Source organism: Cinclus cinclus, chromosome 3 (assembly GCF_963662255.1).
Source record: "Cinclus cinclus chromosome 3, bCinCin1.1, whole genome shotgun sequence".
Lineage (NCBI taxonomy): Eukaryota > Metazoa > Chordata > Aves > Passeriformes > Cinclidae > Cinclus > Cinclus cinclus.
The window spans coordinates 109,404,344-109,475,722 of record NC_085048.1 but is presented as its reverse complement, the minus strand read 5'-3'; the positions used below and the strand labels follow the sequence as shown (position 1 = coordinate 109,475,722).

Sequence of the window (71,379 nt, the reverse complement as noted above, 5' to 3'; positions counted from 1 at the left end):
TCCAAACAGCTGGCAACCCACAGTGGTCTCCAGAATTTGACAATTACACCTAGGAAATCATTCCTTTCCAAAGCTAGATTTCATGGCACTTGTTTCTGTAACACCCACTCAGTTCTGGGTTGGCATTTGTTGGTTGCCTTTATTTCCTTTTGCAACAAAGGAAGGGCAGGCTCATGAATGATGGCAACCCACATTAGAGGTAAAAGATGCTTTGCCCTCCCCATTGCTTGTCCCCAGTATTCAAGGAGCCCATATCTGTAGGGGACACACTGGCTTGCAAACATTCTGTTTTTGCGAAGCTTTATTGCTTCATGGGTTTTGCTTCATGGGTTTTTTCCCTGCTTTCTTTCCTGCAGAGAACCCAAAACCCAACATAAGACCTACATCCAAACATTTCTGATCATTGCAGTTAAAAACAATTCCAAATTCGCTTGGTGGAAATGCCATAGGGCAGATCATCAAAAGAAGACCTTGCATAAATCTGTATTTCTTTATGCCTGTAGATGGAACAGGTCATTTGTAAAAGCACACCAGATAAGGAGTAATGATACAGCTCATTTCCAGTCCAGAACTAATCCAGCAAAAATGTCACCTTACTTATTGAGCAATACTTCTCCCTAGCTGCATTAAGCATTCCAACTGCATATCACCAATTAAGGAGTCATTCCAAAGGGCCTCTGCCCAGGATTTGGCAGAACTAACCCAGAGCAAAGGGGCCTGGGCATCTGATCCCTTTTTCTGCATCAGCACAACTATTTCTTCAAATCTCAACTCTCCTATCATGACATGCTCCAAAATGGCAAAGGAACAACAACAGGCTTTGCTGGAGGCTTTCAACTCAAAGGCATTGGCTGGCACAGACGCACCAGAGACCGCAGTTTGTCTGGCACAATTCTACTTGTCAGGGATCAGGCAAGGCAGGGACAGAGGGACAAGGCAGAAGGCATCTCCTCCCCCAGCCTCAGCCTGCAACACTGACACAGGCAGAGACAGTGGGGCAAGAGATTTGCCATGGTGAACCTGCCATAGGTGGCTTTGGGCCTGTGCTGTCAGAGGATGACAAACTCAGACCCTGCATATGCTGCATCCATTTGGAATTGTCCTTCTCCAAAACTGGAAAATTCAAAAGGACTTTCCCTCACAGGAGGTTTCCCTATTTCTCCCAGTGAAAAACCAGGCAATTTCCATGACTTTCCTTCCGATCTCAAAGGGTTCAGCTCAGAATATACCCCAAGTTAAAGTCTTCTCCTTCAAGGGCAGGAGGAAGGAGTGGGAATATTTCTCATTTCCTGCTAAATGCTTTCTTTTTTTGGTTCTAATTGCAACACTAGAAAGGCTTCAGGGAGATAAAAGGCAGGCAAAGAATGGAGAGGAATGTTTTGTTTCCTGCAATGCATTTCCAGGGCCTCAAGATACCACTCCAGCTTATGCCACCTAAGACTTCACATTAGAGGAGTTTTCAGAGCATCCCCGGAGCATAATCCCAGTGACTGGGCTCTGGGACAGTCCACTGAGGCCATCAAGGAATTGAAACAAATTTAAAGAAATTCTTAAAACCATGGTTCATAACCAAGTTTTCAAGATGTCACCTCTGATTCAATATGCCAATGGTCATTTTAGGACCGACATGCCCTGTACCTACCTGCATGTTCAGACTTCTCTTTGATGCTGCCGCTCGGTCTTGGCCTTGAGAAAGGGAGAACAAAAGCACATATGAGGAGGGAGAAAGAGAAGGGAGGGAAGAGGTGTAGCATGAGAGGAGGCAATCTTTCCTAGCTTGTTCACTCTGATGAAGGAGGAAATGCAAGAGACATCAAGCCAACAAGATGCAAAGCTGATTAATTGTCCTTAAGCTTTCAGTTGCTGCAGTCAGACAGAGCTGGCCAAGCTCCAGCTGAAACACAGCAGTCATTCTCCAACTTGCATCATAACTCCCCAATTGTGGTGTCTCTCCTTTTGAAACCTGGGGGGCTCCTACAGCCTCTCTGAAGCAGCAAAGGTTGCTAAGCTGAGACACGAGTCTGTATGGAGGGCAGCTACTTTGCTTCTGCTGACAAAGCTTGGCTTTGCCTGCTCATGCCTTGCGCTGGTGCCAGTCTCGTGCTACATGTGGTCAGAGCACTGGAGTGTTCTGAGAAGGATATTCCACCTCCTTGATCTTCCAAGAAGGAAAAGGCCTTTTCCAACTCAGCTGATAGCCAAGGATATTCAGATTGCACTTTTAAAGCCCTACCTAAGCTTTTCAATAGGAATGATATTTCTGTGACTCATTCATTATTGTAATCACTCGGATAAGCTTGACAGCTACATTTCCTCAAACATATCCAAGCCAATATCTTTCCATCAGGTACCATCCTATAAAACTTCTTTAGAACCTTTCCCTCTTTGATTTTAAGGCAAGATCTAAGCATTAAACATTGATTGGCTTACACATCTATAACCCAAACTTCTCTGGGAGCTCATTTCAGACCGGAGGCCAAGAAACAGACAAGTCACACAGCATGTTTACAGAGGCAGCACCTGACTGTCCAGACGCCTCTCCAGCAGCTAATATTTGGCAAAACGTAATTTTTGCGTGCTGAACTTGAGACTCAAGGATCACAGTATTCTATCATCTTCAGGAGACAGACCCATGCAATACAGTTCCCAAATGACATCACAAACATTACAGAGGGAATCAATATCAAGCCCAGCAGAGGACCCATCTTCAGATGCTTTTAAGCCCTGCCTCCTCTTCCCCACCACCACCACCTCTCTGCCCTTGTGACATGAGGTGTGGGGTTTGACATGGAGCTGGATCATCACGGATGGGCCAAATGGTGAATACACAGAGGTTTGCCTAAATACATGGGAGACAGCTGACTGTGCAAAGGAACCTCACAAGATAGCAAAAGGGAGCTGAATTGCAGAGGGGAGCAGCAGACACCTTGGCTTACCTCATCTCCTGGGACTCTTGGACATCCAGCTGCACAGAGCTGCGCAGAGACCCTGCAGCACTGCCAACACGGGGACTGACTGCCTTGGGTATAGGGGGGACCAAAGGCAGCCCCAATGACCCCTTCTTCATATCCCCACCTCTGGGATACAGCAAGGATGCCTGGAAAGAGTGGTACACAGTGCTCAAATGTAGCATCCAGCCTTGCCCTCATTCATGACTCAAGACAGTTACACATGCCCTGACAGGAAAAGTCAATATCATATATAGCAGATTGTCCTAGGAAGGGGAAGGGCGGCATAGGAAAGAGAATTGGTGAGGGAGAGACCATCTCCCAAATTTACCACCTCTCTCTTCCTGCTCATTTGTCTGCAATTGCAGCTACACTCCCAGCAGGAATCCACATGGTTGGCATCAGCATGTTCTGCAGTGCCACTGCCTCCACTGGCCTTTTGGATGGTATGGGAACGGGTTCAGATCACTGTTCTCTCCCTGTCCCTTAGGCACCTCACAGCCAGTGCTGATCTCCAACCATGTCTCCACAAAGCCATTCTGCAGGATGTCAGAACCTGCTTTTCTCAAGCCCCTCAATTCTTCTGCTGCTGCCCTTCCCTCTTACAGTTGCCCAGCAGCCTTTCAGCCCAGAAGCTGCTGAGCTCTCGCGATGCTCCGTGCTCTCCAGCTCCCACACCTCCATCATCTCAGGCTCACTGGCATTTAGGAAGTTCAGCAGAGCTCCCTGCCCTGCTGCTCTCTGCAAGGTCTCTGCTTGCCCAAGTTGCTCCAGGGCCCCCATGCCATGACCAGGAAGGAGGGTGGAGGTAGGAGGGGCAGGTGCACACCATTCTTTAAGTGTCCCTTCATTTCTGGCACAACTAAAGCCCCAAATCAAGTCCTCTTCAAACTACAGTTAAAGGACCACATCCTGTCAGGGATACACTGGGCCCTTCCTCAGCAAGGCTGGAATCAAGTACATCAGCCTTTGATTGGACATTCTGTTTGCCAAAGCTGTTGCTCATTTGCCTCCTCCTGCACCCCATGGCAAACCCAGAACAACTGCAGGTGCTGGCCCTGCTGCAAAGGCAATCGTGTGCCTGGGCTTGGGGCTGCTCTCCCCATGGCCACCTCCCATCCCTTCTCTCTGGACAAAGCCATGCCAGAGCACACAGCTGCCCAGAAGCTGAAGAAATCTAGAAATAGCATCAGAGACAACTGTGTAGAAGACCATGGCTGCACAGCTCAAAAAGCTGCGTCAACCTGGAACTGACTTTGCAGGACTGCCTGTTCCAGCAAACTCCTTTTTCCATCCCCACCAGACAGAGCTGATGGAAACCACCACCAAGACATAGACATGGTTCACATATACCCATGGGTTACTGAATGCAGGAGGATTGCTTAGCTGGAGCAGACAACTTTAGCAGCGCTGCCTTCTTGTTGGTGTTTTCTCAGCTACAAGACAGAGGAGCAACCATGACAGAGCCCAGAAACCTTTCAAAGCCCTCTCCTGCTATAGATACACAGTGAGGACTTGAAATCTGCACTACACACCCATTGCAAAGACAGCCTGAAGTGCAGAGTCCAGCTGAGATCCTACTTTGCTCACCTTCTTCCTTAGGCTCACACCACAGTTAATGGTCTCCGATCTCTGCTTACCAGACATTAACTAAACATCTGCCACACAGGACTTATCTTGGTTGCCTTACCTTATGTGCTTTTCCCTCTGAATCCTGGTCCCGGTTGTTTCTAATATTGTCCTCCTTGTAGCCAGTGCCATTTTTCCCATTGTCCCGCTCTCCTCTGGACATCATATTTGACTTGGTTGAAGGAGAGCCCTTCTGGATGGGAGGCAATGGCTTGGAGGGAAGGAGCATAGAAGGATTTGCCAGGGAAAACCTCTTGGCAAGAGGGTAGCCAGTCAAGCCTGCAAAGTGGAGACACAAAATGTAACAAGAGGCTGCAAAGGAAAACAAAAGCATCTGAAGCTCCAGGTTTCATGGGACACATTTCCTGGAAACTTTCCTGGAAAATAGCTTCAAAAGGAAACCTGCTCCTGCCATCAGCCCCTTGAGGCAGGCCAGGGGCACACCCTGAGCCACTTCCACAGAGCTCCCAGGGGAACTCCCTGGCCTCTGGGCTGCCCTGGGACAGCAGGGAGCCCAGAGCCCTGTGCTTCCCAGCAATGGCTCAGCTGCACATGCAGCCTCCTGCTCCTCTCCCTGCCCCACAGCTCAGCAGCCCTACAGCTCCACGGGGCACTGGCAGCAGCACAGCTCATGGCAGGGGGCACCTGCAGGGCACAACTGCTCCCTGGCAATGTGCACAGGCTCTCCAGGCTGGCACAAGACCCTTCCTCCCACCAGAGAGTGGCCCAGCTCCCACCTTACCTCGGTGGGAGGCTGAGCCAGGCTCACAAGGGAAGAAGTGAGGTTGGTCAATGCCCACCTCTATCCCAGAATCAACATGTCTAATGGGTGTGGCACTTAAGGGATATTTGATATTTTTAAAAACAATTGTTTGGTTTTAGTTTTCCTTAGACTGGCCTGTGTTTAATTCCTCCAAACTCTATTGAGTTAGCAAGTCTGAAGTGAAAGGTGCAAGGATCCAATAATAACAGGGGAATAAGGATCCCTTCTAGAGATTGGCTTTGTCAAAACCCAGGAAAGACCCTCACAGCGACGAATGCTATTTCTGCAAGCTACAGAGACCTCTCAGCATGCAGGCAGGCCTTGCTGGGGTTTTTATATTATCCTGTCATGCTCAGCGTTGGACCCACCCAATCACCAAGCAGAGGAAGAACAGGAAATTTATCAGTAGTGAGACCCAACATTGATGGCAAAGAAAGAAGCAGAATTTGCATCACATGACCACGTTGTATTTGTCATGGCCACAGTCCCTGTCCTGGCTGACAGTATGAGTGATTTGGCTACTGTCAAAAAGCAGGAAGCAGAGTAAACTAAAGGTAGAATGTTATGATGCCAGGGCTGTCCTTGCAAGATCACCTGTAGCTCACAGCCACCAACTCTGACACAGAGCCAGAACTGACCACCATGGACCAATTTTCCCGGAAATCTGGTGGAATTTGTCTCCATTTGACTTGGGCCTTTCAGCTCCTTTCTATCCTCACCTTTTCCTTCCGTGGTCTTTCCTTTTCCAGTAAAATCCATCTTTGAACCCGTGCTTCTGTCTCGCAGAAGTACCTGGGGTTGAATTTGGGAACTGTCTCGGAGCAGACGGCGATAGGAGCTCGGTCCCCAGCCCTAGAACAAGGTGGGGTGACTCCAATCGCCAGCAGTCGGCACAGACAGGCAGAGCCAGACGTGTCTCCTGCCACTGTGTCCGTGTCAACCACAACCTTCACAGCCCCTTGCGGGGCTGCCCCTTTGTGACGCGCTGGCCCGTGGTTCTCTCGTTTCCATGGCCACAGAGCCCCCACCCCAGCTCCATCCCCTTCCCTTCCCTTCCCAAGGGCAGCCAGCCCTGGGCCCGGCCAGGCCAGGTCGGAGGGTTTGGCACTGTCTAGGAAGTAGCCGCTTTCCAAAGCTGCTTTTCAAGGCCTTTATTTCTGTAATTCCCACTCCGTTCTGCCTTGCAGCTTGTTGGTTGCGGATTTTGATTACTTCTCTTCACAACAAATAAAGTGGTGCCTTCCCCTCAGCAGCCCTGGGGATGTTCCTATGTGAAGCCATCTGTCTCACACGGTTTTAGACAATTTAAAACAGAACACTATGGATAAGCCGTCTCCTCTAAAGTGTTCCAACAATCCCGTTTCCAGCAAGAGGAAGTGAACAGTAAGAGATAAAGGTGGAAAAAAGGCCTGCCTCACCGCCCACACGGCCTGGGGGAGAGACAGCTGGGCCCCGATCTGGCAAGGGCCCCAACCTTGGCTGCTGGCAAAAGGAAAAGGAAAACCACCAGCCCACCACTAACATTACGTACAGCAAACGCCAAAAAACAACCTTACAACCAAAAAACTCATCTCCGCTTTCTGGCCGGGCCCTACAATCCCAGCCCTGCCCCGGCGCGGCCTTAGAAGGCTCCTTATGGTAAAGAGCTCCGGCCGCCCCACCTAAAAACAATCACAGAACCCTCTGCTGCCCTGGCAAAATATTAACTTTTTCACTGCCCAAAATATGATTTTACAAATACTTTATTCTCTGTCCTGTGGAAAAAAAACCAGAGAACCAAAATGATAATATGTACAAAAACAGCACAAAAAACACCAAATTCAAAGTACGAGAAGAGTCAAGTCTCAGCTGAGGGAAGGAAGACATAGACTGAAATTCTTCCCTTTTTTTTATGCTACAGAAAAGCAACCCTTGTTTCCCTATAACACATAAAAAAATATGGGGTGGATTAAAGATTCTAACTCTAGATGTAAGAAGAAGCGTTGGTGTTAAAATAAACCAATGTTAAAATTGCTGTAAGTGCCCTAGGTTTAAATAGTGAAAAAACCCCTGCTTCTCCCTAGGGAAGAAGAAAAACACCCTCTATTTTTAAAAGTGGAGTAAGCTTTTGTTTCAACTATTATAATCCTTTAAGTGTGCCTCATAAGTTGATATGGTCCTCAGTATTAGTTATGAATTAAAATGTTAGTTGAGAAAAAAAATATTACATAATAACCAGATCTCTATCCTCCCTGACGGCTAAACACTAGAACAGCAAGACCACTTACAAATGGTTTCTTATGAAAAAATCTCTATAGGCTGAAGAATCTCCTCTCTGAAAGAAACAAGTAAATGACTATTTTAGAAATGGTAAACTAACTGAGTTGTTCTTTGTATGCTGTCAATGTAAAAAAACAAATGTGTGGAAAGAAGAAGAGTAGTCTGAAGTTTTATTCTAATTTTTCTTCTTCTTTTTTCCCCTATAGTTTCTGGTAATAAAGTTTGTCTTTGTACCATTTAAAGCTAAGCCTGTTTTATCTTCCTCCTAATCCTATCTCACAACTAAAAACATTCAAATTAACAATCCAAAACCACTACACTAAAGCAGTATCTCCACCCAAACTCAAACTGAACCCAAAACACCCCACTGTGGAGACCCTAAAAGGCATTCCCTAGTTAGGGAGACACGAGAGGCTTCTCTCATAGCAAGCCCTGTTCTGTCATGCCAATGTAGCCCTGTTCTGTTCCCTGGGCCAGCCCCCTGCCCTCTCCCTGTCTCTCAGGCTTTTGGTCACTCCCACCCTGTTTCCCTGTTGGCTCCCATGCCCTAACCCCACCTTTGTGCCACCCCCATGTCTCCTGGTAAGTGCTCCCTGATGCTCCCCCTGCCCAGGACACCCATCTGCTTCAACCTGGACCCTCACCCCGACGTTCCCCTTTGTCTTTGCCTCTGACCCTGGACTATCCACTCAGTGGCTGAAATAAACATCTCCGTGGATCCCATACAAAGGCCCTTGCTGCTCCTTTACCTGCAACCATCTTAACAGCTATCCAGGCTACAACACCTGGGGAGACAAAGGAGACAAGAAGGATGTCCCAGCTCCCAACATTTCCTTTATCCCTACAGTAGCTGTACTCCAATTACTGCATACGAGAGTTTTACTTGATCCCTTTAATGCCAAGGGACCATGAAGGACTTGAACCTTGTTCAAGTCCAACCTTGCCTGCCTATTTTGGAGTGGAGGGCAAAGACGCAGACAACTTTGGGCGGGGTAGAGCTGAAATTGCATTTTGCTGCTTCTGATTTCCTCCCTGCTTTTGCAGCAGAGGGACATCTTTGTCCCTGCAAACCACTCCCCTTTCCAAGTGAAATGTGGGCCTGGCTACCAACTCCAGGTTCTTGAAGAGACTGCTGCGGTTGGCAACAGGAATTGTTGCTGAACTTTTTGTGTTACTTAAACCCCCCCCACCAATTCCACCAAGTGGATGAGGAAAGAGGCAAAGAGATTTCGGTGGAAGAAGGGAGGCCAAAAGCTTGAAAAAAGGATGAAAGAAATGCTCCGATGATGATGATGATGTTAGTAACATGAATGATTTATTTTTGGCAGCAAATGAACACCCGCTGCCGTCCAGCCCTCCCAGACTGGCAGGTCGAGCGGTGCCGTTTCCATGGCATGAGCTGCTGGTAGCCTGGGGACAGAAACCAGAAAGCCACGGTCAGTGGCAGCAGGCTCCTGTCCCCCCTGTCCCACCACGGCCTGTGCTCAGGCCAGGCTGCTGGCTGTGCTCAGAGCCCAAACCTCCCAGCCCATTCCCTCCATGTTAGAGGAGAGCAGCGTGGCAGGACACGCTCCACCTCTTCTGCTCAAGCATGGCACAACAACCTCCTCAGCAGCTGCAAGAGCGACATTCTCGTGTACCTGCTGCCGTTTGCCCTAAGCCCTTCTGCCACCCGAGCTGTGGAACCGGGTACCCACCTCTGGAGACCTGCTGCCAGGAGAGGAGCCGATCCCACACAAGGTCCTCATCCTTCTTGCAGGGACGTCCTTGCACACCATGGACCCTCCCCGGGTAGCACCGGCACGGGATGCACTCCATGGAGGTGCTGGTGCTGCTCCATCTGGTCTGGACACAAAAAAAAAGCACCAAAGCTTATTCTTCAAAGTTTCACGGGCCTGACTGCTCCATGTGATAATTAAATCTCTCCAGTGGTGGGGAAAAACCCCACCTTTCCCACCCGTAAGCCCACCCCTCTTTCAAGGGCCTGCAAAGCAGAGCAGCTGGGCCATGGCTAAAGAACCTGTCCCCCTCTGCTACTCCCCATCCACACGGATGCATGCTTTTGTCAGGCCGGATGCCCCCACCCCAGCCTGTGCCATGCTGGCAGGAAGAAGCTGTCAGCGAGGCCAGGAGCCAGCTCCCCTTCCACAACATCCATCCCCTGCCCCACCAAAAAGCAGCTGAGCAGTTGGCAGAAAGATTAATATTGTCCACTGCCACCCCATGGGGAACCTCCAGCACGTGGCCAGGCCGAGCCCTGCCATGCCTGGAGGCACGAGCATCCCCCCACCCCTGCACCGCCTGGGGACTCATCTTGATTTCGTCGGGGTGCAGAGCGTGTCCTCTAGGAAGGGGCTGCAACCAAAGCCCATCAGCTTTGCCCTGCCAGTGGCCAGCTCGAGAACGGCGTTCTCCAGCTCTGCGCTGATCTCCAGAAGAACACACCATATGTGCCTTGGCTCGCGGGGACATCACGAGGCCATTGAGCTGCAGGGGGATGTTTCCCCTTTTCCACTCTGTGGCAATTTCACTACAATGTGCCACAATTTCTCCAATAGGATGGGGAGCCCTGAGCCGCTCCCTCCACAAATCGCCGGGGACCTGAGGAAGCACCTCCTTGGCTGTGCTCTCTGCTCCATGCCAGGGCCACTGGGAAATGCTCTGGGGAATTCTTTGAGAGCCACGAGACACGAGCAGCTGCTGCTTGCGGGCATCCTGGATTCTACTGTGCAGAGGGATGGATCTCTGCTGTCTCCTGGGCCAGGTGGGGCTTCTGCACCCAAGAATGTTCTAAAAGGTCATCCAAGGATGGCCTGTCTGCAGGGTCCATGGATAAGCACCACCTGATCAGGTGCTGGCACTCTGCAGAGAGAAACCAGAAACTGCTGGTCAGCTCCTGTCCATGCTCTCCCAGATTTCACAGTGCCCACAGCACACTAAGAGTGCTCAGAGCTGTTCGCACAGCTTCCCATCCATCCTCTCTTCTGGAAGAGAGCAGCAGAGGCACACGTGCCGCCTCGTCCAGCTCAGCCCAGGAGATGAACCTCCTCCCCAGCTGCAACAGCAGGACACTTATGTGCCACCTGCCCTCTCCCAAAGCCGTTCTTGCTCCCGTGCCTTGAAGGCCCATCCCCACCTTGAGACACCTGGGGCGGGAAGAAGAGCTGTCCCCGGACGATGTCCTCTCTGCTTTTGAAAGGAAGGTGCCTGCACACCAGCTGATAGAGCAGGATGCCCAGGGACCAGATGGTGGCTGGCTGGCCATGGTAGCGGCCAAAGAGGATCCACTCCGGTGGGTAGTACTCCCGCGTTCCTATGGCACACGGGCACAGCTCATCAGGCCAATGCTGATTGCTCCCTCCCTCCCAGCCAGCTCCTCAAAAGCCAGCCCCAGCTCCTGCCAAAATGCAACTTGGCTGCAGCCGGCTGAAGCAGCATTCCCCCTCCCTCCCTCCCTGTGTGTTCCACCTGTGGAAGCACAGGGGAGAAGCTCCACTGCCCGGCTGGGCCCCGGCTTTGGGCTCACCGGCCATCTGGGTGTAGAACGTGTCCTGCAGGATCGTGCCGCAGCTGAAGTCGATGAGCTTCGCCTCGCCGGTGGCCAGGTCAACGAGCACGTTCTCGGCCTTGATGTCGCGGTGCAGGACGCCGCGGCTGGTGCAGTGCCGCACGGCCCCCAGCACCTGCCGGAACAGCGCCCGCGCCACGGGCTCTGGCAGGAACCCCCCCGCGTGCAGCAGGTGCCAGAGGTCCTGACAGCGCTCCGGACGCTCCATGACCAGCGCGAAGCCGTCGGGCAGCTCGAACCAGTCCAGGAGCCGCACGATGCCGCGGAAGCCGGGCCACGACGCCATCCAGAGCAGCACCAGCTCCAGGGGCACAAGGGCGCCGTCGTGCTGCGGGGGAGCCGCCATGCCGTCAGCGGCGCCGATGCTGCGCTCGCCTTCGCCACCCCCTGCCCGGCGCCACCGCAGCTCCCATTGCCCATGGCCCGGGACGCTGCGCGGCCCCCGCTCGCTCCACGCTCGCTCCCATCGCAGCGTCCCGGCTCCCACCCGGCCGGGCCTGGCCTTACCCCGCCCGCCACGCCCCGCCGCCTGCTCCCGCTGGCCCCGCTCACTCACCAGCCGCGCCCACTCCAAGACGCGGTCCCGGGACACTCGCTTGATGGCCACCTGCAAGCCAAGGCGAGCGGAGGGCTCAGCTCGCCGCCCGCCGCTCGCCGCCCCCCTCCCCGCTCCGAGCCGGCCCCGTCTCTTACCGGGACGCCGTCGGCGAGCCGGGTCCCGGCGTAAACGCTGCCGAAGCCGCCGCTCCCCAGCAGCGGGCCCTCCCGGTACAGCTGCTCCAGGGGAGGCTTCTCCGCCCGTGCGGACGGCACGGCGCTCTCGGCATTCTGCCCGGGGCACCCGCCCGCCCCGGCCGCCGCTGCTTCCCGAGCCGCCCCGGGCTCCGGCGCCTCGGGGCCGGCGGCCGAACTGCCGGGCGGCGAGGCTCGCTCGGGGGAATGCGCCGGCGGCGGGGCGGGAGCCGGGCGGCTGCGGGCCAGCTGTGGGCGGAACCGCGGGAGGGGCCTCGGTCGGGGCCGGGCCAGCGCCAGGGCCCGCGCCAGGCGGAGCCAAGAGACGCTGCTGCTCCACCACCGCCACCAGCGCAGCGAGGAGCTCGTCCACAGGCTCTTCAAAAGGTGCCACAGGCGGTACGGACTGAGCCCCGCGGAGGCGGCACCGCGGCGTGCCCGACAGGGACGGGCAGGGGGCCGGCTCGCCCACGGCCGCCTTGCGGGGCGCGGCATGAGCCGGGCTGGGAGAGGCGCAACAAGGACGGGACCGAACGGGATCACAGGGAGTCTGAGAGGGAGAAGGGCACGGAGGGCGAGCGGGAACTCGAGCGGAAAACCGATCGAGACAGGCGCTGCTGCTGCTGCTGCTGCTGCTGCGGAGCCGCCGGAGCGCGCGGCCGTTCTGCCGTTGCCTCCGCGAACCCAACGGAGGAGCCGCCGCGCGCCCCGGGGAACACAGGAAACAAAGTAAGAATAAATGAAGCTAATTCCTATTAGAGAAATAGCCAAATAAAGCAGTGGAGGCGTAAAGAAGACTGTTGGCTGGTGGCTTTCTTGTTTGAGTGAGATGAAGCATTTTGTGGGGAAGAATTGCCTCTTCTGACAATTTTGCCAGTGTGGGCTGGAGCGGAGCTTTTAAATTTCAAGTAGCAAAGAGAAATCGTGTCAGTATTGTCATCCCTTTTCATTCTCTGCTGAGACACTTGCAGGCTGCCCAAAGACATCGTCTGCAATATGGAACTTGGACCCAAATGGATTGTTAAGTGTGTCTGGATGTCACCAAATCTATGGGAATGACAAAAACTCTCCAGCAATATTTTTAGTGTTAGAGAATCTAGGAACAATGATATTCTGACCACGATGTTGTTCTGGCCAGGATGTGAAACAGAAATAATTTAATCCACACGTAGCCCTGGTGTGCACAGAAATTTTGTTTGTTTATTTCCTGTCAGTGTTAGTGGCAGAAGCATCCATTGCTCAGTTTGGGAAGGCTGACCCCTGACATGGACTCTCCTCAAGTGTGTCTCTGCCTCTGACACTAGAGAACACTGAGTGCCTTGAGAGCTCGTGTTGCCTGTGGAATGCTCCAGCTGACAGCCACCAGAAGCTGTGGACGTTCTTTTGGTATCTGATGCAGAAAAGGAGTTCTCCATAATACCATGCTACTTAAACCCACATTGGGATGCGGCTGTGTAGTGGCTCACCATGGAGCAGATTGCCTGCTTTGTCACTGCCAGCCCTGCTGATGCTGCAAGGGACCCTAGTGTATCCCATGCCTGTTTTGCCTGCAAGCAAAGCTTGCCTTGCCTTAGTAGTGTGGAGTAAATAGAGAAGTAATAAAATGGACAATTAAACAAGTTACTTTGGAGGAGATCCTCCTGCTTTCACACATCAGCCCTGCACCTCATGCTCCGTATCCTAGTTTGAATGGACAGGTGTGTGCTAGGGAAAAAGCAGGACCTTCCCTTGAAATGGAGAAAGTAAAATCCTTCCCACTGAGTCAGTATAATTTTGAAATCAAGAGGTTCTCAGGGAAAGATAGGGGGACAGGAAGAACAGTTCTCTACTAAATCTACAACAAGGCCAATCTAAACAACAATAACTATGAAATTAACAGGAACCCAGTCACAGTTCCTTTGGTTGTGTGCTCTTTTCCCCCCTGGTGCAGTTACCATCGCCATTGGCAGTGAGCTCTGGCAGGTTCCCAGTGGACAGGGCAGGTGTGAGGATCCCTGCACAGCTGCAGGAGAGCTGGGGGTGATGGCAGCTGTGTCTCAGATGGGAAGGGTGGAGGAGAGACTCTGCTCACGAATCCTTGGAGCAGTGTCGGTCCCAGTGCTCCAACAGGATGCTTGGAGATAGCAAACTGAAGCAGGACAGCATCCTGCCAGGGGTGTGAGGTCCAACACCAGAAGAGGCAGCTCCTGGCACTGGGATGGCGCGGTGAGGTTTTCCAGCTGCCTTCCTCCTTCCAGAGCCAAAAAGGGGTGAGTACCAGTAACTGCCCCCCCACCCTCCTTTACCTGCTTCGAATCTCGTGGCCTTGGCCTCCTTCCCCACACTGGCCCCGCCCTCCCAGAGAAACTCACAAAATCAGGGAGGCTCTCCCTTCCCCATCTCAAGCTCTCAAGGACCTGGCCACCCTTAGCATGTCAATGGGAAAAAATATAAAACTATAAAATATAAAAAAAACAAAACATACCACCAAAAATATACACAATAAAAAATATAACAACAAAATTATTAAGATAGAATCAAAATATATTTATTGAAACCTACAGATAACTATCAGAACATATGTACATCTGGAACTATACAGGCTAATGCATAAATCCTTGTCTTCAAACGCTCTTTGGATAGGCAGCAGCTTCTTCCTGGGCTTGGAGGAAAGAGCTCTTCTGGACAGCAGGAAAGGACTTTGTGGGTAAATGCACAAAAGAATGTCCAGAGAAAACTTGGTGGAAACACAGGAGCCAGGCAGGTCTGCAAAATGGAGACACAAAATGTAACAGAGGCTGCAATGCAAACCTAAAGCATCTGAAGCTCCATATTTCATAGAACACATTTCTTGGAAATTCATAAATAGCTGCACAGGGAAACATTCTCCTACCATCACCCTCTGGAGGCAGGCCAGGGGCACACCCTGAGCCACTTCCACAGATCTCCCAGGGGAACTCCATGGCCTCTGGGCTGCTCTGGGACAGCAGGGAGCCCAGAGCCCTGTGCTTCCCAGCAATGGCTCAGCTGCACATGCAGCCTCCTGCTCCTCTCCCTGCCCCACAGCTCAGCAGCCCTACAGCTCCACGGGGCACTGGCAGCAGCACAGTAATGGCAGGGGGCACCTGCAGGGCACAACTGCTCCCTGGCAATGTGCACAGGCTCTCCAGGCTGGCACAAGACCCTTCCTCCCACCAGAGAGCGGCCCAGCTCCCACCTTACCTCGGTGGGAGGCTTGAGCCATGCTAGTCCTTCACTTTGTCCTCAATCCAGAGTGTCTTCAGGCCCCTGAGCATGCCATGACTAGGAAGGGCAGTGGAGAGAGCAGGGGCAGATGCACACCCTTCCTGAGTATTTTGTCAATTTTGGCCCAGCTAAAAGGTCAGAACCGCAGGTGTCCATCTCAGCACTTGGTCAACTTGCTGGAGAACATCAAGCCTTCACCAGCCCAGGATGTTGGAGAGGTTTTCCTGGACATGTGGGGGCTGGCTGGCAGCACGCTTCTTCAGCTTGGTGCCCATCACCTCGTAGAGGGCAGAGGCGAGCCTGGTGACCACCGTGCGCACATTGGCGCTGCGGACAGGCAGCGCCTTGTTCTCCAGGAAGGACCAGAGCACGGGCAGGGCGTAGCGCTGGACCACTTCAGGGCTCCTGGCATAAACCCCTTCCACAAGCACTGCCGGGACAGAGACACAAGCTTCTGAAACAACAACCTTAATGCAAACAAGGATCCACCTCGAGATTTGCTTCTTGGAAGCCTCTCTGGCTAAGAGCAGCGAAATAGCACACAGAGCCCAACGATCCAGAAATGGCCAAAGCAGCTGATCCTCCCCAAAATAGAACCACCAACACCTCAGGAGTACTGTCTCCAAACAAATACTTGCACCTGTGGCAGAACTTGTACCTTTACTGGATCATTTCACAACCTGTTTCAACATCAAGAATGACTAAAATGTCAACTTCCCTTTCATTTCCATTAGGAAGTTGTCTAAACCCACACTGAAGATTTGGAAATGCACCATGGAGATTCAATTGAAAGGTTTCTAAGAAAAAGGACAATTCCATCTTTGTGACCCTTGATGTCAAAGTGCCAGAATCCAATCTGGCTCTTCCCTTTGCTCAGTGGCACACAGCAAAGGGCACTATTAGACCACACTTCCAAACTCCAGCCCACCAGACATGGGTGCTGCTTGACAGCTGGATTAGAAACATCAGTGACTAGCTGCTGTCTTTGGCACAATGCTTTTGTGCCTTCCAACAAACAGCTGCTTCAAACCTCAGGGTGTCTTAGGTAATTACCCAGACCTCATTGCTGTGGCATTTGTGCATCTCCACATTTTAATGTCATTCCCCCTCCCAATGTTAATGGCATTTTTCTTGCAATGTGCACTGCAATAGTAGAATGTAGAGAGAAAAATGCAACACAGATGAATGAAATTTAACCACAACACGAGTGTCTTCTCCCTTTCTCTCTGAAGCCTACTCCCTGCTCAATTTCTGAACTGAACTTTGTCAAACACAGGCAAAAAATTGACAACCAACAGGCTCCTTGCATGGCAGATGTGGCTGAGACATCAAAACCTGAAATGCTCTGGACACCATTCTTATTTTCTGATCAGGCAAAATGTTATGCAGTAACCCCTTCTTATTCTGTGGTGGAAGAGACTTCATTTTCTCTATGCTCGCAATCCACCAGCAATCATCAACATTTAAACACTTCCTGAAAGTGCCCAAAACCAATTTTGCCAAGCAGGAAAAGGGTTATGGCATCCATTTCAAAATGGATGTTAATTTCAGTTAAAATCCAATTCAAGACATTGATCACAATGGAACTTGAGAAAACATTGTTTGTTCCCACTAAATCTCAGAGAGAACATCTGCTCTTCCTAAAAGAGTCCTAATTTATGTTTATTTCCATTATTTCAAGAAGAGATCAAAATATCTCCAAAACTAAATTCCCTCTTCCTAGACATCTACTTTATCCCAATGCCCTTTCAAGGGCTTTTGACATTCTCAATCACCGAACACTGAGCATTTGAGACTGCTGAAGAAGACACAACATCTATGAAACCTTGCATTTAAAGATGCTGGCACACTTAGCAGTGCATTTAGACCCCATTAAAGCAAGGCTGTAAATCATCTTGTCCACTATATAGAGAGATTATCACTTTTCCAATCCTGGGCTGTTGCTGACATAGCAAGCTCCTCTGAGGAATCAATTATCAGCTGCATTTGTAGCATTTTGGACAGCACTGACACAGGAAGACACTGTTTGCACACCCTGAAATGCTCAGTCCAATGCCACTTTGACAGCACAGGCAGGGAGCCTCAGCACTCTGCTTCTGCCCCTCTGGCCCCAAAGGCTGCCTTGCACCAAATCCGTGCCCCTAATCTGGGTGCTGAGTTTTGACCTAAGCTGTGACCCCCAGGCACTGCAGGGTTCAGTCTCAAAACTTTTCAAGAGCAAGATGAGAATTCTGTGAGGACAAAACAAACGGATTGCCTGAAACAGCACTTGCTACATTTTCCCTAAAGGACCAGAGATGACCCTGAGCTCCCAAGAGAAGAGCCAGCTCGGGTATTTTTAACCCCTCCCTTTCCTGGAGGTAGGCTCTGAGATGCCCCAGTGAGAGCTCGGCCCCAAGGCCGAGCGCCACCCCCGTGCCAGGTACTGCACACCTCTGCAGCAGCCAGGGAAAACCTGCCAAACACAGCTGCCATGGGCATTGGGCAGGAGGGACAAGCTCAGCACCTCCTGATTTGGAGCAGCTACTCTACTGTCTGTTGCCAGGAATGCCCTGGAAATGCTCCCTGGGGAGACCTCTTGGCTTAGCAGAGGCCATACCTGTGATACGCTCTGTCACATCCAGCAGAGCTTGGCCACTCAGCTGACTCCATTGGTGGCTGAACTCTTTCATCAGTGCTACTTTATCTACAAGAGAAACACACGTTTCTGCTCACTCTTCTGAGGTCCTAGGAGAAAGGAGAGTGGGGAGGGGAAGGGCAGGGGCAGCCCCAATTTATAAAATCAAGTAATTTTCTGCTAATGTACTTCTTTCCTTCCAGCCTACTTGAGGGGGGGGTTAAATTCCCAAAGAAAACCTCTCCGTTCACATTTGTCAATGCAAAGTTGTCTGCTGGACCGGGAGCTGTGTTAAACATTTCAGATCAAGGACCTCAAGAGTTCAATCACACGTAAGCAGTGAAAAGGTTTTGAACTCCAGAGCAAACAGGAAGAAGTCCTGACTTGGGATACAGAAAGGCACAGAGTCAGGCAGTTCAGGAGTTCGCAGAGCAGCTGAGGTGGAGAAAGTGGAAACTCCCCTTGAAGATCTGCCTCTTCAACACTCCATTTGTCAGGCATATTTCTCCCGAGCAGCATTTTCAGTGCTGACATAAATCTCTGTGACAAAGGAATTTAGAGCAGTCCTTGCCTGTGTAGGTATTTGCCACAGCCATCCTGCCCCATGAAAACAACATGTGGAACAAGACATCACTGACAGCTGGATTTCTATCTGCTTGTTTTAAGGAAATGCACTTGGTGAATCATAAGTGTCCCATTTGAAAAAAGAAGACAAATGGGAAAGGTGGAACGGAGGCAGCTAATGCCTATAATGTGGAGCCTTCCAGGGGGCTGCTCTGCAGGAGCCATGATGGGCCAGTGTCCCTTCTTGGCAACAGCAAAGCTATTCATTTGGGAAATCTAATGGGGTCCAAGCAAACTCCAAAATCCCCTTTGCCTCTGAATTGTAGCAAAGCTGTAGTCCAGGACCTCCTCTCCAGACAAGCAGCACAGAGCCAAGGGCTCCTGGCACTTGTGGGAAATGCTGATGCACATTCAAGCCTCTTGGGGGACTGGTGCCTAAGGACTGCACCCCCACAGCTTCTGGTGGATGTCAGCTGGAGTGTTCCACGGGCAACAAGAGCTCTCATGGCACTCAGTGTTCTCTTGTGTCAGAGAGGCAGAGACACAGTTGAGGAGAGTCCATGTCAGCCTTACCAAAATGAGAAACGGATTTTTCCAGCGCTTTCACAGCTGCAGCATGAACCCCGGTATCCTTTGAGTTCAGGCTCTTTAGTATTCCTTCCACTAAACGGACAATCACGGGGTTCAAGGCATCTTCCAGGATGGCTATCATTTCTGCCAGCACGTCCAGCGCCATCTGCTTCACTCTCTTGTGCGTGTCAGATATTCTCAGGACAAAATAATCAAAAATCTGTGAAGAGAACAAGCAGCAGGAAAGGTGGATTAAAATGTCCTTGTTTGGAGAGGGGATGTAGAAATGAGCATTCGATACCCGAGAAGGTTACACACCATCTTTACCAAGTGCAATAGAGACAAGAATGGAAACGAGTAGCCACAGTTGTGTTTGTGCAAGACAGGATGGAGTTTGGAGAAGTATCTCTGTAAAAACATTTGGGTTATACCAACCCAGCCTGATACTTCTCTTCCCCATTCAAAGCCATTTTTCATCAAGAGAAGAATTGCCATGCTTTCAGTGGCTGGATTCCTTTCATTGAACCCAGCTGGGAGTAGGAGACAGCAAAGGTTAGAGCAGTGGAAAATTCTGTCATCATGTGATGAACAACATCAATAGGCACCTGCCAGACAAATACAGCTGGACTGAAAGAACTTGTCCTGCATGCTGGACCTGAATTAAATTTGTCTGGGTAAGAGGGACCAGCCTGTCCCAACAAGGCAGGATGTAGTGCCAAGACAGACTGAATTAACTTCATTGCTACAGGCTTGGGAGAGGAGCTGAAGGGAAGGAACAGTGAAGATACCCTACATACTTGGACAATGTTTGTGGTGATGAGCTTGGGGCTGTTTTTGCACAGGTCTAGGAGGAGTGCCACTCCTTCCATCCGTGTCTCAAACCCCTTGGCTTCCAGGAGATCATCAAGCTTCTGGAGCATCTCCATTTCATCCACAGCTGGAGGCAACGTGACCTGGACTTTTGGATGGTGTAGGAGGCGTCCATCCGAGGTCGACTTCACCCTGGAAAATAAAAGCAAATGATGGCTTGTTGGTGATAATACCTGCAGATAATTGTGAGCAAAACATCCAGAGGTGATTTACTCATGCTGTGATTTCAAGCTAGAGAATCATGAGGCTCTGAAAACAGCATGGACTTCAAGACAATCATTACGGGAGACAATCTACAAATATTATTAATGCAGATATAGGCATTTTTTATCAAAGAAAATTTATAGAGTAAGGAAAGAATCAGTGGCACAGGCCATCTCTCCAGAAAGATTTTCCTGACGAAGAGAAATGTCAAGCTTGTTGTGTGCTTTGTCACATCTAACAAAAGTGCTCAGTACCGTTGACTAGAAGGAAATGTGGCCTGGGGCTTCTTTGACACATGGCTCCTCATCTTCACAGGGCTCTTGACACATGGGCGTTCACCCTTCTGCTCTTCCATCCCCTACAAGGACACAGAGAAACCCCACCAACATTTAGAATATAGAATAGGAAACTGTCTGCTTAAAAACACAAGTTAGAACCAGGATCACTGCTACCAAGGCTTAGGGAAATATTTGCAAACCTACAGAAGGAAACAGACCAGAGATTCAGTGATGCCAACTCTTTGTTTGCAATAGCCCAAGGCAGGTTATGGGTGCTGCCATAGTGAGCAGCAGTTTAAACTCCCCAATTCATGAGTCTCGAGCATAAATGGCAATAATGGAAACTGCTAGGCACCAAGAGATCTTATAGGAAAAAGCAGAAAAATTAGGACTCTTTGGGGTGGGCCAATTTTGTTGGAAGGTGATTTGGTTCAACACTCGCTCTCCCTGTTTGTGCACAAAGGACACGCTCCTATAACGTAGATAAAAACAATGAAAGTCCCCCCCCAGACAAATGATTTTCCTCTGGATGCTGCTGGATTCACCAAGCTTCTTCCAGCTCCACAGGACTTGACAGCAGGGCAGTATTCCCAAAAGACAGACGGTAATTGTAGCAATTAGGATTGACTGGGACATCTGCTGCAGTTTTGGAAATTCTCTTGGCACTACTGCTTCCAGTGTCTTTTGCAAAGACTCTGTTCTCCTCAGAAGCACTTTTCTCACTTCATTGCTTTACTGGGAGCAGAGCAGGGACAGCAGGGTGGGGAGTTATGCTTAAATGTAAACCCACTTTCTTCTCTTCCCCTTTCCTCTTTGTGACCAATAGTCAAAATATTCAAAGCCCCACTTTTCCCCTAAGAATATCAGCTCCTTTGTGGTCTGCAGATGAACAGGCTGGGGATTAACAGCTCATTCCCAGGAGCAAAATGATTGAGCAGAAGGGGAATGAGATAAAGACAGATTAGGTATGTTTGATGTCCTATTAGCTGTGGCTATACTTGCACAAAGGAGACATTTCTCCTGCCAAGCACTTACTTTCTTCTTTATTCTTCTCAGAATATCTTCCAGGTCACAGGCAGGAATGGATCGCTCCAAAAGCATTTTACATTTTGGATGATTTATCAACATCTTCACCATCTCCTGTCCATAATGCCTATGGAAGGAAGGAAGGAGGGAAGGAAGAAAGGAGGAAGGGAGGAAGGGAGGAAGGGAGGAAGGATTCCAGGAAGGAAGGATTCCAGGAAGGAAGGAAGGATTCCAGGAAGGAAGGAAGGATTCCAGGAAGGAAGGAAGGATTCCAGGAAGGAAGGATTCCAGGAAGGAAGGATTCCAGGAAGGAAGGAAGGAAATCGAACAAACAAAGGAAACCTGTTAACAGAAGAGGCTGATACCTTAATGTCATCCTTTGCAATCCTTGCATGAGATGGCATTACCTACTCAGCAAAGTGAGAGAAAAATATCATTTCACTCTGAAACTGTGGGTGTGCGTCTGTGGGATCAAAGGATCCCAGGGAACAAGTGAAACACATCTGCTTTGTTGTCAGATCCCATTAGAAGTACCTTGCTGCCATTGCTCAATAATTTGCCTTCCATTAACTGGCAGAGAATCCAGCACAAAACACCTCAGGCCTCCTATTGACTATTCTATATGTATGCAGAGCAGCAGCTAGTTGCTCCTGTATTTTTGGCAGCTATTAATTGAATCATCAAAGTAAGGGGATTTGGGTGGCTTGGGTTGATTTTGCCACTAGGAAACCAGTTTTCCTCCAGAAGAAATTTAGAGGTCATTGAGCCACAGACAACAGCATTCTAGAAAGCTGCAGAAGAGGTTTAGACAGACTGAATACATTAGCCCTGAAATACTTCTAGAAAAGTTTTAAGTTAACAAGAAAGATCTGCTTTGGGTCTTTCAGTGATGAACATGAGGCAACATTTTGGCTCTGTGTTGTGCACCTAAGATCAAACAAAACTGTTTGACTGCCAAATCTGAGCTCTTTTGATCTCAGGAAAGAATCCTTCAAGTCACAGGAAGTTGGCAATGCTCCTTCTTGCTGGACAACCTCAGCTTACCCACTACAGTCATTTCCCCAGGTAATCCAGAGCAGTGGTCACAGCACCAAGGCTGACAGAGCTCGAGAAGTGTTTGGACCATGCTCTTGGGCACATGGAGTGACTCTTGGCATGTCCTGCACATGGCTGGCAGCTGGACTCCATGGCCCCAATGGATCCCATACAACTCCGGGTATTCCATGCCTCTATGGCCCTTATCCACACCGTGAGGTAACTTAATATTGCCTTTCGTTACCACTCTTTTGTGGTTTTACCTTTCTAGACAGACACAAGACAGTTTTCCTGTGTGAGGAGGTGAAATGAAGATGGTTACCTTGTGTCCTTGTGGCAGTCCTGAGCAAGCGTCCCTGCCGCGTGCGCCAGCCTCTCAGCCCTGGGTGTGCCTGCGAGCTTCGTGACTCCAATTTTCTCCATCAAGGACAGCAGCAGTTGCGCCGCACACTTCCGCACCTGGGCGTGGCGGCTCCTGGCAAGAGGAGAGCAAACACTGGGGCACAGGGAGAAGGAGCAACAGCAGCACAGGCCTTGGCCAGAGCGTGCTCCCTGCCACTGCTGCGGGAAGGAGGCCTGGCTTCTCCCTGCAGCTTCAGACACCTGTAGAAGCTTCTGTCCTCAGAGAAACTCAAATTAGCATTGGACACAAGGACTGTCTGCAAGGAAGACGGAGGAATTCAGTCTCCCTGCACGACCTGAAACTCAGTGTCTTTGCCACAATTTCCACTGAGAAAGATAAAAAATTAGATTACATATGAATTCTTTAGAAATGAAAGACCATTCATGCTAACCTATCAGAGGGCACCCATCACACAGAGCTGCAGCAGGACTGAGGCTCATTCCAGCCATTTATCCCCAAATCTGCAGAGCTTTGGAAAAATACAGATGCAGAGAAAACACACTGTGGGCCGTGAAGTTGCAGAATATGCAGCAATGCAGCCTGTTTCTTTTGTGAGGATTGGCAAGGGGTACATCTGAATGTTTTATCCTATTGCAAAGATGGGGAAAGTGTGGCAATCAATTTACCCAGATTGTCCAGTTCTAGAGAGTGTCTTTTGATAATTATCAGGCTCAGCACAAACACTTAAGGCAGCATTTGCATCAGCTATTCCATAGTAGTGGGCCTGTGAAGGTGTATGTGCAGTGATTCATCATCTCAAGGCTAACATGAAACACCAGTTTGATTAGAAAGTAGAGCTCTATGGCCAGGATAGTCATACAGGACTCCTTTTGGCAGGAGCTGCACCTGCTGTGCAGGCTGTGTCACAGCCAGCACATTCTCCCCTAGGTGCTCCATACCCCAGCAAGTACCCTCCTTATTTCTCCAGTTAATGGCATCATGAGGATGCATGTTTTTTCCCAGGGCCTCTGTGCTTAGTGCAGTGAAATATCAAAGAGCACTCATAGCTGCAATTGCAATTGTCCCTCTTCCCACAGAAGCACAAGGCTCTATCCTTAGCCTTTGCAGGCACTTGCACTTCCCCACCATTCACCACATCTAGGCAACTCTGACAGACTGGGAGGACTCCAGAAAGCAGCGGGAAGATGAGTCAGAAGAGGTTTAGGTTGCATATCAGGAAAAGCTTTTTCACCCACAGGGTGCCTGGGACACTGGAACAGGCTCCCCAGGGCAGTGGTCAACAGCATCAAGCCTGACAGAGTTCAAGCAGCATTTGGACAACAATCTCAGGTACATGGTGTGACTCTTGGGGGGCTCTGTGCAAGGCCAGGAACTGGATTTGATCATCCTCCTGGCCTCGTCCAACTTCCCATATTCTACAGCACTTTCATTCTGAGAACTCATAGGCTGAGGGAGGGCAGAAAGAGGGGACAAGAGGAAAGAAATGAGGTGGATTGGAGAATCCAGTCACTGAGTTGACAGAAGATGCAGGATACAGGACCCTTCCCTCCCACCATTCCCATTCTTTCTCTCATCCCTTCCCCCACCTAGAAGTACTCTAGAAGGTGAAGAATATCACTGAAAGAAGAACCTACTTGACTCCACTGTCCAGGAGAGAAGTCATTGCTCGTGCAGGAGTCACATTCTCCACCATGATCCCCAGGGTGTGACTGGCTGCTTTCTCAACAAACTCTGGTGAATTACACATCATGTGCAGAAGGACCCGAGCCACCTCATCCACCTCAGAGTCCATGTCCTTCTTCAAGGTCACAGAGAGCTCTCCCAGAGTGACAATGGCCAAGTAGGACACCTTTGAGCGGAGGTTGGTCACCTGGGGAAGTCATGAGGGGAAACATAAGAATGACCTCGGAAAGAAAACCAGTTGCCTTAGACAGACGACTCAGGAAATGACAACACATCCCACTGTGTCCAGAGGAACATAAAAGCACAATAAGAGCAGAAGAGCACATGCACAGCAAGGCACTTCCACTGGCACCAATATCTGGCCTCAGACTTGCATATTACAGGCCTAAAAATAAGAAATTTCATAAAGTATCTACTTAAGCCTTCTTTAATGTCAACTGCTTTCCCTTTAGGCTCTTTACTTTGAAACACAAAGAACCAAATTAAAGTAAGGGCTGCTTTCAAACCATAAAGGCGTCAGTCATAAAGATAAAAGAGTCACGTGCTCCTGTTTAAAAAAGCAACACCAGCAGTTGAAGCACTCAGCCAGGAAACAGAAAACACACGCTCAGGCCTACAGACTAATTTGCAGTGTTGAATGACAGCTCGGGCAGAGACTAGGACTCTGAAAATAACATAATTAGAGTATCTTTTTCTGCATTTGCACATTTCATGATAATGGCAGCTCACTCAAAGATGAGTGTCAGATACCCGACCTACCAGTGAATACAACTACATCTACACACAGATCCCATAGAAACCTGACAGACATTAGAAATACAAGATCTAAAAAGAGAAATGAAGGCAGTCTCTGAGCACACATGGAGATGAACAAGCACATAGCTACTCTACACACCGTGTATGAAGTACAGGGCACAATTCACAAGAGTGTTCTCACCTCACTGGTAACTGCCAAGCAAATGTCACGAAGCCTTGAAAGCAGGACTTCTGAATGGGACCCAGCCAGGAGTTTGATGCTGACCAGTCCCTTCTCCTTCATCTCCCTGAAAGGCAAGTACCAAAAAGATGGATTTTTCTCTCCACCCAAGAACTAGGCAGCACCCTCTGAAATTACCAGGCTGGCAGCTCAGTCAAACAATGGGAGGTGCTTTTCAAGGAGTACTTAAATGAAATTGTGGAGCTCCTTCCCGCAGGATGTTGTTGCTGTCAAAAGCATACACAAATCCAAGAGACAAATAGAGGGGTTTCAGTGTTTTAATTTCTGACTAATTTTACAAGACAGCCTTTCTGAAATGTCTGACCCATGGAGTCCCTATGACACAGTTTCCTAGAAGCTGTGAGACTGGGTCATGCTCCTGTTTCTTGTCACCTCCCTATACCTGTCCCTAAGACACAATCCCCTTGGGCAGTTATTGGGGCATTTTCCTTCTTTTTCATCCCCAGCAGGCAGTTCAGCAATAAAAGTCTGCACTGGCACTCTGGAGCTCAGTTTCCATGCTACAATCCAGGCTTGTTTCTCACTCACTCCACTCCACCTCCACATTCCCCAGAAAAGGAGCAGCAGGGTGTCCCATAAGATTCCACGCCTGGGAAAGAACAGTTGAAACTCTGCCTTTTCCCAGAATCCCCTACCAAAAACAATGCCCACTACAGCAACATGTTATTTAAAAGGTGTAAACAACTCTGTCTCTCAGCACTTGCTCTAGGCAGCCCTGAGCTACAGGAAGGTGTGTGAGGCATCAGGGCTGCAGCACAGGGCTGGTGACCAATCCCACGGGCACCCCTGAGAGTCACCAGGACTCCCCACACCTGCAGAAGCTCTCTTGTACCTCAAAGGGCACTAAACAAAAAGGGGGAAGAGGAAGCAGAAGAGAATTGCAAAGCAAATGTGACTGCACAAAGAGATGCATGTGGCAGATTTTTCATGCTTATCCCAGTGTGAATGGAGTCTGTACCCCTGTGTGAATGAAGCATCCAACAGTGAGTTTATGCTAACCCCAACATCACAACCAATATCACCAAAAATTTAACCAGCATCACCTAACATTCGTAGGGTTATCACCTCTGGGCCTCCTTCTCTCTCTGTCTAATTGTGGGACACATGTTGAGTATTGGCAAAACACCTCCAGCCCATATGAAGCAGTGAGAAGAAAAAAGTTGAATTCAAAAAGTCCAAGATTCCTAGAGGGTTTCATTGCTTTCTCCTTCCCTTCTGCCATGAGCCTTTCAGGAGTAAAGACAGGCTGGGGATTTGAAAGCACAAATCAGTCCATTTCTCAGAAAGAGTGACTCCCTGGAGCTGCTTCTGGGACTCACATGCAGGAGGTCACAGGGAGACCCTGTCACCTGCCATTGCTGTCAGCACTGGGAGCAGAGAGAAATCTTACTCAGTCCCACTGGGCCAGTGCCCCAAGGCACCCAAATCTCTACACTCAAAACTGCTGCCATCCTGCTGCTGCCTTCAGCCAGCAAATCATCTCATCCCACAGCTTCCTCTCTTCCCTCAAGACTTCCTTTGCAGCTCCATGGAGCAGCAGGCAAAGCGAGGGAGCAGCACAGAGCGGCAGCAGCTGGAGCACAGCTGCAGACCGAGGCCAAGCAAAGGCTGCTCTCAAATCTTGATCCTCTCACTGCTCTGGAGTGGTTTCAGCAGAGTCCTTTGCCCTCTGGGCTGTCGGGGCTCAGAGGCACTGGCAAGATCCACTTGTAAGCTTCCTTAACGCTAAGAGGGAGACAGAGTGACCGGGGCCTTTCTTACCAGTCATCGCTGCCCAGCCAGGAGAGTGCCTGGAGCAAGGACTGCTGTGGGTCAGCAGAGGCTGTGTCCTTGTGCCCACGCTCACGGAGCAGCTCCTGTCGGCGCTCGGCACCAGTGGCCGTCTGCGAGGTCACTGTGAGGAGAGGGTCAGCCCTGAGCGCTGCAGCCCCGGGCAAGGCACCCCGCCATGGAGCGGCCTGCAGCCCCAGCTCCCAGCCAGGCTTCCATGTGCTGCAAACTGGCACTGCCTCACACACCTCCCTGCTGTCTGCCTCCTTGGGCTCCTTGCTTTCTCCCAGCCCCCCCCAGTGGGCACAGCTCCAGGCTAAACCTGACCATTGCCCACACAGTGCCAGCTCCCAAGTGCCACAGGTAGCACAGCCAGCGGCAGGTTCCTGAGGCCGCAGAGCTCCCACTCCCTGCCAGACAGGGACGACCAGTGGGAATGGCTACACCGGGAGGGAACCCCCCAGGGGCCTCTCTTGTCCCAGCGCCCTCATTTCCCCCAGCCCTGAGGACTGAGGAACTCTGCAACTCCCTGAGGAAACTCCTGCAGCTGCCCTGCCACAGCACCAAGCCAAGCCGGAACAACCCAGGCTCAATTCTGGTCAGTTCTCAACGTGGAAGTAGCATCACTTGAAAAGAGCATTCCAATTATTATTCCTTGCTCCCTTCTTTTTATCTCACCCTAGTCGGGATGATAGCACAGGCAACCTTGGAGCACCAGGCAGCCCCTCCTGACTGTCACCTCCTACCAGCAGCCACTGTGTTTGGCTGCAGTGACACAGGAGGCACTGCTTGTTCCCTCTTGGAATTGCAGGCCATGGGATGGTGGCAGCCAGGAGCCATTGATCGCTTCAGGGAGCAGCAGCACGACTGCACCAAGGCACTGACTGCCATGCAGAGACAACCCTTACTGGGATAGCAGAAAAGCTGGCTGCAGAGCCGAACAACAGCACAGGCAGAGGGCCCCGATGGGGAGTGGTCAACTGATGGTGGTGGTACTCGTAGGTGCACAGTCAGCACACCCTGGCACACTGCCCCCAGCTCCTCTCTGCACTTACAGCTGTCTCCTGGCACCAGCGCTGTAGTTTGGATTATCAGGATGGACAAAAGCCCGAGCTTAGGCCTTTACCTCTACTTTATTCAGCTCAACTTTCCAATGCATCTCTAAGAACCGACTACGGCAAGACAACCAAGCTGGAGGAACTCAAAAGTGGATTTGGTGCTCATTCCCGGACAGGCTATTGACCAAAGAGCCCAGTTGTGCTGGCTGAGGCAGGAGGCACTTTGTGCTCCTTTTGCAAGGAAATAACTATATGGGAAAAAGCTGCCACAGAGCAGACTTACCTGAGGAGTTGCATGGGACACTGCCTTCCTCTTGGATGATGGGCATAGTGAGCAGTAAGGGCATCTTGTCCTGCTTTCTCAAGACCTTCTTCTTCAAGGCATTACCAGGGTGTTTTCTCTGCACACTGGAAGCTGTGCCATCGACAGCTGCTTGGCTGAGGCCTGCAGGGACCAAAGAGGAGCTTGTAAGTGGAGGGTGCTGGACAGGGTCACTATGGAAAGGGCCAGAAAACTTGCTGGAGCTGGGTAACATCTCTGTGTTATCCCAAAGAACTTCAAGTAGAACACTGGCACGCTAGTATGGGACAAGGATCATACAATCACCCAGGAAAACCTACAACAATTTTGGTGGGAAGGCCCCTTTAACCACCATCTAGTCCAACCCCTGGGAAACGGAACATCTTCATCTGGATCAGGTTCCTCAGAGCCCCATGTAAACTGGCCTTGAACACCTTCATAGATAAATCAACAACAGCTTCTCTGGAAAAACCCTTGCAGCATTTCATTGCCTTCATTATAAAATAAATTCTACCTAATATCTAATCTAAATCTACCTTCTTCCAGTTTAAAAATGAAACTGCAGTGATGCTTCCCCTAAGAAACAAGGAGAAGCCAGTGTTGCTATGCTTTCGTTTTCCTGTTTCAGAGGCAGGCTGGGCAAGTTCCCAAAAGAAAGTGCAGATAAGCTTGGGTGGTGCCCTGGGGCTGAGTGCTGCCCCCGAAGGTCCCTGCTGCCGCCCTCGGGGCAGCGCACACAGCGCTGCAGCCAGAGCCCCTCAGCCGGGATTCACTGGGGAATGCTGCTTGCTCCTGGGGCTACAACAGAAGCACTGCCTCAGGGCTTCAGCACAGCTCTACAGTGCCAGCTCCTTGGAGGGGAGTGGCTCGAGAAGGATCTCTGGTCTTTTCATCAGAAGGTGCTGAATTTGGTTTCTTCCAGGTTGCACCTTGGTGGAAAAGCATTCTTCTGCATTCACATTGCCTGGAAGCTGCTCTTCAGAACAGAGTCTGAAGGGCAGGCGACTTTCCAAGACTGAATTTTCTACTCTGAAAGATTTTAGAGGTGAAGGTGGGAAGCTGATACTCTGTTACTAAGTGAGGCCATGGGCAAGACAATTAATGCCTCTGTGTTTTTCTCTGCAAAATGGAAATCATTCCTATGCAGGTTTCCACTCAGATGCAAGTGCAACAGCCCCCCAGTCTGATTGCAACACTGTGCAGAGGGTAAGGAAGAGCTCAAAAAGGACCAGCAGTGTAGACACCACTTACTTGCTTCAGCTGCATCCCTGGGCTCAACTCTCAGTGGAGGCAGCTTTAAGGATGATAAAATTTCATTCCTCTTCTTCATCTCATTCTCAAAAATCTCAGTTTTCTTCTGCTCTAACTTCTTTTCAGCCAACTTGCACAATGAAGAACGAACCTAGTTGCAATGGAAATACATCACAGACTGTAAGCAGAGACACACAAACCAGGCACATCATCTCATTGGGAGCATAGAGTCCACAGAGTGCCACAGACATTAATCCAGCTCCATATGCATTCCAATAGTTTCAGGAGAATGTCTCCCATCCTCACCTTGGCAATTATACACAGTGAGGTGGAACACTTTAGTGCCACAGCCTTACTCTGCTCCAACTGTGACAGGAAACCCTACTTGAAACATGGAAGTCATAGGAATGCTCCAAGACAAAGGAAGAGCTCCCATGAGCAATGAGCAGGCAGTTCAGCTCCTAGAGGCCATGGCAGGAGAATAAAAGCCATGTGCAATATGCAGCAAGGAGGTGTAATTGGCTGATGCTTAACACTCATGGCCAGGAAGTGCAGCTGTTTGTCACTTCCTGGCTTCTGAAGGACTCAGCTCTGAAGGACTCTCAACGACTTGGTCTCTGAGACCAGGAGACCAAAAGGAGGAGGGAGTCATGTGAAAACAATTTGGAGGAACATGGATATTAAGGAGCAGAAAATGTGAGAATGAGAGGGCTGTGAGATACAGCCAGAAAGGTAACCAGGAGACATCAAACTGTCCCGTTTTTATTTTGCAGCCTTGCTTATACTCAACCGTAGCATCTTTGCTTCTCTGCATCTGAGGGTGCCCTTTGCCCACATTCACTGGTTTACAGTTTGCTCTGCCAATCAGAACTTCTCTAAAATGGCCTTTGCATATAAAGAATGCTTCGGGCATGACCTTGGCACCATCTCCAGGCAGTGACTTTGGCACCACTGGAAGTAGCCAAGCAATTGCTCAGTAGCCGTCAAATATATTCCCAAGACAATCCCCAACCCCCAAGAGTGGAGGATCATGGTTTTCAGAGGCATTTTGGGCCAAGCACTAAACAGCCACTGGAATGGAAGTCTGCTCATCCCTGTTCTTATCCCTTACCTTTCCAAAGCCCTCTCTCAGGTCTCTGTCACTTGTTAGACCAGGACTGCTGGGATGATCCATCTCCTTGAGCTGGCTCAGTGGGAGGCCTGGTACTGGAAGCAAAGGTTCCTGTAAATCTCTGGCACACTTCAATTGCCCAAAAATGTCATGCTTGGCAACAGGCAAGACAGGTTCCAGATTACAGAGCTCTAACAGGGCACAGAGATGGTGCAGGAAAGCAGCAAGGTACATATGCCTAGACCCTCTCCCAGTGGATGGGCTCCTGGAAGGAGACATGACATTACTCTGTGGGCCAGCAGACTGAAACCTGCTGCCTCAGCCCCTGGTTGCTGGAGAGCCTCTGTGTTTGATAGAGAAGGGCAGAGATGGAGATTGCTCTTGACAGAGATTCTTATCTGCCCTTATGCTGATTTTAGTAAACATCTTCTTTCTGGTTCCTAAAAGTAGTCCCAGGTTCTAAACCTGTATGCTTTTAGATCAACATTTTGGGACAGCAGGGAGCCCAGAGCCCTGTGCTTCCCAGCAATGGCTCAGCTGCACATGCAGCCTCCTGCTCCTCTCCCTGCCCCACAGCTCAGCAGCCCTACAGCTCCACGGGGCACTGGCAGCAGCACAGCTCATGGCAGGGGGCACCTGCAGGGCACAACTGCTCCCTGGCAATGTGCACAGGCTCTCCAGGCTGGCACAAGACCCTTCCTCCCACCAGAGAGCGGCCCAGCTCCCACCTTACCTCTGTGGGAGGCAGAGCCATGCTGGTCCTTCCCCTTGTCCTCCTCCCTGGCAGTGACCCTGGGGACAGCGCTGCTCAGCTGCCTCTGCCGGGGCTCCTGGGCCAAGGCCCCCTGAGCCGGCCGGGAGCCCACACCTCCATTCCCAACGCTGGGCTTCCGCATGCAAGTCTCCAATCTGAGCAATTCATTGTTTTTCCTTGGGAGCAGAGGCATCCCAGCTCCTGTCACACACCAAGAGCTCTTTCCCTTCATCCTCTGGTTTTGTGTCGTAGACTCAGAAGGATCTGTAGATCAAGTACAGGAAAAGAAGTGAGTTAATTGAACTCACTCCTTTACAATCAACTCATCTAATGGGTAGCGAATTCAAACTTTATTTTTTTGACTGTAAACATTTGTTGTTTCTTTATTTTTCATGAATCTAGCATAATTTGAATTTCTCTGAACAATGTGGAGCTGGCAAGCCAGGAGAGATGGGTTCTATGCCTGTTGCCTCCCCACTACTCCAGGAATCATTTCCTTCCAAAGAGTTGGAAACTCACACTGGCCTCTGGAATTTGACACTGTCTAGGAAGTGATTGTTTTCCAATCCTGTTATCAGGGCCATTGTTTCTGTAACTCCCACTCAATTCTATTTTAGGTTTTACACTTCTGTGTTTTCTTTATTTCTCTTTCAAACAAAGGAATTGCTGGTACACAAACTTTGGCACCACATGTTAGATGCAAAAGAAGCTTTGCTTTCCCAGTTAGATGTCCTCAGGAATATGCAAGCCCCTCACTGAAGGGAATAAAGAGATCATCCAGAAGTTTCACTTTTGTTCTACTTCACTCTTGGAGGACTTTATTCCCTACCTTCTTTCCTGCAGAAACACCCAAGCCCAACATAGATATGACCTGTCTCAAAACATTTCTGATCACGGCCGATACTGACAAATTAGATTTTGTCTAATGGCGGGTCATTCTCAAATACTCTCCAACACAGCTCTTAGAACTATTTCTTTACATGGCTTCACAGGGGATAAAATCATGTAGCAGCCAAGCAGTAGGGGCAGAATAAGTGCCTCATACCAAGATTTGATTTCCCTTGTAGGATGTCAGGACAATTACAAAACTACAACCGGTAAGGGTTAATGCTATAGCTAATTTCTAGTCCAGAATAAATCCAGCAAAAATGTCACCTTACTTATTGAGCAATACTTCTCCCTAGCTGCATTAAGCATTCCAGCTGCATATCACCAATTAAGGAGTCATTCCAAAGGGCCTCTGCCCAGGATTTGGCAGAACTAACCCTACGCAAAGGGGCCTGGGCATCTGATCCCTTTTTCTGCATCAGCACAACTATTTCTTCAAATCTCAACTCTCCTATCATGACATGCCCCAAAATGGCAAAAGAATAACAACAAACTTTGATGGAGGCTTTCAACTCAAAGGCATTGGCTGGCACAGACACAACAGAGACCGCATTTTGTCTGGCACAATTCTACTTGTCAGGGATCAGGCAAGGCAGGGACAGGGGGACAAGGCAGAAGGCATCTCCTCCCCCAGCCTCAGCCTGCAACACTGACACAGGCAGAGGCAGTGGGGCAAGAGATTTGCCATGGTGAACCTGCCATAGGTGGCTTTGGGCTTGTGCTGTCAGAGGATGACAAACTCAGACCCTGCATATGCTGCATCCATTTGGAAGATTCCTTCTCCTGAAATGCAAAATTCAACAGGATTTTCTGTCATAGGAGGTTTCCTGATTTCCCTCTGTGCAAAACCAGGCGGTGTCCATGAATCTGCCTTAGATCTCAAAGAGTCCAGCTGAGAAATTGCCCAAAGGAAAGGTTTTCTCCTTGAAGGGCAGGAGGAAGGAAAGGGAACATTTCTCATTTCCTGCTAAATGAGGATTTCCTTCTTTTTCTCTCCTAATTGCAACACTACAAAGACTGCATGGAGATAAAATGCAAATGCAGGATGGAGAAGAATGTTTTCTTTTCCCACACTACAATTCCAGTGCCCCAAAGTACCACTCTAGCTCCTGCCACTCAACACTTCACAATGCAGGAATTTTCATTGTACCACCGGAGCGCACTCCCAGTAACTGGGCTCTGGGACAGTCCACTGAGGCCATCAAGGAATTGAAACAAATTTAAAGAAATTCTTAAAACCATGGTTCATAACCAAGTTTTCAAGATGTCACCTCTGATTCAATATGCCAATGGTCATTTTAGGACCAACATGCCCTGTACCTACCTGCATGTTCAGACTTCTCTTTGATGCTGCCGCTCGGTCTTGGCCTTGAGAAAGGGAGAACAAAAGCACATATGAGGAGGGAGAAAGAGAAGGGAGGGAAGAGGTGTAGCATGAGAGGAGGCAATCTTTCCTAGCTTGTTCACTCTGATGAAGGAGGAAATGCAAGAGACATCAAGCCAACAAGATGCAAAGCTGATTAATTGTCCTTAAGCTTTCAGTTGCTGCAGTCAGACAGAGCTGGCCAAGCTCCAGCTGAAACACAGCAGTCATTCTCCAACTTGCATCATAACTCCCCAATTGTGGTGTCTCTCCTTTTGAAACTTGGGGGGCTCCTACAGCCTCTCTGAAGCAGCAAAGGTTGCTAAGCTGAGACACGAGTCTGTATGGAGGGCAGCTACTTTGCTTCTGCTGACAAAGCTTGGCTTTGCCTGCTCATGCCTTGCGCTGGTGCCAGTCTCGTGCTACATGTGGTCAGAGCAATGGAGTGTTCTGAGAAGGATATTCCACCTCCTTGCTTTTTGAATAAGAAAACTACTTTATCCAACTCAGCTGATAGCCAAGGATATTCAGATTGCACTTTCAAAGCCCTACCTAAGCTCTTCAATAGGAATGATACTCCTGAGTCCTTCTTTCTTCTTATTTATCCTTCTTTCTAACTCAGATAAGCATGACAGCTACATTTTATCACACATTTCCAAACCAATCTTTCCATCAGGTACAGTGCTAGAACTCTTCTCTAGCACCATGACCTCTTGGATTTTAAATCCAGGCCTCTATATTAAACACTGATTAAATCGTACATCTATAACCCAAAACTTCCCTGGAATCTCAGTTCACAGTGGAGGCCAAGGAAGATAGAAGTTATGCCTGACATTGTCTTTGGGATCCCTTCCCTTCCAAACAGATGCCAACCCACAGAGATGTCCAGAATCTGACAATAACTCCCAGGAGGTAATTGCTTTCCTAAGCTAGATTTCATGGCCTTTCTATTTGCAACTCCCACTGAGTTCTGGATTGGGTTTTATGTGCTGTTTATATTTCTCTTTACAACAAAGGAATGTTGTAACATGAACAACAGCACCCCGTGTTAAAAGTAAAAAAAGCAATACTAGAATTCGCAGACCCCTCTCAAGCAGCCAATATTTCTACAAGCATATGCTTGTGGGTGCTGAAGGTGGCAGTCACGGATTATAGTATTCTATCATCTTCAGGAGACAGACCCATGCAATACAGTTCCCAAATGACACCACAAACATTACAGAGGGAATCAATATCAAGCCCAGCAGAGGACCCATCTTCAGATGCTTTTAAGCCCTGCCTCCTCTTCCCCACCACCACCACCTCTGCCCTTGTGACATGCGGTGTGGGGTTTGACATGGAGCTGGATCATCACGGATGGGCCACATGGTGAATACACAGAGGTTTCCCTAAGTACATGGGAGAGAGCTGACTGTGCAAAGGAACCTCACAAGATGGCAAGAGGGAGCTGAACAGCAGAGTGGAGCAGCAGACACCTTGGCTTACCTCATCTCCTGGGACTCTTGGACATCCAGCTGCACAGAGCTGAGCAGAGACCCTGCAGCACTGCCAACACGGGGACTGACTGCCTTGGGTATAGGGGGGATCAAAGGCAGTCCCAATGACCCCTTCTTCATATCCCCACCTCTGGGATACAGCAAGGATGCCTGGAAAGAGTGGTACACAGTGCTCAAATATAGCATCCAGCCTTGCCCTCATTCATGACTCAAGACAGTTACACATGCCCTGACAGGAAAAGTCAATATCATATATAGCAGATTGTCCTAGGAAGGGGAAGGGTGGCATAGGAAAGGGAATTGGTGAGGGAGAGACCATCCCAGCAGGAATCCACATGGTTGGCATCAGCATGTTCTGCAGTGCCACTGCCTCCACTGGCCTTTTGGATGGTATGGGAACGGGTTTAGAGCACTGTTCTCACCCTGTCTCTTAGGCACCTCACAGCCAGTGCTGATCACCAACCAAGTCCCCACAAAGCCATTCTGCAGGATGTCAGAACCTGCTTTTCTCAAACCCCTCAATTCTTCTGCTGCTGCCCTTCCCTCTTACAGTTGCCCAGCAGCCTTTCAGCCCAGAAGCTGCTGAGCTCTCGCGATGCTCCGTGCTCTCCAGCTCCCACACCTCCATCATCTCAGGCTCACTGGCATTTAGGAAGTTCAGCAGAGCTCCCTGCCCTGCTGCTCTCTGCAAGGTCTCTGCTTGCCCAAGTTGCTCCAGGGCCCCCATGCCATGACCAGGAAGGAGGGTGGAGGTAGGAGGGGCAGGTGCACACCATTCTTTAAGTGTCCCTTCCTTTCTGGCACAACTAAAGCCCCAAATCAAGTCCTCTTCAAACTACAGTTAAAGGACCACATCCTGTCAGGGATACACTGGGCCCTTCCTCAGCAAGGCTGGAATCAAGTACATCAGCCTTTGATTGAACATTCTGTTTGCCAGACCTGTTGCTCATTTGCCTCCTCCTGCACCCCATGGCAAACCCAGAACAACTGCAGGTGCTGGCCCTGCTGCAAAGGCAATCGTGTGCCTGGGCTTGGGGCTGCTCTCCCCATGGCCACCTCCCATCCCTTCCCTCTGGACAAAGCCATGCCACAGCACACAGCTGCCCAGAAGCTGAAGAAATCTAGAAATAGCATCAGAGACAACTGTGTAGGAGGCCATGGCTGTACAACTCAAATTCTGCATCAACCTGGAACTGACTTTGCAGGACTGCCTGTTCCAGCAAACTCCTTTTTCCATCCCCACCAGACAGAGCTGATGGAAACTACCACCAAGACATAGACATGGTTCACAGATACCCGTGGGTTACTGAATGCAGGAGGATTGCTTAGCTGGAGCAGACAACTTTAGCAGCGCTGCCTTCTTGTTGGTGTTTTCTCAGCTACAAGACAGAGGAGCAACCATGACAGAACCCAGAAACCATTCAAAGCCCTCTCCTGCTATAGATACACAGTGAGGACTTGAAATCTGCACTACCCACCCATTGCAATGACAGCCTGAAGTGCAGAGTCCAGCTGAGACCTTCCTTTACTCAGGGGTTTCCCTTGCCTCACACCATAGGAAAAAGTCTCAAAACTCTGCCTGCAGCACATAATCTGAAAATCTATCACATGGACTTTTCTTGGTCTTCTTACCTTATGCATTTTTCCCTCTGAATCCAGCTCCTGCTTGTTCTTACCGTCACTGGTGCTGCTGCCATTTTTCCCACCCTCCTGCTCCACACTGCAGATTTTAATTGGTTTAGAAGAAGGAGAGCTCTTCTGGATGGGAGGCAACGGTTTAGAGGGAAGGAGCATGGAGGGAGATGGCCGGAACAACTTGGAAAACATGAACCTAGTCAGGCCTGCAATGTGGAGACATAAAATAGAACAGAGGCTGAGATGCAAAGCTAAAGCATCTAAAGCTCCATATACCATGGAACACATTTCCTCAAAACTTCTAAACATCTGCACAGGGAAACATGCACGTAACAGCAGCCACGTGAGGCAGGCCAGGGGCACACCCTGAGCCACTTCGCAGAGTAACCAGGGGAACTCCATGGCCTCTGGGCTGCTCTGGGACAGCAGGGAGCCCTGTGCTTCCCAGCAATGGCTCAGCTGCACATGCAGCCTCCTGCTCCTCTCCCTGCCCCACAGCTCAGCAGCCCTACAGCTCCACGGGGCACTGGCAGCAGCACAGCTCATGGCAGGGGGCACCTGCAGGGCACAACTGCTCCCTGGCAATGTGCACAGGCTCTCCAGGCTGGCACAAGACCCTTCCTCCCACCAGAGAGCGGCCCAGCTCCCACCTTACCTCGGTGGGAGGCTGAGCCATGCTCACAAGGGAACAAGTGAGTTAGGTGAACTCCCACCTGTAGAACCAATACATCTAATGCATGAGGCAACCAAGGGGTCTTTTTAGTTATTCAGAAAATTGCTTTGCTTTTATTTTCCAGGAAATTAGTATCACTTTAATTACTCTGAACAGTATGGTGCTGGCAAGCCAGGTAAGAGAGCTTCTACTGCATTGCTTATGTGTTTCTCATTGCCACCCCACTACTTAGGGATCTCTTTCCTTCCAAACAGCTGGCAACCCACAGTGGTCTCCAGAATTTGACAATTACACCTAGGAAATCATTCCTTTCCAACGCTAGATTTCATGGCACTTGTTTCTGTAACACCCACTCAGTTCTGGGTTGGCATTTGTTGGTTGCCTTTATTTCCTTTTGCAACAAAGGAAGGGCAGGCTCATGAATGATGGCAACCCACATTAGAGGTAAAAGATGCTTTGCCCTCCCCATTGCTTGTCCCCAGTATTCAAGGAGCCCATATCTGTAGGGGACACACTGGCTTGCAAACATTCTGTTTTTGCGAAGCTTTATTGCTTCATGGGTTTTGCTTCATGGGTTTTTTCCCTGCTTTCTTTCCTGCAGAGAACCCAAAACCCAACATAAGACCTACATCCAAACATTTCTGATCATTGCAGTTAAAAACAATTCCAAATTCTCTTGGTGGAAATGCCATAGGGCAGATCATCAAAAGAAAACCTTGCATAAATCTGTATTTCTTTATGCCTGTAGATGGAATAGGTCATTTGTAAAAGCACACCAGATAAGGAGTAATGATACAGCTCATTTCCACTCCAGAACTAATCCAGCAAAAATGTCTCCTTACTTATTGAGCAATACTTCTCCCTAGCTGCATTAAGCATTCCAACTGCATATCACCAATTAAGGAGTCATTCCAAAGGGCCTCTGCCCAGGATTTGGCAGAACTAACCCAGAGCAAAGGGGCCTGGGCATCTGATCCCTTTTTCTGCATCAGCACAACTATTTCTTCAAATCTCAACTCTCCTATCATGACATGCCCCAAAATGGCAAAGGAACAACAACAACAGGCTTTGATGGAGGCTTTCAACTCAAAGGCATTGGCTGGCACAGATGCACCAGAGACCGCATTTTGTCTGGCACAATTCTACTTGTCAGGGATCAGGCAAGGCAGGGACAGGGGGACAAGGCAGAAGGCATCTCCTCCCCCAGCCTCAGCCTGCAACACTGACACAGGCAGAGGCAGTGGGGCAAGAGATTTGCCATGGTGAACCTGCCATAGGTGGCTTTGGGCTTGTGCTGTCAGAGGATGACAAACTCAGACCCTGCATATGCTGCATCCATTTGGAATTGTCCTTCTCCAAAACTGGAAAATTCAAAAGGACTTTCTCTCACAGGAGGGTTCCCTATTTCTCCCAGTGAAAAACCAGGCAATTTCCATGACTTTCCTTCCGATCTCAAAGGGTTCAGCTCAGAATATACCCCAAGTTAAAGTCTTCTCCTTCAAGGGCAGGAGGAAGGAGTGGGAATATTTCTCATTTCCTGCTAAATGCTTTCTTTTTTTGGTTCTAATTGCAACACTAGAAAGGCTTCAGGGAGATAAAAGGCAGGCAAAGAATGGAGAGGAATGTTTTGTTTCCTGCAATGCATTTCCAGGGCCTCAAGATACCACTCCAGCTTATGCCACCTAAGACTTCACATTAGAGGAGTTTTCAGAGCATCCCCGGAGCATAATCCCAGTGACTGGGCTCTGGGACAGTCCACTGAGGCCATCAAGGAATTGAAACAAATTTAAAGAAATTCTTAAAACCATGGTTCATAACCAAGTTTTCAAGATGTCACCTCTGATTCAATATGCCAATGGTCATTTTAGGACCGACATGCCCTGTACCTACCTGCATGTTCAGACTTCTCTTTGATGCTGCCGCTCGGTCTTGGCCTTGAGAAAGGGAGAACAAAAGCACATATGAGGAGGGAGAAAGAGAAGGGAGGGAAGAGGTGTAGCATGAGAGGAGGCAATCTTTCCTAGCTTGTTCACTCTGATGAAGGAGGAAATGCAAGAGACATCAAGCCAACAAGATGCAAAGCTGATTAATTGTCCTTAAGCTTTCAGTTGCTGCAGTCAGACAGAGCTGGCCAAGCTCCAGCTGAAACACAGCAGTCATTCTCCAACTTGCATCATAACTCCCCAATTGTGGTGTCTCTCCTTTTGAAACTTGGCGGGCTCCTACAGCCTCTCTGAAGCAGCAAAGGTTGCTAAGCTGAGACACGAGTCTGTATGGAGGGCAGCTACTTTGCTTCTGCTGACAAAGCTTGGCTTTGCCTGCTCATGCCTTGCGCTGGTGCCAGTCTCGTGCTACATGTGGTCAGAGCACTGGAGTGTTCTGAGAAGGATATTCCACCTCCTTGCTTTTTGAATAAGAAAACTACTTTATCCAACTCAGCTGATAGCCAAGGATATTCAGATTGCACTTTCAAAGCCCTACCTAAGCTTTTCAATAGGAATGATATTTCTGTGACTCATTCATTATTGTAATCACTCGGATAAGCTTGACAGCTACATTTCCTCAAACATATCCAAGCCAATATCTTTCCATCAGGTACCATCCTATAAAACGTCTTTAGAACCTTTCCCTCTTTGATTTTAAGGCAAGATCTAAGCATTAAACATTGATTGGCTTACACATCTATAACCCAAACTTCTCTGGGAGCTCATTTCAGACCGGAGGCCAAGAAACAGACAAGTTCCACAGCATGTTTACAGAGGCAGCACCTGACTGTCCAGACACCGCTCCAGCAGCTAATATTTGGCAAAACGTAATTTTTGCGTGCTGAACTTGAGACTCAAGGATCACAGTATTCTATCATCTTCAGGAGACAGACCCATGCAATACAGTTCCCAAATGACACCACAAACATTACAGAGGGAATCAGTACCAAGCCCAGCAGAGGACCCATCTTCAGATGCTTTTAAGCCCTGCCTCCTCTTCCCCACCACCACCACCTCTGCCCTTGTGACATGAGGTGTGGGGTTTGACATGGAGCTGGATAATCACGGATGGGCCAAATGGTGAATACACAGAGGTTTCCCTAAGTACATGGGAGAGAGCTGACTGTGCAAAGGAACCTCACAAGATGGCAAGAGGGAGCTGAACAGCAGAGTGGAGCAGCAGACACCTTGGCTTACCTCATCTCCTGGGACCCATGGACATCCAGCTGCAGAGAGCTGCGCAGAGACCCTGCAGCACTGCCAACACGGGGACTGACTGCCTTGGGTATAGGGGGGATCAAAGGCAGTCCCAATGACCCCTTCTTCATATCCCCACCTCTGGGATACAGCAAGGATGCCTGGAAAGAGTGGTACACAGTGCTCAAATATAGCATCCAGCCTTGCCCTCATTCATGACTCAACACAGTTACACATGCCCTGACAGGAAAAGTCAATATCATATATAGCAGATTGTCCTAGGAAGGGGAAGGGTGGCATAGGAAAGGGAATTGGTGAGGGAGAGACCATCTCCCAAATTTGCCACCTCTCTCTTCCTGCTCATTTGTCTGCAATTGCAGCTACACTCCCAGCAGGAATCCACATGGTTGGCATCAGCATGTTCTGCAGTGCCACTGCCTCCACTGGCCTTTTGGATGGTATGGGAACGGGTTCAGATCACTGTTCTCTCCCTGTCTCTTAGGCACCTCACAGCCAGTGCTGATCACCAACCAAATCCCCACAAAGCCATTCTGCAGGATGTCAGAACCTGCTTTTCTCAAGCCCCTCATTTCTTCTGCTGCTGCCCTTCCCTCTTACAGTTGCCCAGCAGCCTTTCAGCCCAGAAGCTGCTGAGCTCTCGCGATGCTCCGTGCTCTCCAGCTCCCACACCTCCATCATCTCAGGCTCACTGGCATTTAGGAAGTTCAGCAGAGCTCCCTGCCCTGCTGCTCTCTGCAAGGTCTCTGCTTGCCCAAGTTGCTCCAGGGCCCCCATGCCATGACCAGGAAGGAGGGTGGAGGTAGGAGGGGCAGGTGCACACCATTCTTTAAGTGTCCCTTCCTTTCTGGCACAACTAAAGCCCCAAATCAAGTCCTCTTCAAACTACAGTTAAAGGACCACATCCTGTCAGGGATACACTGGGCCCTTCCTCAGCAAGGCTGGAATCAAGTACATCAGCCTTTGATTGGACATTCTGTTTGCCAGAGCTGTTGCTCATTTGCCTCCTCCTGCACCCCATGGCAAACCCAGAACAACTGCAGGTGCTGGCCCTGCTGCAAAGGCAATCGTGTGCCTGGGCTTGGGGCTGCTCTCCCCATGGCCACCTCCCATCCCTTCTCTCTGGACAAAGCCATGCCACAGCACACAGCTGCCCAGAAGCTGAAGAAATCTAGAAATAGCATCAGAGACAACTGTGTAGGAGGCCATGGCTGTACAGCTCAAACGCTGTGTCAACCTGGAACTGACTTTGCAGGACTGCCTGTTCCAGCAAACTCCTTTTTCCATCCCCACCAGACAGAGCTGATGGAAACCACCACCAAGACATAGACATGGTTCACAGATACCCGTGGGTTACTGAATGCAGGAGGATTGCTTAGCTGGAGCAGACAACTTTAGCAGCGCTGCCTTCTTGTTGGTGTTTTCTCAGCTACAAGACAGAGGAGCAACCATGACAGAGCCCAGAAACCTTTCAAAGCCCTCTCCTGCTATAGATACACAGTGAGGACTTGAAATCTGCACTACCCACCCATTGCAATGACAGCCTGAAGTGCAGAGTCCAGCTGAGATCCTACTTTGCTCACCTTCTTCCTTAGGCTCACACCACAGTTAATGGTCTCCGATCTCTGCTTACAGGACATAAACTGAAAATCTGCCACACAGGACTTATCTTGGTTGCCTTACCTTATGTGCTTTTCCCTCTGAATCCTGGTCCCGGTTGTTTCTAATATTGTCCTCCTTGTAGCCAGTGCCATTTTTCCCATTGTCCCGCTCTCCTCTGGACATCATATTTGACTTGGTTGAAGGAGAGCCCTTCTGGATGGGAGGCAATGGCTTGGAGGGAAGGAGCATAGAAGGATTTGCCAGGGAAAACCTCTTGGCAAGAGGGTAGCCAGTCAAGCCTGCAAAGTGGAGACACAAAATGTAACAAGAGGCTGCAAAGGAAAACAAAAGCATCTGAAGCTCCAGGTTTCATGGGACACATTTCCTGGAAACTTTCCTGGAAAATAGCTTCAAAAGGAAACCTGCTCCTGCCATCAGCCCCTTGAGGCAGGCCAGGGGCACACCCTGAGCCACTTCCACAGAGCTCCCAGGGGAACTCCCTGGCCTCTGGGCTGCCCTGGGACAGCAGGGAGCCCAGAGCCCTGTGCTTCCCAGCAATGGCTCAGCTGCACATGCAGCCTCCTGCTCCTCTCCCTGCCCCACAGCTCAGCAGCCCTACAGCTCCACGGGGCACTGGCAGCAGCACAGCTCATGGCAGGGGGCACCTGCAGGGCACAACTGCTCCCTGGCAATGTGCACAGGCTCTCCAGGCTGGCACAAGACCCTTCCTCCCACCAGAGAGTGGCCCAGCTCCCACCTTACCTCTGTGGGAGGCTGAGACACTCTCACAAGGGAAGAAGTGACGTTGGTCAATGCCCACCTCTATCCCAGCATCAACATGTCTAATGGGTGTGGCACTTAAGGGATATTTGATATTTTTAAAAACAATTGTTTGGTTTTAGTTTTCCTTAGACTAGCCTGTGTTTAATTCCTCCAAACTCTATTGAGTTAGCAAGTCTGAAGTGAAAGGTGCAAGGATCCAATAATAACAGGGGAAGAAGGATCCCTTCTAGAGATTGGCTTTGTCAAAACCCAGGAAAGACCCTCACGGCGACGAATGCTATTTCTGCAAGCTACAGAGACCTCTCAGCATGCAGGCAGGCCTTGCTGGGGTTTTTATATTATCCTGTCATCCTCAGTGTTGGACCCAATCACCAAGCAGAGGAAGAATAGGAAATTTATCAGTAGTGAGACCCAACGTTGATGGCAAAGAAAGAAGCAGAATTTGCATCACATGACCACGTTGTATTTGTCATGGCCACAGTCCCTGTCCTGGCTGACAGTATGAGTGATTTGGCTACTGTCAAAAAGCAGGAAGCAGAGTAAACTAAAGGTAGAATGTTATGATGCCAGGGCTGTCCTTGCAAGATCACCTGTAGCTCACAGCCACCAACTCTGACACAGAGCCAGAACTGACCACCATGGACCAATTTTCCCTGAAATCTGGTGGAATTTGTCTCCATTTGACTCGGGCCTTTCAGCTCCTTTCTATCCTCACCTTTTCCTTCCGTGGTCTTTCCTTTTGCAGTAAAATCCATCTTTGAACCCGTGCTTCTGTCTCGCAGAAGTACCTGGGGTTGAATTTGGGAACTGTCTCGGAGCAGACGGCGATAGGAGCTCGGTCCCCAGCCCTAGAACAAGGTGGGGTGACTCCAATCGCCAGCCGTCGGCACAGACAGGCAGAGCCAGACGTGTCTCCTGCCACTGTGTCCGTGTCAACCACAACCTTCACAGCCCCTTGCGGGGCTGCCCCTTTGTGACGCGCTGGCCCGTGGTTCTCTCGTTTCCATGGCCACAGAGCCCCCACCCCAGCTCCATCCCTTTCCCTTCCCTTCCCAAGGGCAGCCAGCCCTGGGCCCGGCCAGGCCAGGTCGGAGGGTTTGGCACTGTCTAGGAAGTAGCCGCTTTCCTAAGCTGCTTTTCAAGGCCTTTATTTCTGTAATTCCCACTCCGTTCTGCCTTGCAGCTTGTTGGTTGCGGATTTTGATTACTTCTCTTCACAACAAATAAAGTGGTGCCTTCCCCTCAGCAGCCCTGGGGATGTTCCTATGTGAAGCCATCTGTCTCACACGGTTTTAGACAATTTAAAACAGAACACTATGGATAAGCCGTCTCCTCTGAAGTGTTCCAACAATCCCGTTTCCAGCAAGAGGAAGTGAACAGTAAGAGATAAAGGTGGAAAAAAGGCCTGCCTCACCGCCCACACGGCCTGGGGGAGAGACAGCTGGGCCCCGATCTGGCAAGGGCCCCAACCTCGGCTGCTGGCAAAAGGAAAAGGAAAACCACCAGCCCACCACTAACATTACGTACAGCAAACGCCAAAAAACAACCTTACAACCAAAAAACTCATCTCCGCTTTCTGGCCGGGCCCTACAATCCCAGCCCGGCCCCGGCGCGGCCTTAGAAGGCTCCTTATGGTAAAGAGCTCCGGCCGCCCCACCTAAAAACAATCACAGAACCCTCTCCTGCCCCGGCAAAATATTAACTTTTTCACTGCCCAAAATATGACTTTACAAATACTTTATTCTCTGTCCTGTGGAAAAAAAAACAGAGAACCAAAATGATAATATGTACAAAAACAGCACAAAAAACACCAAAATCAAAGTATGAGAAGAGTCAAGTCTCAGCTGAGGGAAGGAAGACATAGACTGAAATTCTTCCCTTTTTTTTATGCTATAGAAAAGCATCCGTTGTTTCCCTATAACACATAAAAAAATATGGGGTGGATTAAAGATTCTAACTCTAGATGTAAGAAGAAGCGTTGGTGTTAAAATAAACCAATGTTAAAATTGCTGTAAGTGCCCTAGGTTTAAATAGTGAAAAAACCCCTGCTTCTCCCTAGGGAAGAAGAAGAAAAACACCCTCTATTTTTAAAAGTGGAGTAAGCTTTTGTTTCAACTATTATAATCCTTTAAGTGTGCCTCATAAGTTGATATGGTCCTCAGTATTAGTTATGAATTAAAATGTTAGTTGAGAAAAAAAATATTACATAATAACCAGATCTCTATCCTCCCTGACGGCTAAACACTAGAACAGCAAGACCACCTAAAAATGGTTTCTTATGAAAAAAATCTCTATAGGCTGAAGAATCTCCTCTCTGAAAGAAACAAGTAAATGACTATTTGAGAAATGGTAAACTAACTGAGTTGTTCTTTGTATGTTGTCAATGTAAAAAAACAAATGTGTGGAAAGAAGAAGAGTAGTCTGAAGTTTTATTCTAATTTTTCTTCTTCTTTTTTCCCCTATAGTTTCTGGTAATAAAGTTTGTCTTTGTACCATTTAAAGCTAAGCCTGTTTTATCTTCCTCCTAATCCTATCTCACAACTAAAAACGTTCAAATTAACAATCCAAAACCACTACACTAAAGCAGTGTCTCCACCCAAACTCAAACTGAACCCAAAACACCCCACTGTGGAGACCCTAAAAGGCATTCCCTAGTTAGGAAGACACGAGAGGCTTCTCTCATAGCAAGCCCTGTTCTGTCATGCCAATGTAGCCCTGTTCTGTTCCCTGGGCCAGCCCCCTGCCCTCTCCCTGTCTCTCAGTTTTTCGGTCACTCCCACCCTGTTTCCCTGTTGGCTCCCATGCCCTAACCCCACCTTTGTGCCACCCCCATGTCTCCTGGTAAGTGCTCCCTGATGCTCCCCCTGCCCAGGACACCCATCTGCTTCAACCTGGACCCTCACCCCGACGTTCCCCTTTGTCTTTGCCTCTGACCCTGGACTATCCACGCAGCGGCTGAAATAAACATCTCCGTGGATCCCATACAAAGGCCCTTGCTGCTTCTTTACCTGCAACCATCTTAACAGCTATCCAGGCTACAACACCTGGGGAGACAAAGGAGACAAGAAGGATGTCCCAGCTCCCAACATTTCCTTTATCCCTACAGTAGCTGTACTCCAATTACTGCATACGAGAGTTTTACTTGATCCCTTTAATGCCAAGGGACCATGAAGGACTTGAACCTTGTTCAAGTCCAGCCTTGCCTGCCTATTTTGGAGTGGAGGGCAAAGATGCAGACAACTTTGGGCGGGGGTAGAGCTGAAATTGCATTTTGCTGCTTCTGATTTCCTCCCTGCTTTTGCAGCAGAGGGACATCTTTGTCCCTGCAAACCACTCCCCTTTCCAAGTGAAATGTGGGCCTGGCTACCAGCTCCAGGTTCTTGAAGAGACTGCTGCGGTTGGCAACAGGAATTGTTGCTGAACTTTTTGTGTTACTTAAACCCCCCCACCAATTCCACCAAGTGGATGAGGAAAGAGGCAAAGAGATTTCGGTGGAAGAAGGGAGGCCAAAAGCTTGAAAAAAGGATGAAAGAAATGCTCCAATGATGATGATGATGTTAATAACAAGAAAAAGATTTACTTTTCACAGCAAATGAACACCTGCTGCCGTCCAGCCCTCCCAGACTGGCAGGTCGAGCGGTGCCGTTTCCATGGCATGAGCTGCTGGTAGCCTGGGGACAGAAACCAGAAAGCCACGGTCAGTGGCAGCAGGCTCCTGTCCCCCCTGTCCCACCATAGCCTGTGCTCAGGCCAGGCTGCTGGCTGTGCTCAGAGCCCAAACCTCCCAGCCCATTCCCTCCTTGTTAGAGGAGAGCAGCGTGGCAGGACACGCTCCACCTCTTCTGCTCAAGCATGGCACAACAACCTCCTCAGCAGCTGCAAGAGCGACATTCTCGTGTGCCTGCTGCCATTTGCCCTAAGCCCTTCTGCCACCCGAGCTGTGGAACCGGGTACCCACCTCTGGAGACCTGCTGCCAGGAGAGGAGCCGATCCCACACAAGGTCCTCATCCTTTTGCAGGGGACATCCACACCGTGGACCCTCCCCGGGTAGCACCGGCACGGGATGCACTCCAGGGACGGTGCCGGTGCTTCTCCATCTGGTCTGGACACAAGCTGCAATCTTTCTGGAAAAAACACAAGAACAATTGCATGAAAGTCATTTCAAAACAAGACCTGGAAACAAGAAAAAGCACCAAAGGTTGTCACCGTTTCACGGGACTGGGGAAGGTCTGACTGCTCTTTATGATACTAAAATCTCTCCAGTGGTGGGGAAAAACCCTACCTTTCCCACCTGTATGCCCACCCCTTCCTCAAGGGCCTGCAAAGCAGAGCAGCTGGGCCATGGCTAAAGAACCCGTCCCCCTCTGCTGCTCCCTATCCCCATGGATGCATGCTTTTGTCAGGCCGGATGCCCCCACCCCAGCCTGTGCCATGCTGGCAGGAAGAAGCTGTCAGCGAGGCCAGGAGCCGGCTCCCCTTCCACAACATCCATCCCCTGCCCCACCAAAAAGCAGCTGAGCAGTTGGCAGAAAGATTAATATTGTCCACTGCCACCCCACGGGGAACCTCCGGCACGTGGCCAGGCTGAGCCCTGCCATGCCTGGAGGCACGAGCATCCCCCCACCCCTGCACCGCCTGGGGACTCATCTTGATTTCGTCGGGGTGCAGAGCGTGTCCTCTAGGAAGGGGCTGCAACCAAAGCCCATCAGCTTTGCCCTGCCAGTGGCCAGCTCGAGAAAGGCGTTCTCCAGCTCTGCGTTGATCTCCAGAAGAACACGCCAGATGTGCCTTGGCTCGTGGGGACATCACGAGGCCATTGAGCTGCAGGGGGATGTTTCCCCTTTTCCACTCTGTGGCAACTTCACTGCACTGTGCCACAATTTCTCCAATAGGATGGGGAGCCCTGAGCCGCTCCCTCCACAAATCGCCGGGGACCTGAGGAAGCACCTCCTTGGCTGTGCTCTCTGCTCCATGCCAGGGCCACTGGGAAATGCTCTGGGGAATTCTTTGAGAGCCACAAGACACGAGCAGCTGCTGCTTGCGGGCATCCTGGATCCTACTGTGCAGAGGGATGGATCTCTGCTGTCTCCTGGGCCAGGTGGGGCTTCTGCACCCAAGAATGTTCTAAAAGGTCATCCAAGGATGGCCTGTCTGCAGGGTCCATGGATAAGCACCACCTGATCAGGTGCTGGCACTCTGCAGAGAGAAACCAGAAACTGCTGGTCAGCTCCTGTCCATGCTCTCCCAGATTTCACAGTGCCCACAGCACACTAAGAGTGCTCAGAGCTGTTCGCACAGCTTCCCATCCATCCTCTCTTCTGGAAGAGAGCAGCAGAAGCACACGTGCCGCCTCGTCCAGCTCAGCCCAGGAGATGAACCTCCTCCCCAGCTGCAACAGCAGGACACTTATGTGCCACCTGCCCTCTCCCAAAGCCGTTCTTGCTCCCGTGCCTTGAAGGCCCATCCCCACCTTGAGACACCCGGGGCGGGAAGAAGAGCTGTCCCCGGACGATGTCCTCTCTGCTTTTGAAAGGAAGGTGCCTGCACACCAGCTGATAGAGCAGGATGCCCAGGGACCAGATGGTGGCTGGCTGGCCATGGTAGCGGCCAAAGAGGATCCACTCCGGTGGGTAGTACTCCCGCGTTCCTATGGCACACGGGCACAGCTCATCAGGCCAATGCTGATTGCTCCCTCCCAGCCACCTCCTGCCAAAATGCAACTTGGCTGCAGCCGGCTGAAGCAGCATTCCCCCTCCCTCCCTCCCTGTGTGTTCCACCTGTGGAAGCACAGGGGAGAAGCTCCACTGCCCGGCTGGGCCCCGGCTTTGGGCTCACCGGCCATCTGGGTGTAGAACGTGTCCTGCAGGATGGTGCCGCAGCCGAAGTCAATGAGCTTCGCCTCGCCGGTGGCCAGGTCAACGAGCACGTTCTCGGCCTTGATGTCGCGGTGCAGGACGCCGCGGCTGGTGCAGTGCCGCACGGCCCCCAGCACCTGCCGGAACAGCGCCCGCGCCACGGGCTCTGGCAGGAACCCCCCCGCGTGCAGCAGGTGCCAGAGGTCCTGACAGCGCTCCGGACGCTCCATGACCAGCGCGAAGCCGTCGGGCAGCTCGAACCAGTCCAGGAGCCGCACGATGCCGCGGAAGCCGGGCCACGACGCCATCCAGAGCAGCACCAGCTCCAGGGGCACAAGGGCGCCGTCGTGCTGCGGGGGAGCCGCCATGCCGTCAGCGGCGCCGATGCTGCGCTCGCCTTCGCCACCCCCTGCCCGGCGCCACCGCAGCTCCCATTGCCCATGGCCCGGGACGCTGCGCGGCCCCCGCTCGCTCCACGCTCGCTCCCATCGCAGCGTCCCGGCTCCCACCCGGCCGGGCCTGGCCTTACCCCGCCCGCCACGCCCCGCCGCCTGCTCCCGCTGGCCCCGCTCACTCACCAGCCGCGCCCACTCCAAGACGCGGTCCCGGGACACTCGCTTGATGGCCACCTGCAAGCCAAGGCGAGCGGAGGGCTCAGCTCTCCGCCCGCCGCTCGCCGCCCCCCTCCCCGCTCCGAGCCGGCCCCGTCTCTTACCGGGACGCCGTCGGCGAGCCGGGTCCCGGCGTAAACGCTGCCGAAGCCGCCGCTCCCCAGCAGCGGGCCCTCCCGGTACAGCTGCTCCAGGGGAGGCTTCTCCGCCCGTGCGGACGGCACCGCGCTCTCGGCATTCTGCCCGGGGCACCCGCCCGCCCCGGCCGCCGCTGCTTCCCGAGCCGCCCCGGGCTCCGGCGCCTCGGGGCCGGCGGCCGAACTGCCGGGCGGCGAGGCTCGCTCGGGGGAATGCGCCGGCGGCGGGGCGGGAGCCGGGCGGCTGCGGGCCAGCTGTGGGCGGAACCGCGGGAGGGGCCTCGGTCGGGGCCGGGCCAGCGCCAGGGCCCGCGCCAGGCGGAGCCAAGAGACGCTGCTGCTCCACCACCGCCACCAGCGCAGCGAGGAGCTCGTCCACAGGCTCTTCAAAAGGTGCCACAGGCGGTACGGACTGAGCCCCGCGGAGGCGGCACCGCGGCGTGCCCGACAGGGGCGGGCAGGGGGCCGGCTCGCCCACGGCCGCCTTGCGGGGCGCGGCATGAGCCGGGCTGGGAGAGGCGCAACAAGGACGGGACCGAACGGGATCACAGGGAGTCTGAGAGGGAGAAGGGCACGGAGGGCGAGCGGGAACTCGAGCGGAAAACCGATCGAGACAGGCGCTGCTGCTGCTGCTGTTGCTGCTGCTGCTGCTGCTGCGGAGCCGCCGGAGCGCGCGGCCGTTCTGCCGTTGCCTCCGCGAACCCAACGGAGGAGCCGCCGCGCGCCCCGTGGAACACAGGAAACAAAGTAAGAATAAATGAAGCTAATTCCTATTAGAGAAATAGCCAAATAAAGCAGTGGAGGAGTAAAGAAGACTGTTGGCTGGTGGCTTTCTTGTTTGAGTGAGATGAAGCATTTTGTGGGGAAGAATTGCCTCTTCTGACAATTTTGCCAGTGTGGGCTGGAGCGGAGCTTTTAAATTTCAAGTAGCAAAGAGAAATCGTGTCAGTATTGTCATCCCTTTTCATTCTCTGCTGAGACACTTGCAGGCTGCCCAAAGACATCGTCTGCAATATGGAACTTGGACCCAAATGGATTGTTAAGTGTGTCTGGATGTCACCAAATCTATGGGAATGACAAAAACTCTCCAGCAATATTTTTAGTGTTAGAGAATCTAGGAACAATGATATTCTGACCACGATGTTGTTCTGGCCGGGATGTGAAACAGAAATAATTTAATCCACACGTAGCCCTGGTGTGCACAGAAATTTTGTTTGTTTATTTCCTGTCAGTGTTAGTGGCAGAAGCATCCATTGCTCAGTTTGGGAAGGCTGACCCCTGACATGGACTCTCCTCAACTGTGTCTCTGCCTCTGACACTAGAGAACACTGAGTGCCTGGAGAGCTCGTGTTGCCTGTGGAATGCTCCAGCTGACAGCCACCAGAAGCTGTGAACGTTCTTTTGGTATCTGATGCAGAAAAGGAGTTCTCCATAATACCATGCTACTTAAACCCACATTGGGATGCGGCTGTGTAGTGGCTCACCATGGAGCAGATTGCCTGCTTTGTCACTGCCAGCCCTGCTGATCCTGCAAGGGACCCTAGTGTATCCCATGCCTGTTTTGCCTGCAAGCAAAGCTTGCCTTGCCTTAGTAGTGTGGAGTAAATAGAGAAGTAATAAAATGGACAATTAAACAAGTTACTTTGGAGGAGATCCTCCTGCTTTCACACATCAGCCCTGCACCTCATGCTCCGTATCCTAGTTTGAATGGACAGGTGCGTGCTAGGGAAAAAGCAGGACCTTCCCTTGAAATGGAGAAAGTAAAATCCTTCCCACTGAGTCAGTATAATTTTGAAATCAAGAGGTTCTCAGGGAAAGATAGGGGGACAGGAAGAACAGTTCTCTACTAAATATATAACAAGGCCAATCTAAACAACAATAACTATGAAATTAACAGGAACCCAGTCACAGTTCCTTTGGTTGTGTGCTCTTTCCCCCCCTGGTGCAGTTACCATCGCCATTGGCAGTGAGCTCTGGCAGGTTCCCAGTGGACAGGGCAGGTGTGTGGATCCCTGCACAGCTGCAGGAGAGCTGGGGGTGATGGCAGCTGTGTCTCAGATGGGAAGGGTGGAGGAGAGACTCTGCTCACGAATCCTTGGAGCAGTGTCCGTCCCGGTGCTCCAACAGGATGCTTGGAGATAGCAAACTGAAGCAGGACAGCATCCTGGCAGGGGTGTGAGGTCCAACACCAGAAGAGGCAGCTCCTGGCACTGGGATGGCGCGGTGAGGTTTTCCAGCTGCCTTCCTCCTTCCAGAGCCAAAAAGGGGTGAGTACCAGTAACTGCCCCCCCACCCTCCTTTACCTGCTTCGAATCTCGTGGCCTTGGCCTCCTTCCCCCCACTGGCCCCACCCTCCCAGAGAAACTCACAAAATCAGGGAGGCTCTCCCTTCCCCATCTCAAGCTCTCAAGGACCTGGCCATCCTTAGCATGTCAATGGGAAAAAATATAAAACTATAAAATATAAAAAAACAAAACATACCACCAAAAATATACACAATAAAAAATATAACAACAAAATTATTAAGATAGAATCAAAATATATTTATTGAAACGTACAGATAACTATCAGAACATATGTACATCTGGAACTATACAGGCTAATGCATAAATCCTTGTCTTCAAACGCTCTTTGGATAGGCAGCAGCTTCTTCCTGGGCTTGGAGGAAAGAGCTCTTCTGGACAGCAGGAAAGGACTTTGTGGGTAAATGCACAAATGAATGTCCAGAGAAAACTTGGTGGAAACACAGGAGCCAGGCAGGTCTGCAAAATGGAGACACAAAATGTAACAGAGGCTGCAATGCAAACCTAAAGCATCTGAAGCTCCATATTTCATAGAACACATTTCTTGGAAATTCATAAATAGCTGCACAGGGAAACATTCTCCTACCATCACCCTCTGGAGGCAGGCCAGGGGCACACCCTGAGCCACTTCCACAGAGCTCCCAGGGGAACTCCCTGGCCTCTGGGCTGCCCTGGGACAGCAGGGAGCCCAGAGCCCTGTGCTTCCCAGCAATGGCTCAGCTGCACATGCAGCCTCCTGCTCCTCTCCCTGCCCCACAGCTCAGCAGCCCTACAGCTCCACGGGGCACTGGCAGCAGCACAGCTCATGGCAGGGGGCACCTGCAGGGCACAACTGCTCCCTGGCAATGTGCACAGGCTCTCCAGGCTGGCACAAGACCCTTCCTCCCACCAGAGAGCGGCCCAGCTCCCACCTTACCTCGGTGGGAGGCTGAGCCATGCTAGTCCTTCACTTTGTCCTCAATCCAGAGTGTCTTCAGGCCCCTGAGCATGCCATGACTAGGAAGGGCAGTGGAGAGAGCAGGGGCAGATGCACACCCTTCCTGAGTATTTTGTCAATTTTGGCACAGCTAAAAGGTCAGAACCGCAGGTGTCCATCTCAGCACTTGGTCAACTTGCTGGAGAACATCAAGCCTTCACCAGCCCAGGATGCTGGAGAGGTTTTCCTGGACATGTGGGGGCTGGCTGGCAGCACGCTTCTTCAGCTTGGTACCCATCACCTCGTAGAGGGCAGAGGCGAGCCTGGTGACCACCGTGCGCACATTGGCGCTGCGGACAGGCAGCGCCTTGTTCTCCAGGAAGGACCAGAGCACGGGCAGGGCGTAGCGCTGGACCACTTCAGGGCTCCTGGCATAAACCCCTTCCACAAGCACTGCCGGGACAGAGACACAAGCTTCTGAAACAACAACCTTAATGCAAACAAGGATCCACCTCGAGATTTGCTTCTTGGAAGCCTCTCTGCCTAAGAGCAGCGAAATAGCACACAGAGCCCAACGATCCAGAAATGGCCAAAGCAGCTGATCCTCCCCAAAATAGAACCACCAACACCTCAGGAGTACTGTCTCCAAACAAATACTTGCACCTGTGGGCAGAACTTGTACCTTTACTGGATCATTTCACAACCTGTTTCAACATCAAGAATGACTAAAATGTCAACTTCCCTTTCATTTCCTTTAGGAAGTTGTCTAAACCCACACTGAAGATTTGGAAATGCACCATGGAGATTCAATTGAAAGGTTTCTAAGAAAAAGGACAATTCCATCTTTGTGACCCTTGATGTCAAAGTGCCAGAATCCAATCTGGCTCTTCCCTTTGCTCAGTGGCACACAGCAAAGGGCACTATTAGACCAGACTTCCAAACTCCAGCCCACCAGACATGGGTGCTGCTTGACAGCTGGATTAGAAACATCAGTGACTAGCTGCTGTCTTTGGCACAATGCTTTTGTGCCTTCCAACAAACAGCTGCTTCAAACCTCAGGGTGTCTTAGGTAATTACCCAGACCTCATTGCTGTGGCATTTGTGCATCTCCACATTTTAATGTCATTCCCCCTCCCAATGTTAATGGCATTTTTCTTGCAATGTGCACTGCAATAGTAGAATGTAGAGAGAAAAATGCAACACAGATGAATGAAATTTAACCACAACACGAGTGTCTTCTCCCTTTCTCTCTGAAGCCTACTCCCTGCTCAATTTCTGAACTGAACTTTGTCAAACACAGGCAAAAAATTGACAACCAACAGGCTCCTTGCATGGCAGATGTGGCTGAGACATCAAAACCTGAAATGCTCTGGACACCGTTCATATTTTCTGATCAGGCAAAATGTTATGCAGTAACCACTTCTAATTCTGTGGTGGAAGAGACTTCATTTTCTTTATGCTCGTAATCCACCAGCAGTCATCAATATTTAAACAGTTCCTGAAAGTGCCCAAAACCAATTCTGCCAAGCAGGAAAAGGGTTATGGCATCCATTTCAAAATGGGTGTTAATTTCAGTTAAAATCCAATTCAAGACATTGGTCACAATGGAACTTGAGAAAACATTGTTTGTTCCCACTAAATCTCAGAGAGAACATCTGCTCTTCCTAAAAGAGTCCTAATTTATGTTTATTTCCTTTATTTGAAGAAGAGATCAAATTATCTCCAAAACTAAATTCCCTCTTCCTAGACATCTACTTTATCCCAATGCCCTTTCAAGGGCTTTTGACATTCTCAGTCACCGAACACTGAGCATTTGAGATTGCTGAAGAAGACACAACATCTATGAAACCTTGCATTTAAAGATGCTGGCACACTTAGCAGTGCATTTAGACCCCGTTAAAGCAAGGCTGTAAATCATCTTGTCCACTATATAGAGAGATTATCACTTTTCCAATCCTGGGCTGTTGCTGACATAGCAAGCTCCTCTGAGGAATCAATTATCAGCTGCATTTGTAGCATTTTGGACAGCACTAACACAGGAAGACACTGTTTGCACACCCTGAAATACTCAGTCCAATGTCACTTTGACAGCACAGGCAGGGAGCCTCAGCACTCTGCTTCTGCCCCTCTGGCCCCAAAGGCTGCCTTGCACCAAATCCGTGCCCCTAATCTGGGTGCTGAGTTTTGACCTAAGCTGTGACCCCCAGGCACTGCAGGGTTCAGTCTCAAAACTTTTCAAGAGCAAGATGAGTATTCTGTGAGGACAAAAGAAACGGATTGCCTGAAACAGCACTTGCTACATTTTCCCTAAAGGACCAGAGATGACCCTGAGCTCCCAAGAGAAGAGCCAGCTCGGGTATTTTTAACCCCTCCCTTTCCTGGAGGTGGGCTCTGAGATGCCCCAGTGAGAGCTCGGCCCCAAGGCCGAGCGCCACCCCCGTGCCAGGTACTGCACACCTCTGCAGCAGCCAGGGAAAACCTGCCAAACACAGCTGCCATGGGCATTGGGCAGGAGGGACAAGCTCAGCACCTCCCGATTTGGAGCAGCTACTCTACTGTCTATTGCCAGGAATGCCCTGGAAATGCTCCCTGGGGAGACCTCTTGGCTTAGCAGAGGCCATACCTGTGATACGCTCTGTCACATCCAGCAGAGCTTGGCCACTCAGCTGACTCCATTGGTGGCTGAACTCTTTCATCAGTGCTACTTTATCTACAAGAGAAACACATGTTTCTGCTCACTCTTCTGAGGTCCTAGGAGAAAGGAGAGTGGGGAGGGGAAGGGCAGGGGCAGCCCCAATTTATAAAATCAAGTAATTTTCTGCTGATGTACTTCTTTCCTTCCAGCCTACTTGAGGGGGGTTCAAATTCCCAAAGAAAACCTCTCCATTCACATTTGTCAATGGAAAGTTGTCTGCTGGACCGGGAGCTGTGTTAAACATTTCAGATCAAGGACCTCAAGAGTTCAATCACATGTAAGCAGTGAAAAGGTTTTGAACTCCAGAGCAAACAGGAAGAAGCCCAGACTTGGGATACACAAAGGCACAGCGTCAGGCAGTTCAGGAGTTCGCAGAGCAGCTGAGGTGGAGAAAGTGGAAACTCCCCTTGAAGATCTGCCTCTTCAACACTCCATTTGTCAGGCATATTTCTCCCGAGCAGCATTTTCAGTGCTGACATAAATCTCTGTGACAAAGGAATTTAGAGCAGTCCTTGCCTGTGTAGGTAATTGCCACAGCCATCCTGCCCCATGAAAACAACATGTGGAACAAGACATCACTGACAGCTGGATTTCTATCTGCTTGTTTTAAGGAAATGCACTTGGTGAATCATAAGTGTCCCATTTGAAAAAAGAAGACAAATGGGAAAGGTGGAACGGAGGCAGCTACTGCCTATAATGTGGAGCCTTCCAGGGGGCTGCTCTGCAGAAGCTCTGATGGGCCAGTGTCCCTTCATGGCAACAGCAAAGCTATTCATTTGGGAAATCTAATGGGGTCCAAGCAATCTCCAAAATCCCCTTTGCCTCTGAATTGTAGCAAAGCTGTAGTCCAGGACCTCCTCTCCAGACAAGCAGCACAGAGCCAAGGGCTCCTGGCACTTGTGGGAAATGCTGATGCACATTCAAGCCTCTTGGGGGACTGGTGCCTAAGGACTGCACCCCCACAGCTTCTGGTGGATGTCAGCTGGAGTGTTCCACGGGCAACAAGAGCTCTCATGGCACTCAGTGTTCTCTTGTGTCAGAGAGGCAGAGACACAGTTGAGGAGAGTCCATGTCAGCCTTACCAAAATGAGAAACGGATTTTTCCAGCGCTTTCACAGCTGCAGCATGAACCCCGGCATCCTTTGAATTCAGGCTCTTTAGTATTCCTTCCACTAAACGGACAATCACGGGGTTCAAGGCATCTTCCAGGATGGCTATCATTTCTGCCAGCACGTCCAGCGCCATCTGCTTCACTCTCTTGTGCGTGTCAGATATTCTCAGGACAAAATGATCAAAAATCTGTGAAGAGAACAAGCAGCAGGAAAGGTGGATTAAAATGTCCTTGTTTGGAGAGGGGATGTAGAAATGAGCATTCAATACCTGAGAAGGTTACACACCATCTTTACCAAGTGCAATAGAGACAAGGATGGAAACGAGTAGCCACAGTTGTGTTTGTGCAAGACAGGATGGAGTTTGGAGAAGTATCTCTGTAAAAACATTTGGGTTATACCAACCCAGCCTGATGCTTCTCTTCCACATCCAAACCCATTTTTCATCAAGAGAAGAATTGCCATGCTTTCAGTGGCTGGATTACTTTCATTGAACCCAGCTGGGAGTAGGAGACAGCAAAGGTTAGAGCAGTGGAAAATTCTGTCATCATGTGATGAACAACATCAATAGGCACCTGCCAGACAAATACAGCTGGACTGAAAGAACTTGTCCTGCATGCTGGACCTGAATTAAATTTGTCTGGGTAAGAGGGACCAGCCTGTCCCAACAAGGCAGGATGTAGTGCCAAGACAGACTGAATTAACTTCATTGCTACAGGCTTGGGAGAGGAGCTGAAGGGAAGGAACAGTGAAGATACCCTACATACTTGGACAATGTTCGTGGTGATGAGCTTGGGGCTGTTTTTGCACAGGTCTAGGAGGAGTGCCACTCCTTCCATCCGTGTCTCAAACCCCTTGGCTTCCAGGAGATCATCAAGCTTCTGGAGCATCTCCATTTCATCCACAGCTGGAAGCAACGTGACCTGGACTTTTGGATGGTGTAGGAGGCGTCCATCCGAGGTCGACTTCACCCTGGAAAATAAAAGCAAATGATGGCTTGTTGGTGATAATACCTGCAGATAATTGTGAGCAAAACATCCAGAGGTGATTTACTCATGCTGTGATTTCAAGCTAGAGAATCATGAGGCTCTGAAAACAGCATGGACTTCAAGACAATCATTACGGGAGACAATCTACAAATATTATTAATGCAGATATAGGCATTTTTTATCAAAGAAAATTTATAGGGTAAGGAAAGAATCAGTGGCACAGGCCATCTCTCCAGAAAGATTTTCCTGAGGAAGAGAAATGTCAAGCTTGTTGTGTGCTTTGTCACATCTAACAAAAGTGCTCAGTACCGTTGACTAGAAGGAAATGTGGCCTGGGGCTTCTTTGACACATGGCTCCTCATCTTCACAGGGCTCTTGACACATGGGCGTTCACCCTTCTGCTCTTCCATCCCCTACAAGGACACAGAGAAACCCCACCAACATTTCGAATATAGAATAGGAAACTGTCTGCTTAAAAACACAAGTTAGAACCAGGATCACTGCTACCAAGGCTTAGGGAAATATTTGCAAACCTACAGAAGGAAACAGACCAGAGATTCAGTGATGCCAACTCTTTGTTTGCAATAGCCCAAGGCAGGTTATGGGTGCTGCCATAGTGAGCAGCAGTTTAAACTCCCCAATTCATGAGTCTCGAGCATAAATGGCAATAATGGAAACTGCTAGGCACCAAGAGATCTTATAGGAAAAAGCAGAAAAATTAGGACTCTTTGGGGTGGGCCAATTTTGTTGGAAGGTGATTTGGTTCAACACTCGCTCTCCCTGTTTGTGCACAAAGGACACGCTCCCTTCTATAACGTAGATAAAAACAATGAAAGTCCCCCCCCAGACAAATGATTTTCCTCTGGATGCTGCTGGATTCACCAAGCTTCTTCCAGCTCCACAGGGCTTGACAGCAAGGCAGTATTCCCAAAAGACAGACGGTAATTGTAGCAATTAGGATTGACTGGGACATCTGCTGCAGTTTTGGAAATTCTCTTGGCACTACTGCTTCCAGTGTCTTTTGCAAAGACTCTGTTCTCCTCAGAAGCACTTTTCTCACTTCATTGCTTTACTGGGAGCAGAGCAGGGACAGCAGGGTGGGGAGTTATGCTTAAATGTAAACCCACTTTCTTCTCTTCCCCTTTCCTCTTTGTGACCAATAGTCAAAATATTCAAAGCCCCACTTTTCCCCTAAGAATATCAGCTCCTTTGTGGTCTGCAGATGAACAGGCTGGGGATTAACAGCTCATTCCCAGGAGCAAAATGATTGAGCAGAAGGGGAATGAGATAAAGACAGATTAGGTATGTTTGATGTCCTATTAGCTGTGGCTATACTTGCACAAAGGAGACATTTCTCCTGCCAAGCACTTACTTTCTTCTTTATTCTTCTCAGAATATCTTCCAGGTCACAGGCAGGAATGGATCGCTCCAAAAGCATTTTACATTTTGGATGATTTATCAACATCTTCACCATCTCCTGTCCATAATGCCTATGGAAGGAAGGAAGGAGGGAAGGAGGAATCAAAGGGGGGAAGGGGGGAAGAGGGGAAGAGAGGGAGGGAGGGAGGGAGGAAGGAAGGCAGGAAGGCAGGAAGGAAGGCAGGAAGGAAGGCAGGCAGGCAGGCAGGCAGGGAGGAAGGCAGGCAGGAAGGCAGGAAGGAAGGCAGGAAGGAAGGAAGGAAGGCAGGAACGCAGGAAGGCAGGAAGGCAGGAAGGCAGGAAGGCAGGAAGGATTGATTCCAGGAAAAAAGGAAGGAAGGATTCCAGGAAGGAAGGAAGGAAGGATTCCAGGAAGGAAGGAAGGATTCCAGGAAGGAAGGATTCCAGGAAGGAAGGATTCCAGGAAGGAAGGAAGGAAGGAAATCGAACAAACAAAGGAAACCTGTTAACATAAGAGGCTGATACCTTAATGTCATCCTTTGCAATCCTTGCATGAGATGGCATTACCTACTCAGCAAAGTGAGAGAAAAATATCATTTCACTCTGAAACTGTGGGTGTGCTTCTGTGGGATCAAAGGATCCCAGGGAACAAGTGAAACACATCTGTTTTGTTGTCAGATCCCATTAGAAGTACCTTGCTGCCATTGCTCAATAATTTGCCTTCCATTAACTGGCAGAGAATCCAGCACAAAACACCTCAGGCCTCCTATTGACTATTCCATATGTGTGCAGAGCAGCAGCTAGTTGCTCCTGTATTTTTGGCAGCTATTAATTGAATCATCAAAGTAAGGGGATTTGGGTGGCTTGGGTTGATTTTGCCACTAGGAAGCCAGTTTTCCTCCAGAAGAAATTTAGAGGTCATTGAGCCACAGACAACAGCATTCTAGAAAGCTGCAGAAGAGGTTTAGACAGACTGAATACATTAGCCCTGAAATACTTCTAGAAAAGTTTTAAGTTAACAAGAAAGATCTGCTTTGGGTCTTTCAGTGATGAACATGAGGCAACATTTTGGCTCTGTGTTGTGCACCTAAGATCAAACAAAACTGTTTGACTGCCAAATCTGAGCTCTTTTGATCTCAGGAAAGAATCCTTCAAGTCACAGGAAGTTGGCAATGCTCCTTCTTGCTGGACAACCTCAGCTTACCCACTACAGTCATTTCCCCAGGTAATCCAGAGCAGTGGTCACAGCACCAAGGCTGACAGAGCTCGAGAAGTGTTTGGACCATGCTCTTGGGCACATGGAGTGACTCTTGGCATGTCCTGCACATGGCTGGCAGCTGGACTCCATGGCCCCAATGGATCCCATACAACTCCGGGTATTCCATGCCTCTATGGCCCTTATCCACACCGTGAGGTAACTTAATATTGCCTTTCGTTACCACTCTTTTGTGGTTTTACCTTTCTAGACAGACACAAGACAGTTTTCCTGTGTGAGGAGGTGAAATGAAGATGGTTACCTTGTGTCCTTGTGGCAGTCCTGAGCAAGCGTCCCTGCCGCGTGCGCCAGCCTCTCAGCCCTGGGTGTGCCTGCGAGCTTCGTGACTCCAATTTTCTCCATCAAGGACAGCAGCAGTTGCGCCGCACACTTCCGCACCTGGGCGTGGCGGCTCCTGGCAAGAGGAGAGCAAACACTGGGGCACAGGGAGAAGGAGCAACAGCAGCACAGGCCTTGGCCAGAGCGTGCTCCCTGCCATTGCTGCGGGAAGGAGGCCTGGCTTCTCCCTGCAGCTTCAGACACCTGTAGAAGCTTCTGTCCTCAGAGAAACTCAAATTAGCATTGGACACAAGGACTGTCTGCAAGGAAGACGGAGGAATTCAGTCTCCCTGCACGACCTGATACTCAGTGTCTTTGCCACAATTTCCACTGAGAAAGATAAAAAAATAGATTACATATGAATTCTTTAGAAATGAAAGACCATTCATGCTGACCCATCAGAGGGCACCCATTACACAGAGCTGCAGCAGGACTGAGGCTCATTCCAGCCATTTATCCCCAAATCTGCAGAGCTTTGGAAAAATACAGATGCAGAGAAAACACACTGTGGGCCGTGAAGTTGCAGAATATGCAGCAATGCAGCCTGTTTCTTTTGTGAGGATGGGCAAGGGGTACATCTGAATGTTTTATCCTATTGCAAAGATGGGGAAAGTGTGGCAATCAATTTACCCAGATTGTCCAGTTCTAGAGAGTGTCTTTTGATAATTATCAGGCTCAGCACAAACACTTAAGGCAGCATTTGCATCAGCTATCCCATAGTAGTGGGCCTGTGAAGGTGTATGTGCAGTGATTCATCATCTCAAGGCTAACATGAAACACCAGTTTGATTAGAAAGTAGAGCTCTATGGCCAGGACAGTCATTCAGGACTCCTTTTGGCAGGAGCTGCACCTGCTGTGCAGGCTGTGTCACAGCCAGCACATTCTCCCCTAGGTGCTCCATACCCCAGCAAGTACCCTCCTTATTTCTCCAGTTAATGGCATCATGAGGATGCATGTTTTTTCCCAGGGCCTCTGTGCTTAGTGCAGTGAAATATCAAAGAGCACTCATAGCTGCAATTGCAATTGTCCCTCTTCCCACAGAAGCACAAGGCTCTATCCTTAGCCTTTGCAGGCACTTGCACTTCCCCACCATTCACCACATCTAGGCAACTCTGACAGACTGGGAGGACTCCAGGAAGCAGCGGGAAGATGAGTCAGAAGAGGTTTAGGTTGCATATCAGGAAAAGCTTTTTCACCCACAGGGTGCCTGGGACACTGGAACAGGCTCCCCAGGGCAGTGGTCAACAGCACCAAGCCTGACAGAGTTCAAGCAGCATTTGGACAACAATCTCAGGCACATGGTGTGACTCTTGGGGTGCTCTGTGCAAGGCCAGGAACTGGATTTAATCTCCTCATGGCCTCGTCCAACTTCCCATATTCTACAGCTCTTTCTTTCTGAGAACTCATAGGCTGAGGGAGGGCAGAAATACGGGACAAGAGGAAAGAAATGAGGTGGATTGGAGAATCCAGTCATTGAGTTGACAGAAGATGCAGGATACAGGACCCTTCCCTCCCACCATTCCCATTCTTTCTCTCATCCCTTCCCCCACCTAGAAGTACTCTAGAAGGTGAAGAATATCACTGAAAGAAGAACCTACTTGACTCCACTGTCCAGGAGAGCAGTCATTGCTCGTGCGGGAGTCACATTCTCCACCATGATCCCCAGGGTGTGACTGGCTGCTTTCTCAACAAACTCTGGCGAATTACACATCATGTGCAGAAGGACCCGAGCCACCTCATCCACCTCAGAGTCCATGTCCTTCTTCAAGGTCACAAAGAGCTCTCCCAGAGTGACAATGGCTAAGTAGGACACCTTTGAGCGGAGGTTGGTCACCTGGGGAAGTCAGAGGGGAAACATAAGAATGACCTTGGAAAGAAAACCAGTTGCCTTAGACAGACGACTCAGGAAATGACAACACATCCCACTGTGTCCAGAGGAACATAAAAGCACAATAAGAGCAGAAGAGCACATGCACAGCATGACACTTCCACTGGCACCAATATCTGGCCTCAGACTTGCATGTAACAGGCCTAAAAATAAGAAATTTCATAAAGTATCTACTTAAGCCTTCTTTAATGTCAACTGCTTTCCCTTTAGGCTCTTTTCTTTGAAACACAAAGAACCAAATTAAAGTAAGGGCTGCTTTCAAACCATAAAGGCGTCAGTCATAAAGATAAAAGAGTCACGTGCTCCTGTTTAAAAAAGCAACACCAGCAGTTGAAGCACTCAGCCAGGAAACAGAAAACACACGCTCAGGCCTACAGACTAATTTGCAGTGTTGAATGACAGCTCGGGCAGAGACTAGGACTCTGAAAATAACATAATTAGAGTATCGTTTTCTGCATTTGCACATTTCATGATAATGGCAGCTCACTCAAAGATGAGTGTCAGATACCCGACCTACCAGTGAATACAACTACATCTACATACAGATCCCATAGAAACCTGACAGACATTAGAAATAGAAGGTCTAAAAAGAGAAATGAAGGCAGTCTCTGAGCACACATGGAGATGAACAAGCACATAGCTACTCTGTACACTGTGTATGAAGTACAGGGCACGGTTCACAAGAGTGTTCTCACCTCACTGGTAACTGCCAAGCAAATGTCACGAAGCCTTGAAAGCAGGACTTCTGAATGGGACCCAGCCAGGAGTTTGATGTTGACCAGTCCCTTCTCCTTCATCTCCCTGAAAGGCAAGTACCAAAAAGATGGATTTTTCTCTCCACCCAAGAACTAGGCAGCACCCTCTGAAATTACCAGGCTGGCAGCTCAGTCAAACAATGGGAGGTGCTTTTCAAGGAGTACTTAATGAAATTGTGGAGCTCCTGCCCGCAGGATGCTGTGGCTGTCAAAAGAATACACAGATCCAAGAGACAAATAGAGGGGTTTCAGTGTCTTCATTTGTGGCTCTTTTACAAGACAGCATTTCTGAAATGTCTGGCCCATGGAGTCCCTATGACACAGTTTCCTAGAAGCTGTGAGACTGGGTCATGCTCCTGTTTCTTGTCACCTCCCTATACCTGTCCCTAAGACACAATCCCCTTGGGCTATTACTGGGGCATGTTCCTTCTTTGGCAGTGCCAGCAGGCAGATCAGCAGTGAGACTCTGCACTGGCACTCTGGAGCTTAGTTTCCACTCTACAATTTCGGCCTGTGTCTCACCCACTCCACTCCACCTCCACATTCCCCAGAAAAGCAGCAGCAGGGTGCCCCATAAGATTCCACGCCTGGGAAAGAACAGTTGAAACTCTGCCTTTTCCCAGAATCCCCTACCAAAAACAATGCCCACTACAGCAACATGTTATTTAAAAGGTGTAAACAACTCTGTCTCTCAGCACTTGCTCTAGGCAGCCCTGAGCTACAGAAAGGTGTGTGAGGCATCAGGGCTGCAGCACAGGGCTGGTGACCGATCCCATGGGCACCCCTGAGAGTCACCAGGACCCCCCACACCTGCAGAAGCTCTCTTGTACCTCAGAGGGCACCAAACAAAAACGGGGAAGAGGAAGCAGAAGAGAATTGCAAAGCAAATGTGACTGCACAAAGAGATGCATGTGGCAGATTTTTCATGCTTATCCCAGTGTGAATGGAGTCCGTACACCTGTGTGAATGAAGCATCCAACAGTGAGTTTATGCTAACCCCGACATCACAACCAATATCACCAAAAATTTAACTAGCATCACCTAACATTCGTAGGGTTATCACCTCTGGGCCTCCTTCTCTCTGTGTCTAATTGTGGGACACATGTTGAGTATTGGCAAAACACCTCCAGCCCATATGAAGCAGTGAGAAGAAAAAAGTTGAATTCAAAAAGTCCAAGATTCCTAGAGGGTTTCATTGCTTTCTCCTTCCCTTCTGCCATGAGCCTTTCAGGAGTAAAGACAGGCTGGGGATTTGAAAGCACAAATCAGTCCATTTCTCAGAAAGAGCGACTCCCTGGAGCTGCTTCTGGGACTCACATGCAGTAGGTCACAGGGAGACCCTGTCACCTGCCATTGCTGTCAGCACTGGGAGCAGAGAGAAATCTTACTCAGTCCCACTGGGCCAGTGCCCCAAGGCACCCAAATCTCTACACTCAAAACTGCTGCCATCCTGCTGCTGCCTTCAGCCAGCAAATCATCTCATCCCACAGCTTCCTCTCTTCCCTCAAGACTTCCTTTGCAGCTCCATGGAGCAGCAGGCAAAGCGAGGGAGCAGCACAGAGCGGCAGCAGCTGGAGCACAGCTGCAGACCGAGGCCAAGCAAAGGCTGCTCTCAAATCTTGATCCTCTCACTGCTCTGGAGTGGTTTCAGCAGAGTCCTTTGCCCTCTGGGCTGTCGGGGCTCAGAGGCACTGGCAAGATCCACTTGTAAGCTTCCTTAACGCTAAGAGGGAGACAGAGTGACCGGGGCCTTTCTTACCAGTCATCGCTGCCCAGCCAGGAGAGTGCCTGGAGCAAGGACTGCTGCGGGTCAGCAGAGGCTGTGTCCTTGTGCCCACGCTCACGGAGCAGCTCCTGTCGGCGCTCGGCACCAGTGGCCGTCTGCGAGGTCACTGTGAGGAGAGGGTCAGCCCTGAGCGCTGCAGCCCCGGGCAAGGCACCCCGCCATGGAGCGGCCTGCAGCCCCAGCTCCCAGCCAGGCTTCCATGTGCTGCAAACTGGCACTGCCTCACACACCTCCCTGCTGTCTGCCTCCTTGGGCTCCTTGCTTTCTCCCAGCCCCCCCAGCTGGGCACAGCTCCAGGCTAAACCTGACCATTGCCCACACAGTGCCAGCTCCCAAGTGCCACAGGTAGCACAGCCAGCGGCAGGTTCCTGAGGCCGCAGAGCTCCCACTCCCTGCCAGACAGGGACGACCAGTGGGAATGGCTACACTGGGAGGGAACCCCCCAGGGGCCTCTCTTGTCCCAGTGCCCTCATTTCCCCCAGCCCTGAGGACTGAGGCACTCTGCAACTCCCTGGGGAAATTCCTGCAGCTGCCCTGCCACAGCACCAAGCCAAGCCGGAACAACCCAGGCTCAATTCTGGTCAGTTCTCAACGTGGAAATAGCATCAGTAGAAAAGAGCATTCCAATTATTATTCCTTGCTCCCTTCTTCTTATGTCACTCTAGCTGGGATGATAGCACAGGCAGGCTACCCCCAAAGGAAAGACAAGACCCACTAGGGACTATCTGCTGTGTATTTCCTGCAGGCAGCAAACAGCCTGCAGGAGGCAGTTTGTGCTCCTTCTGCAAGGAAATAACTATATGGGAAAAAGCTGCCACAGAGCAGACTTACCTGAGGAGTTGCATGGGACACTGCCTTCCTCTTGGATGATGGGCATAGTGGGCAGTAAGGGCATCTTGTCCTGCTTCCTCAAGACCTTCTTCTTCAAGGCATTACCAGGGTGTTTTCTCTGCACACTGGAAACTGTGCCATTGACAGCTGCTTGGCTGAGGCCTGCAGGGACCAAAGAGGAGCTTGTAAGTGGAGGGTGCTGGACAGGGTCACTATGGAAAGGGCCAGAAAACTTGCTGGAGCTGGGTAACATCTCTGTGTTATCCCAAAGAACTTCAAGTAGAACACTGGCACGCTAGTATGGGACAAGGATCATACAATCACCCAGGAAAACCTACAACAATTTTGGTGGGAAGGCCCCTTTAACCACCATCTAGTCCAACCCCTGGGAAAAGGAAGATCTTCATCTGGATCGGGTTCCTCAGAGCCCCATGTAAACTGGCCTTGAACACCTTCATAGATAAATCAACAACAGCTTCTCTGGAAAAACCCTTGCAGCATTTCATTGCCTTCATTATAAAATAAATTCTACCTAATATCTAATCTAAATCTACCTTCTTCCAGTTTAAAAATCAAACTGCAGTGATGCTTCCCCTAAGAAACAAGGAGAAGCCAGTGTTGCTATGCTTTCGTTTTCCTGTTTCAGAGGCAGGCTGGGCAAGTTCCCAAAAGAAAGTGCAGATAAGCTTGGGTGGTGCCCTGGGGCTGAGTGCTGCCCCCGAAGGTCCCTGCTGCCGCCCTCGGGGCAGCGCACACAGCGCTGCAGCCAGAGCCCCTCAGCCGGGATTCACTGGGGAATGCTGCTTGCTCCTGGGGCTACAACAGAAGCACTGCCTCAGGGCTTCAGCACAGCTCTACAGTGCCAGCTCCTTGGAGGGGAGTGGCTCGAGAAGGATCTCTGGTCTTTTCATCAGAAGGTGCTGAATTTGGTTTCTTCCAGGTTGCACCTTGGTGGAAAAGCATTCTTCTGCATTCACATTGCCTGGAAGCTGCTCTTCAGAACAGAGTCTGAAGGGCAGGCGACTTTCCAAGACTGAATTTTCTACTCTGAAAGATTTTAGAGGTGAAGGTGGGAAGCTGATACTCTGTTACTAAGTGAGGCCATGGGCAAGACAATTGATGCCTCTGTGTTTTTCTCTGCAAAATGGAAATCATTCCTATGCAAGCTCCCACTCAGATACAAGTGCAACAGCCCCCCAGTCTGATTGCAACACTGTGCAGAGGGTAAGGAAGAGCTCAAAAAGGACCAGCAGTGTAGGCACCACTTACTTGCTTCAGCTGCATCCCTGGGCTCAACTCTCTGTGGAGGCAGCTTTAAGGATGTTTTCTTTGCTCTCCTTTTCTTCATCTCTTTCTCAAAAAGCTCCACATCCTTTGGTTCTAAGTTCTTCTCAGCCAACATGCACAATGCAGCACGGATCTAGTTGCAATGGAAATACATCACAGACTGTAAGCAGAGACACACACAGACCAGGCACAACCTCTCATCGGGAGCGGAGTCCACACAGTGCTACAGACATTAATCCAGCTCCATATCCATTCCAATAGTTTCAGGAGAATGTCTCCCATCCTCACCTTGGTAATTACACACAGTGAGGTGGAACACTTTAGTCATAGGAATGCTCCAAGACAAAGGAAGAGCTCACATGAGCAATGAGCAGGCAGTTCAGTTCCTACAGGCCATGGCAGGAGAATAAAAGCCATGTGCAATATGCAGCAAGGAGGGGTAATTGGCTGATGCTTAACACTCATGGCCAGGAAGTGTAGCTGTTTGTCACTTCCTGGCTTCTGAAGGACTCAGCTCTGAAAGACTCTCAACGACTTGGTCTCTGAGACCGGGAGACCAAAAGGAGGAGGGAGTCATGTGAAAACAATTTGGAGGAACATGGATATTAAGGAGCAGAAAATGTGAGAATGAGAGGGCTGTGAGATACAGCCAGAAAGGTAACCAGGAGACATCAAACTGTCCCATTTTATTTTGCAGCCTTGCTTATACTCAACGTTAGCATCTTTGCTTCTCTGCTTCTGAGGGTGCCCTTTGCCCACATTCACTGGTTTGCAGTTTGCTCTGCCAATCAGAACTTCTCGAAAGTGCTCTTTGCACATAAAGAATGCCTCAGGCATGTCCTTGGCACCATCCCCAAAGCACTGACTTTGGCACCTCTGGAAACAGCCAAGCAATTGCTCAGTAGCCGTCAAATATATTCCCAAGACAATCCCCAACCCCCAAGAGTGGAGGATCATGGTTTTCAGAGGCATTTTGGGCCAAGCACTAAACAGCCACTGGAATGGAAGTCTGCTCATCCCTGTTCTTATCCCTTACCTTTCCAAAGCCCTCTCTCAGGTCTCTGTCACTTGTTAGACCAGGACTGCTGGGATGATCCATCTCCTTGAGCTGGCTCAGTGGGAGGCCTGGTACTGGAAGCAAAGGTTCCTGTAAATCTCTGGCACACTTCAATTGCCCAAAAATGTCATGCTTGGCAACAGGCAAGACAGGTTCCAGATTACAGAGCTCTAACAGGGCACAGAGATGGTGCAGGAAAGCAGCAAGCTACATATGCCTAGACCCTCTCCCAATGAATGGGCTCCTGGAAGGAGACATGACATTATTCTGTGGGCCAGCAGACTGAAACCTGCTGCCTCAGCCCCTGGATGCTGGAGAGCCTCTGTGTTTGATAGAGAAGGGCAGAGATGGAGATTGCTCTTGACAGAGATTCTTATCTGCCCTTATGCTGATTTTAGTAAACATCTTCTTTCTGGTTCCTAAAAGTAGTCCTGGGTTCTAATACCTGTATACATTCAGATCAACTTTTTCTTCACTTTATTGGAATATTTCAGGGGACAATAAAGAAAAACTTAGGATTACAGGAGGGGTACCCTAATGAAAATTGTGTTCTTGACACTCGATTATTCATTTTCCCCAAAGAATTTTTCTGTCTAAACTGTATGGGCTCTGGCACTTTCAGGCCAGCCTGACAGTACGCTGATTTTTCTGAATGCAAGTAAGAACAATGTAACTCATTCTGCAACACTCTCCAACACAGCTGATAAAATTCAGACACTTTTTCAGTCTTTGACAGCAGGGAGCCCAGAGCCCTGTGCTTCCCAGCAATGGCTCAGCTGCACATGCAGCCTCCTGCTCCTCTCCCTGCCCCACAGCTCAGCAGCCCTACAGCTCCACGGGGCACTGGCAGCAGCACAGCTCATGGCAGGGGGCACCTGCAGGGCACAACTGCTCCCTGGCAATGTGCACAGGCTCTCCAGGCTGGCACAAGACCCTTCCTCCCACCAGAGAGCGGCCCAGCTCCCACCTTACCTCTGTGGGAGGCTGAGCCATGCTGGTCCGTCCCCTTGTCCTCCTCCCTGGCAGTGACCCTGGGGACAGCGCTGCTCAGCTGCCTCTGCCGGGGCTCCTGGGCCAAGGCCCCCTGAGCCGGCCGGGAGCCCACACCTCCATTCCCAACGCCGGGGTTCCGCACATAGGTCTGCATGCCAAACACCTCAGCGAGTTTCCTTGGGAACAGAGGCATCCCAGGTCCTATCACACACCAAGAGCTCTTTGCCTTCATTCTCTGGGTTTCTGTTGTAGACTCAGAAGAAGCTGTAGACAGGTACAAGAGAAGAAGCGAGTTAATTGAACTCACTCCTTTACAATCAACCCATCTAAAGAGTGGGGAATTCAAAGAGCACTTCAGCTACTGACATGATTAGTTGTTTTTTTTATTTTTCATGAAACTAATGTCTAACTAACTTGAATTTCTCTGAACAATGTGGATCTGGCAAGCCAGGAGAGATGGGTTCTATGACTTGATGTGCTGCTCGTTGTCTCCACACTACTACAGGATTCCTTTCCTTCCAAAGAGTTGGAAACTCACAGTAGTCTCTAGAATTTGACACTATCTAGGAAGCGATTGTTTTCAAAAGTAGATTTCAGGTTATTGTTTCTGTAACTCCCAATCAGTTCTAGGCTGGGTTTTTTATTCTGGGGATCTTTTTAATTCCTCTTTGTAACAAAGGAAGTGGTGGTACACAATCAAGATCACTACATGTTACATGCAAAAAGGGCTTTGCTTTCCCAATTACACGTCCCCAGTATTCTGCAAGCCCATAGTTATAGGGAATAAAGTGGTCATCCAGAAGTTTCTCTTTTGCTCTACTTCACTCTTTGATCGGTTTATTCCTTGCTTTCTTTCCTGCACAGATACCTAAGCCCAACATAAACATGACCTGCCTCAAAACATTTCTGATCATGGCTGACACTGACAACTGAAGGTTTTCAAAATGGAAATAGCAGAGGGCAGGACATTCTGAAATACTCTTCAACAGAGCTGTTAGATATAAGGCAACTAATCATTTTTACGTGGCTAAACATGGGGTAAAATCATGTAGCAGCCAAGCAATAAGAGTGGAATAACATTCTTTAAACTGGGTTGATTTCTCTTGTAGAATGTTCTACTGAGTTATAAAAGAAAGGCAGGTAAGTTTTAATGACATAGCTCGTTTCTACTCCAGAGTAAATCCAACAAAAGTGTCACCTTACTTACTGAGCAATACTTCTCCCTAGCTGCATTAAGCATTCCAGCTGCATATCACCAACAAAGGAGTCATTCCAAAGGGGCACTACCCAGGATTTGGCAGAACTAACCCTACGCAAATGGACCTGGCATCTGATCCCTTTTTCTGTATCAGCAAAAGTCTTTCTTCAAATTTCATCTCTCCTATCGTGACGTGCCCAGTGATGGCAAAGGAACAACAACAACAGGCTTTGATGGAGGCTTTCAACTCAAAGGCATTGGCTGGCACAGACGCACCAGAGACCGCATTTTGTCTGGCACAATTCTACTTGTCAGGGATCAGGCAAGGCAGAGACAGGGGGACAAGGCAGAAGGCATCTCCTCCCCCAGCCTCATCTTGCAACACTGACACAGGCAGAGACAGTCAGGGAAGAGATTTGTCATGATGAACTTGCCATAGGTGGCTTTGGGCTTGTGCTGTCATAGGATGACAGACTCAGACCCTGCATAGGCTGCATCCATTTGGAAGTTTCCATGACCATGATTGCAATTTCAAAAGGAATTTCTATAGCAGGACGTTTCCATATTTCCCCCAAAGCAAAATCACGTCATGACCATCAATCTCCTATGGATCTGAAAGGTTTCAGCTGAATATCTGCCCCAAGGACAGGTTTTTTCACTTTACTGGGCAAGAGAAATGAGTGGGAATATTTCTAATTTCCAGAAAAATGCATAATTTTTTTCTACAAATTGTGACATGAGAAACACTGCATGGAGATAAAAGGCATGTGAAGGATG

The 71,379-nt window shown here is 50.0% G+C and overlaps 1 protein-coding gene across 1 annotated transcript; it reads right to left on the bottom strand.

Annotated features, from left to right (window-relative positions):
• Positions 1 to 42,352: 42,352 nt before the first annotated feature.
• Positions 42,353 to 71,123, bottom strand: LOC134041995 (serine/threonine-protein kinase pim-1-like). Its single transcript, XM_062489068.1, has 8 exons — positions 71,037 to 71,123; positions 49,789 to 49,884; positions 49,652 to 49,702; positions 49,054 to 49,423; positions 48,689 to 48,865; positions 48,335 to 48,414; positions 42,516 to 42,665; positions 42,353 to 42,457 (listed from the first exon to the last, which is right to left on the bottom strand). Exons 1-8 carry the CDS (start codon positions 71,121 to 71,123, stop codon positions 42,353 to 42,355), a joined length of 1,116 nt encoding a protein of 371 aa, XP_062345052.1.
• Positions 71,124 to 71,379: the final 256 nt, after the last annotated feature.

Coding starts and splice junctions, on each gene's coding strand:
- LOC134041995 (XM_062489068.1), bottom strand. CDS start 71,123: ATGGTCATGGAAACTTCCAAATGGATGCAGCCTATGCAGGGTCTGAGT. Junction 48,866..49,053: donor GTTCTACACCCAGATGGCCG/GTGAGCCCAAAG, acceptor CGTGTGCCATAG/GAACGCGGGAGTACTACCCA. Junction 48,415..48,688: donor CCCGCCCCGGGTGTCTCAAG/GTGGGGATGGGC, acceptor TTCTCTCTGCAG/AGTGCCAGCACCTGATCAGG.